The sequence below is a fragment of the Leptodactylus fuscus genome, chromosome 10, assembly GCF_031893055.1.
Source record: "Leptodactylus fuscus isolate aLepFus1 chromosome 10, aLepFus1.hap2, whole genome shotgun sequence".
NCBI classification, from domain to species: Eukaryota; Metazoa; Chordata; class Amphibia; order Anura; family Leptodactylidae; genus Leptodactylus; species Leptodactylus fuscus.
Genome location: NC_134274.1, coordinates 34,923,435 through 34,995,523, shown reverse-complemented (window position 1 = coordinate 34,995,523; position 72,089 = coordinate 34,923,435). Strand labels below are relative to the sequence as shown.

Here is a 72,089-nt window from a genome sequence, read left to right as displayed (position 1 = left end):
GCACCTGCTGAACAGCCAATGGGCTCATCCAGGTTTCACAGGTGTGCTGCCCTCTTTCCAGAAAACACCAGACCAAGGTAGAGGCAATTACACAGCAGCAAATACACAAATAAAGTGACAGTGTAACATCGTACAGTGCAATAAGTCATCAGCATATTCAGCAAAATATGCATCATAAAATGCATGATAAGATGCACAAAGCACAACTAGATATAGATCATATATTAGGCCTCTGATCTTGAGTCTTATTACCTGCTATTCATTTGAATTACTGGATTGACCGTGTGTTCATTTGCATTTGCAGGAGCTGCCTGGCAATTCATATGAATAATTGGTTACCTCCTGCCTCACCCAAAACTTCAATGTGATTGGGTTATTCCTCCTGGTCACATTAACAGTGAATCAATCTGATCTACTTTCAATCTGACCAGGTCACATAGCTAGTGCAGGGACTTCTATGCATCTTTTGGAGTCCCTGCACTAGCTCTTTCGGCCACTTGGGACCTTTTAGATAAGACAATTTAGTCTTGTGTCCAGGCCCCCTGTGATAGAATATTAACCAGAGTGTGCATATATATTTTTTATTTTGCAAATTACAGTTTTTTTCCCTGTTTTTGTCTTTCAGGTTAGGCTGGATTGTTTATATTTGTTGGACTCCTTTGATTTTTTTTTTAATTTATTAAAGTAAAATGTTATGCTTTGTGTACTTTATTATTGCCTTAGTAATTCCCAATGACTGATTCATTAACCAATAAATTTGGTAGCACCAACCCCCCAATTATTACCTGTGCCCTTTGCCATCATTCGGACACAAAATAGTTGTACAAGCCAATATTGGACAAGGACATAAACTAGTTACGCACCTAAGGCCATTTTCTGGGATGAGGTGGCTCCTACTACATTACATATAAAGAAATGATAAAACCTATTGGGAAATGGTATTAACTATTATTGTACAAAGAACAAATCTCAATTTTCTGAACCTTGGAATACCCCTTTAATGTTAATACAATAATCTTGATTATCTCTTTTCCGTTCACTCTTCCACTTAATAAAATGGATGCTGTTTTATAGAAAACACGGTTTCTAACAATTGGCAAAATGAAGGACAATGGAGAACCCATTCTAGCAAATGAAAGATGTGAGATAGAATTGGAATATAACTCATCCTATCAATTCATTTCCATTTTCGTCTTTCTTCGCCAAATTATATCATTATAAAATTTCTCTATATTCTAAGCTGGAGAAAAAAAAAAGGAAATATCTATAAGACGCCAAGGACAATGTGATCGCTGATATGGCCTCATTATTTGTCATGAATACGCCTGAATATTTCTATGATACTCTCTACAGAATAATGCTCAAGTATGCTGAAGGGAGGCAACAAGTTCCTCTCTGGTCCCCTTCAAAGCCTGAATCTTAAGGACTCCATAGAAAGTATGTATAATGGAAAGCTTTTTTATCTGAGCGTCTCTTTAACAGTTATTATTTGCTTCTTATGGCAGCTTATGTGGGATGTATTAAGCAGTTCTAGGAAATAGGTGCTTATATTATTGCAAAGGAACCTTAACTGAACTCAGAAGACAAATCATGGATGAGAGCAAGTAGACCTTAAGGACTTTTACATAGGCAAATGAGTGTGTGAACGCGTGTTCCTACAAATACTTGTTACTTATTATAAGACAGTGCTTGGATTACTTTGCTGTGACTATAACAAGTTGTGAGTATATCACGTGACCATGGACAGTCCATGATGTGACCATAGACAGTTTTTATGCACAACCCCCCCCCCCCCTCAAAAAAAAAGTAGAAATCTAGAAAAGTATAAAGGAACTGATACAGAAAGTATGCTAGAAAGTCATATACATTTTCATTATACAAAAATAACATTTCTTTACTCAAACTGGACGATCCCTTAAATGCATCAATTAAAAAATAAATAAATAAAAAGACACATTAACAATTAACATCAGTTAGTGTGAGTTAACGTCCGTTATAATAGCTGTGTTTTTTTTTTTTTTTTTTTACATTTTAAAGGATACTATTAGAACAGACATCCAACACTAGTGTGAACGAACCCTAAGAATACATCAGATTTTTCTCCCTTCTGTTAAATCCACACCTGATGTTGACTCTAAAAGCTGCAGCAAAAACTGCAAAAAAAAAGAGAAGCTGTTTCCATAATGGGGGCCTTAGCCTAAGGGGGCATTTACACTACCATTGGTGTCTGCTTAGCAGCGTCTGTGGCTATTGTCCGCACAAGATTTTAGCAACAGAAACTAGCCGGTCTGTTTTAATGAGATTTTATCTTGTGTATTTTTGTGTCCGTTTACAACCATGTCTGTTTTTTTAAGCGGACAAAAAAAATTCTACATGCAGTACTTTTCTGTCCATTACAGCAAGTGTTTGTTATTTTTTTTTTAACATTGAGGTCTATGGGCAACGGGCATATAACGGACAGTAACTGATAGCCATCAGTTACTGTCTGTGTGCGTTATGATAGGTGTCCATTATTATTATTACTTCTTTTAAACGGACACCTTCTGAATGGACACCAATGGTAGTGTGAACCCTGCCTTACACTATAGTCACAATAAGTAGAAAGAGTAGGAGCACTCACCAAGGCACTTTTTTCATAAAAGGGTTCCTTTATTCCAAAAGATTAAAAAACAGCGGGAGAGAATGACAGCAAGCAAAGGTGAAAAGATAGCGCTATAAGCGTGAAACGGCTGTTGCCTATCTTTTCGCCTTTGTTTGCGGTCATACTCTCCCACTGTTTTTTAATCTTTTGGAATAAAAGGAACCCTTTTTCGAAAAAATGCCTTGGGGAGTGCCGCTACTCTTTTTTTTTCTAATTATTGTGTCTTTCCTGGGCGTGAGCACCTACTTTCTGTAGCCACATGCAGGCATTTGCCTGCGATTCCACTCCATACACGCTATATGCCTATATGATGCTTGGTGGTCACTTATATGTGTATAAATAATACAGTTTTTATCAGCTTGCTGCAGTGCCACCGCAGTCTTTTTAAATCTGGGCCAATGTCTGTAAAGCACCCCACCTCTGCAAAAAAACCGTTTCTGGCTAGATGCTGTGCTCCCTCCTCGTGTCCTCCAACCTCATTCAGGCTGTATTATCAACATCACTTCGCACAGAGAGCTAAATGATCCTGCAATATGTCTTTGTTTCTTGCTTGATATGCTTCCTAGTATTTCTCTATCTGCTATGAGCTTGTATGCATTTCTCTCTTGCTATATACTACTGTACTATCCATGATGCTGTATCACACTGAATTTCCCCATTGTGGGACTATTACAGGATTATCTTATTTTATATAAGCAAGCAAAACATATATTTACATATTGCCTGACTTGCTTTTTTTACAATTGTAAATGAATGACTACTAAGGAAATAAATACAGTGAATTACATTCCGCTGCTCTCCCTGCGCTGTCAGAGTATACATTTGATATACTGTCAGATTACAGCAGGCAGAATTTAGCACTTGTACTTGTGCTTTTAAACCCATATACCACTGGTCTGCATAGAATTAATCATAGTATAGGCCAAGTGCCGAGTGTCCTTTTATTATAGTTATTATGACTTCTTAGGATTTTATCATTATGACATCGATTATACTGGATTACTTGAAGTGATCATGTCCTTTACCATTAACTACTTTACTATAAAAAAGAAAATTCCTAGAAACAGGGAAATCTCAAAACACGGTTTTTCATTTCTCTAGATATTTCCCGATAAACACGGCAAGTATTTTACATACAAATAGAGAATAATCAGTAAACACGGATATGGATTTGGATAGAATGGTTTTCTTAGAGAAGGGAAATCTCAAGGTTAAATGCCTATTCACCGGGGTACGTGTAGGGTTTAATTAAAGGTTCCCATCATGGTGACGGCTTTTCACTGCCGACATGGTGAATGGCTCGTGAAATGTTGTCCACATGAGAATACAATACGACTAATAGTAATGGACGTATTCGGATTCACTGCTTTACTTTTAGACTGTTCAAATAATAATAGAAATTAGGATGGAAAGCAAAAATAGAATGCATAGAATCTGACAAACACATTTTCCATTAAAATAGATGATAATGTTTAGCCTCTAAATTATTCTATTTGGTCAGGTTATTAAAATTCTGTCCAGTTATATTTTGTCGAGCTGGGTGCCAATAAATGTAATTTCCATTACGGCCCCCAATAGACTGTTTACTCAGCAGTGCCAGAATGAATTTACTATTGTGGTTATGCTGAGACGCTGGTGTAAATTGTGGCGTCCTGGTGCCAGGCAAAACCTTTCTGACTAGCTAGACAAATGGACATGGCTTCATAAGAAAAAAGTGGCGTGGCTTAAATGGAACCCCTAACAAAGCCGCACATGGAGGCAGGGATACCTTCATTTCTGGCTGCTGGTCACCACATGCTCAGGTTATTTTGGCGCTTCTTCTATGCACTGTATTATCTTTTTATTAGAATTGCATATTATTGATATGTTACCTACTTGATGTTTTTACTCTGAGGTTTAAAAAAAAAAAAAAAAAAAAAATTATACTTATATACACACACTATATATATATATATATATATATATATATATATATATATATATATATATATATATATATATATATATATATAAATTTATTTTTTAATTTTATTACTATTGGACGTGTGTGAATACTGGTATAAACATCCAGACCACAACAACATTTGTTCTGCGGCTATTAGATAATAGACCTGTTTTGTCATATTGTTTTTAAATATTTCTTGCGTCTCTTGTAATTTTCAGTAAATTATGATTTTCATTTTGGTGTGGTCGGACTGTACGTGTATTATTTTTTTCCCCTATGTAATGGAGTTTACATGGTGTGATGCATTCTTCCAAGATAATAATTATTAATATTTTTTGATTATAGTGGAGCCCCACTTTTTAATTTTTAGTCATTTAACCCTTAAGTACTATCATGGGGTCTATAATATACCTTCCAATCTTTGTTCCCCCATAATTGCCCCAGGGGTGGGCAATTAATTTTCCCATGGGGCTGTGGCAAATTTAGGTCCACCTACTTCTACGCTGACTCCACCCATTCCCAATCATTTTTCCTTGTGCCACAACAAAGTATAATCCTGCTACAGTCACCCGTACGTTATTTGTCCCCATATTATAATGTTCCCCTCCAAATGTCCCACAGTATTAAGTCCCTCTCCTTGTGCGCCAGTTTAAACTAGCAGAAACTAGAGGGGACATTAAACTGGGGCAGCTGCAGGGGGACATTAAATAGTGGGGATAGTTGGAGGGGGGACATTAAACTGGGGGCAACTAACGGCAGACATGTCCCCCTCCAGCTACCCTCCATGGTTTAATATTCTCCTCCAGTTGATCCCAGTTTAATGTCACCCTCCATCTGCCCCCTAGTTTAATGTCTCCCCTCCATCTGCATTCAGTTTAACTGCCCTCCTACATCTGCTCCTAGTTCCCCCCTCTTGCTTACACATGCTGTCTCTTCTCTCCTCTTTATATTCCAGCAGCCACGAGTCATAGCCTATCCTGATGATGGACCTGTGATGACATCATCACAGGTCCTTGAATGAACTTCCAAAAGATACGCAGGCCGGACAGAACCAGGCAGAGGGCCAGATGTGGCCCGCGGGCCATACATAGCCCAGGCCTGATCTAATAGGTGGTACAAACTTAGACTAGTCTTAGACAATGTGAAAGCACAAGGCCGTTGCATGGGTCTAAGAGAAATGCACTTTCGTCTCAAAATTTAAAGGGAATGTCGCAAGTATTTATTCCCATTTAATTTTGTTTTCATGCATTAGATATACGCCTGCAGAAGATAATTCATCTGCTCAGTTTTCATAAAAATGTTGGAGCGATTTATTCTTTTAATTTTAAAAACTTTCCTGGGGGCAGCCATGATGGAGGTGCAAACTTCCTTCCTGAATTTTCCGCATAGACACAGAAATGTCATAGAATATTACATTCTTCAGACGGTGATGGAGCACATCCCCCTCCTCTAAGGAGTAAATAGGGAGCCGCATGCAGAGTCTTATCTAAGCCTCCGGCCGTATAATTGGGTTGTCATTAATTTGCTTGCCCTCTAATGGTAATGAGATTTACTTTACTTTTCTATATTATACTATACAGCAAAGCTGACAAGGGCAATCATTAACATTTTGTGACTGCTTTAGGATTTCAGGATTTATGTGGATAATCACATAAAAATACCAACAATTTTTTAAAAAAATATTGACCCAATATAATATGCATTTTACTGATGATACATTCCCTCTGGAATATTATGGAACATGAACCCATAGGATTTAGTCAATGGTTGAAAGTGTGACAAGATTTATCAGGTTAGACATTTTCCCTGAAAAACAACATTTTAGTTGAATTATTGATTTTCAATGCAAATGGAACAAAAAACATTGTCACATTCCAGAAAAAGTGAATACAAAGACATTTAAGGCTGGTGATCACTAGAAACTGTAGACTGGCTGGTCAGTCAGTGCCAAGGTCTAACCAGTGGGTTGCAAAAGCAAGGACCAGTGGCCTAACTAGGATTGGCGGGACCCCGTGTGGAACTTTCCGACCGACACCGAAGACCTTGACCGATCCCCTCCTACGCACTCTATTATGCCCCATAGTGGCCCCTGCACACAGTAATATCCCCCATAGTGGCCCCTGCACACAGTATTATCCCCCATAGTGGCCCCTACACACAGCATTATCCCCCATAGTGGCCCCTGCACACAGTATTATCCCCCATAGTGGCCCCTGCACACAGTATTATCCCCCATAGTGGCCCCTGCACACAGTAATATCCCCCATAGTGGCCCCTGCACACAGTAATATCCCCCATAGTGGCCCCTGCACACAGTAATATCCCCCATAGTGGCCCCTGCACACAGTAATATCCCCCATAGTGGCCCCTGCACACAGTATTATCCCCCATAGTGGCCCCTGCACACAGTATTATCCCCCATAGTGGCCCCTGCACACAGTATTATTCCCCATAGTGGCCCCTGCACACAGTAATATCCCCCATAGTGACCCCTGCACACAGTATTATCCCCCATTGTGGCCCCTACACACAGTATTATCCCCCATAGTGGCCCCTGCACACAGTATTATCCCCCATAGTGGCCCCTGCACACAGTATTATGCCCCGCTGTGGACACCCATAAACAATTATTATACTCTGGGGTCTTTTCAGACCTAAGCCTGATGCAACAGTTTTAGAAATTGCAGTGTGTCTGCAGTGCATATTTTCCTGCACTGTGGGGATGAGGTTCACTAGAATCCCATCCACTACACAGAGACTGTAATATGCCACGTTTTTCCACAGTGTTCCTACCACAGCCAAACTGCGGCATTTACGCCACGTGTTGCTCCGACCTAAAGCTTAAACCAGAGAAGGAAAAAGTCCTCTGTGCAGGAAGCCTTCCTCCACTGGTTTGTAGAATGGAGTCTAATGGAGATTTTGGGTTTAGTTGGTGGGGTCAAAAGAGGACTACAAAAAGTTGAGCCATTCAGTCCTCATGTCTGAGTTTAGTATAATGAATAAAGATAAGAACAAACAAACAGGCCTGGAAGTGATAGGAGTCCTAAAAAAATAGTGTTAATGTAAAGCTCTAAACTTTTAGTATCATTTGATTTAAAGTAATAAAAATAACAAAACAAGGAAATCTGCCGAGAAATCATCAGAATGCGATGTAAACCGGTCGAGTAATAAAAGTATACAACATTATTTAATCTGTTAAGAGCTTTAATTCGTCTATAAAATGATTATTTCCTATAAATGTGCGCACATTATGATCAGAGCGGCTCATCTTTACTTATTTTCAGTAAATAAATCAATTTGTGGAGTTTCAGTAAATAAATAACCTTATTTCTTATGCTAACATTTTATTATACCCAATAGATATGAGAAACAACCATAGCCAGAGTATTGACTGACTGTAACCGGTGTAAGTTGGAGATGGGTTTCAGATAAATTTAGCTTTGTTCAGCCCCATACACATGGTGATATTTTCAGTCCAATCCATTTGACTATTGACTATCTATGGAGATTGTATGGTTAAAAGCTTCATGTTATGGTTAAAATAGCAAAACCTAACAAGTTTTGTCCATGTAATTTCATTGTCTGAGAAAGAAAATTCAGCCTTGTGCAGGGTTTAAAGGGGTATTTTAGTGAACACTACTTACCCCCATCTAAAGGATAGGGGATAACTTGGTGGTGGTGGAGTCCAATGTCTGTGATATCCACTGATGACTAGAACTTTGGTGCAGGTGCTGATCAGAAATGTGTGCCACGCTCCATTCATTTCAGTGGGGCTTCAAGAAATAGTAAAGTGCTGTACATCAGCTATGTTTTGTGGTCCCATTGAAATGAATGAATTAATGATCACTGCCCCCATCCAAGCTGGGCTGCAAAACAGGGGGTAACTTGTTGCAGCTGGAATTTTATTTTGTGCTAGTACAGGTACTATTCTACATGGAATTTAACTTTTGTCCTCAATTTAATTAGGAAACCGGTCCAAACCACATTATCTGAACGTCACCTGGCAAAAAACTAAACAAAAAAAGCCCCTACCAATGAGCTATGTTTACTGCTTGACCTCAAAAGCCCTGACTTCTTCTCTTGAAGTCCTGAGCTCCCAGACCTTTCCAGATTCTACCGGAATGATGTAATATTAACATAATAATCAGATCTGGCATAGTACGGCATAACAAACTGGACAAATATAAGAGAGTTTTTCCAAGTCTTTCTCAAATGTAATAATTAAGATAGTAATTAAAACATTAGTGTGTATATATATATATATATATATATATATATATATATATATATATATATATATAGAGAGAGAGAGAGTATATATGAACTAACCATATACTACCAGCTTGTTCAATAGATACAGCTACTATAACGTGATCATCCAGGGCAAAAGAGAGGAGCAGTTAATCAGAGGTCCAGGACAGAGCATGTAAAGGGACAACCTGTCTCTAGAACAGGGGTCTCCAACCCCTCCATCCTGTCCAGTATCCAGGCCACTGTAAATGGAGATGTGGCTGTGCATATAAGGCTCTCTCTTTACAAATTTTCCAATCTATATTTTACTTTATCAATTCCTCATGATTTTCTAGAGCTCCGCTTGCTGTCATTCATTCATTCAGCTAACTTCTAGTGAATAAAAATCAGTCCATTGTCATGTAATGAACAGTAATTAGACATCAGCCTGGTAACGACCTGTGCACCTATGTATATCACCTGACCATGGACTGTATATCACATGACCATGGACTGATTTTTATCCACTGGTAGTACGCAGAATAAACAACAAAGCAAAGATCTAGAAAACCATGAGGAATTGATACAGAAAGTATATCAGAATATTTTATAATTTTTCACTATACAAACAAGAACATTAGTCTCTAAATATTGGTCTGAAATTGTACAACCCCTTTAATAATGGAGGAAGGGATAGAATTCGAATAGACAAGTCTGGGATACTAAAACACAGTTGCAAAGGATGTCCTGGTCATTTGGTGGCTTCTAACCTTCTGATAGGTTATCTTTAAGGTGTCACCACTGATGGTGTGCATTTAGTTTCCTTGTTGGAAATTTCCTTTGTTTCTGACCTTCTACGTTATTTCACTTGGGGTTCACGGTTAGGAAAATTGGTACAAGAAAATAAGTCAGGGGTCATTTCACTGGCCTCTTCCCAGCACATTCTGGACAAAGACCTGGTCCTGAGTTCAATACAGTTGAAACAAATGAACTTCATTCACCTCTCGACTTTTACGTCCCGAAAAGACATTTATTCCTGATAGCCTAGAACTGCCAGATCGTGCCAGGCTCTGCCGGAACGATATAATATTAACATGATAATCAGATCTGGCATACTACAGAATAACAAACTGACATGACTTCTTCCAAGTCGGAATCCACTTAGTCTACAGCGTCCAGAAATGAACATTTATGATACATCTATTACATGATATACTGACAGTTCTATAAATGCAGAAGTACAAGACAATACGTAATGTACAAGGCAACACTCCTGAATTTTCAGTGTTTTATTTGATGGAGATTGATGGTATTTTAAGGGGTTTTTGAGAATTTTACATCTAACAGTGCAATATAACAGCATGAGCATATTGTTTAATCATTTACTCTGTATTACATACTGAATCATTGTCTTTCTTATCCTTTGTGTGGTTCTGAATTTTGAGTCTAAGCCTAAGGCCCCACGTAGTGAAACTCAGCTATGAACAATGCAGAACAAAAAACGCAGCAAAAATGCAATGAATTTTTTAGTGATTTGAATTTTTGCTGATTTTCCTCTGCATTTTTTTTTTTTAAATAGAGCTCACAATGTACATTTTTCCCTATCAGTATGTCTTTTTGCAATATGGGATGAAAATCCATGCAAACACGGGGAGAACATACAAATTCCTTGCAGATGGTTTTATGCCCTTGGCGGGATTTGAACACCAGGACCCCAGCGCTGCAAGGCTGCAGTGCTAACCACTGAGCCACAGCGTGGCCTCTTCCTCTGCGTTTTTCTTCCCCTATTTCATCTATAGGGAAAATAAGAATCCCAAGGGTGTAACTACCTAAAATAACGAATATGTGCTCCGGACCCCACACTTTATAACACTCCCTTCATTTGCTCCCAGCCCCCTTTCAAGTCTCAAAAATACATCTCAAAGATGTGTAAACATACAAGACCACCACTATAAATACAGAAAACAGAAAAAAGCGCTTACTGTATGGAACCAGGGACCACCTTTTCTAATAAATTTATTGTATCCCAGTGGATGATCCTTGTATATAACCATCTGCCACTCCATACACCATAGGAGGGTTGAAGTGAAGAGTGCCTATTTTGGTCTCTGCTTTTAAGGATTTTTTTCTCCCTGCAACTTCAGATGCTGTGGGTCAATTTTTTTTCTTTTATTATCACTATAAATTCAGAACGCAGTAATTTTTTTTACATGCATAAAAATTGTATTCTTCCAATAATAAACAATGATAATTTTGCAAATGCAATATAAAAGCCATTGTGTGATTGGTTGATCTTGTGGGGAAGTTAGCTGGTAGAAGCAGTGGTGCGGACCCAAACAGTCAAGACAGAGACACAAAATATGCAGTTAACTGGTTTATTTAGAAAAAAACAAAACAAACACACACACACACACACACACACACACAAACAGAAAAATAAATAAACCTTGACTTCAGGCTCAAAATGAGCAAAACAAAATGCAGCCCTTACCTCTGGCAAAAACAAAATAAAAACCTGCTCGTCTGAGCAACTAACTAAACCAAACTGATAACCTAACTATACTTGTGGCTTACTTCCAGCCACATGAACAAAACAGGAGTGATATTGTCTCACCGGACTCAGGGTTACAGGACAGAACCACACACCTCCTTTCATCCCATGGAACTGCCCTGGAATACAGGAGCTGCAGTCTTTTCTGGCCCAGTAATGAGCCAAAGATCTACAACTGGGCTGAGGCCTACTCCAGATCTGCCCTGGACCACACATATGTCCGAAACCTTGGGCAGATATATCTGGACTCCAGCGCTCTGCCTGTCACCTTCTCACAATCTGTATATGGAACCTTAGGGGTAGTTTCACAATACCGTTGTTAATGGGGTATTTCCAAAACAATAAACATATTTCATGTAAAAGTATCTTAGGAAATTCCCATTCACCCATTGAAAGTAATTATAGGTTACTAGAAATGTAATGTAAAATAAGTAATGTTATACGCCACTAGAAGGAAGGAAAAACAGTTTGATTCATGTGACCGTAACCTATCTGGGTTGATATGCTGGGTTCTGCTGACAGATTCCCTTCAGAAGGGTTTTCCAGCATTTCAATAGGCTACTTCTATATATAACTCTAGTTCAGAGTTTTCTCAAAGGAATTGTGGGCATTATTCTGAGATCTGTTAAACCTTTCTCACCAATGGCTGTAACAGTAAGGCAGATGTTGAGTATTTAAACATGGCAGCTGGCACAGGCGCTGTTGTATTATACAGAGACCCAGCCACAATGCCAGTAGTCACTGTCCATCAAAGTTGACTGAAGTGTAATTTTCCCGGCAGCAGATTTTTTGTGTGGTTTTACTGCTATCTGGAACAAGAGGGGGTAAGTGATTCATTCAAATGATTGAGAGACAATGGCATACAGGTTCCCAGGCTCCACTCCCATTGACTTCTATTACAGGCTGAATAGAGTTGCAAATGCTGGTATTTTGCATGCGTCTGTTTGCATGTGTCTACATTAATTGCATTGTTAAAAAAAAAAAAAAAATAGACAAAAGGTCCCTTACAGTAACTGTTTTTTTCCACCAGAAGGGAGGAAGGTGTCTGCTTGGCACACACCATGGAACAGATCACGATCTGATTCACTGTCACCTACATATGATGCCAATGGTTAAAGTTAAATGTAGTTAACTTGAGAGATTGTATCCGAGTGGGTGGTCAGTCTGCTCTCCTCCAACATGTGCAGACTAAGATGTGGTGGAAGACATGCACACTATTGAGCTTGTGTGGCAGGGCTCTCTAGGCCTTTTAAAGGGGTATTCTGATCTTAACAAGTTATCTCCTATCTGATTAGGGGAAAGGAAGTCTTCTCAGCACAAACGGTTCCATTTATTTCAATATATTTGCTGAAAATAGCTGAAGTCCAGGACTCCAGCTATCTCCAGTGCTCCCATTGAATGGAATGGAGCAGTGCACATGTTGGCCAATCACTACTCCATTCAGATTGGGGGACTATTGGTTATTCGTGTGTGCAGAGAGCGGCAGCCAATGAGGAGCGCCCCGGTTGGTAGATCCGGGCCAGGGTACTCCTCATCGGCTGCTTCTCCTGGTGCATAAGCTGTGCCCACTGTTTGCTGCCCAGAACTGAAAAAGCATCCTGCGGCCTGGTACCAGTTGATCCATGACCCAGTAGAGGGCCACGGCCTGATGGTTGGGGACCTCTGCTGTAAATGAAATATCAAAATAAGTTTCCGTTTTTAGACAGTTGGAAAAGCAATGTATTGGATCTACAAATCCCCTGGCACCAGGTACCTTAACACAAGCGAGTATACTTATTTACTGTACATGTAGAATAGCATTTTAGCTGTAGCTGTGAATAAACTGATAGAAGTTGGAACATTTAGATCATCATGTAAATGAAAAGAGCAGCAGGACTGGAAGCGCTAATGAGTCTGTCAGATTTCAGCGGAACAGTCAACAATGTTTCTGACATCTGTTCCTGAATATCAGATTCTTGGCATTGGTTCCTGAACATACTTTATAATGCATCTAAAAAATCTGTCTGGTTGTATGGCTTCCGTCTACATTACAATAACATTTCTCCAATGAATTTATTTAATAATGGGATCATCGGAGTGAGATGACCAGAGAGTAGAGAGATGGATGGGAATGGTTACAGATATAGCTCCTAAACCCCATTCTCTTACAATGTGTAAGAGGAAGCATGAGATTTACAACGTGTAGTCAGTGATTGAAGGGTTGATAAAACAATGTCGCCAATTGGCCAATAATGGTGAAGTCGGTTCAGGGCCGTGCAGTGTATATCCCAACCACAGCGGTGAACTGCCAGAATTTATCAGACTATATTATGTCTATATCATTGGCTTTGCACATGGGTACAGCGTTTGTACTAAGTTCGGAGTGTCAGGGAGCGCCAACTGTCCACTTTGGTTTAAGGTATTTGTAAGATGGAGCTAGAGGGGCAACCTGAGCAACCTTGGTTAATGTAAAGTCTTGTTACACCATTGTGTTTTATTGTTGGGGTACGCAACTGGTGGACCATGATCTTAGTCTGAACCGAGGCCCCCAGGACCTTGCCATGAGGCAAGATGAGAGTCTTAGCCCAGGACTTAACAAAGATTTCAGAAGGGGCAGTCCAGCGGTCTGATGCCTATTTAGACATGAGGCCTTGTAGTCGTAGCCCTGCACTAGTGCTTTAAAAAGTGGGGTATTTGGTCAAGTATAGGAGCAGCCACAGGTTCAATTTCAGTGGATGGGTCCCATGTGCATCACTCTGTGGGGTGGTGTAATAGCAAACATTTCTCTCTAAAACGAGTGCAGGCCCTATGCCACATGAGCGACCATATAGATTTTGGATACAAGAAAAATCTATATGACATATATCCCACATGTATATCACAACAGCATATCCACAATACATATCTGAATCACTTGTGAAGCATATTACCTGTAAGCACAAATGTGCCTCATGTCCTCCCACCTTTGAATAAAAAAAGAAAACACTAAAATTTTAATTAGCCAACAATAATCTGGATGGTATCTGGGTGGTATGACAGCTTTACTGAAAAATCAGCTCAAATCCCAAATAAGCCCCATGCCATTTCACTTTAAAGTTCACCAGAATAACATAGCAATGTTTAATATCATATTATATACCACAAATACTACATTAAGCTCGCCATGGCCTAAACACGCGATCATAGGCATGACAGAATCTAACCAACAGATCTTTATAATTAAATAATGGAAATTATCAGAACCATCGCAAATAAGAAATGGCTAACTGTTAATTTAAATTATACACACAATGATGTCACAATACAAGGAGGATATGCCAATGTGATGTCATAGCACAAATATAATGATGTCACTGTACAAGGAAGACGTGTCCAGTGATGTCATTGTACAAAGCTAATACACAATGATATAATAGTACAAGGAAGTTGCACTCGGTGAGGTCACTGTACAAAGATAATGCACTTAGTGATGTCATGAGTCAGGATATGAATAATACACAATGAGGTGTACACATGGATAAGGAGTATAGTGCACTGAATACAGAAAAATGATGCAAGTGTTGCTGCAGTAGAGGGATGATTTCACAATAAATATATTATGGATCTGTCTTTGTTAAATGAATGAATTGAATTTAGTTTTCTTTACTCCCCCTCCATCATCCATAGCCATTGGACACAACTGCTACATCATACTGAGCGAAGATCACTCCGCACAGAGAACTAAATGATCGTGAAGTCTTTCTTTTCTTTTTAGTTGCCAACTTGCTATGACTCCTAGTATCTTTTCTATCGGCTATGAGCTTGTATATGTTCTTTCTTGTAATATATTATTGTATTATTCATGCTGTTGTAATACACTGAATCGTCCCATCATGGGACTATTAAAGGATTATCTTGTCTTATCTTACTACATATGAAAGTATGTACCCCTACACTAATAAAAGGTATGTAGCCCTCTGCCATTGCTCTATGTTTGGGTTACTTTAGCAACTTGGGGGTAAGATACCATGGGATCACTCCTTTATGAGCGACCTTTCCATATTATTTGTGGGATCGACTTGGTCCAGTTAAAGACTTTCCCTCGATCCATGAGAACATAAATAGAATTTAATTCAGATTCCCCATTAGTATAAAATCCTGGTGCATTATAATGCAATATCAAGAAGTTCTTTACCTGTCATGTTCCTTTGTTGTCAATGTCAGTCCGGACTTGTGCTGTACTATTTTATATGTTACTGCCAAAGCAAATCATCTCACAATAAAAAAAAGCCAAACTGAGTTGATCTGAGTTCAGCGGAACCATCTGTATGGTACATGGGCTTTATGGAAAAGAACAGCCCATAGTTTGCAGACTGTGGACCAAGCACTGGGTTCTGATTCATCGCCTGATAACATTTTCTGATTGCTATCTTATTTTCTAAGAATATAGAATCTGGTCTACCCAGCGGGTTATATGTTATAGTGGCGGCTGCCAGGACTCCCATATAAGGCAGGAGATGAACTGAAGTCACCCGTCAGCTTTCATTCCTCATGTTTAAGCCACTAAAGGTCGCACACAGTGCTGCACCGAAGGAAAATACTTGGGTCATATAACCAGAAGGGAAATACATTCAAACTGTGCTGAATTTTTACCCGTGAATTATACACATAGACATATTTAGTGGGGATTGGTATTTAAAGGCTCCATGTATACTAATAGGGACGTGAGATCATATCCAATAACATGGACAGTAACTACACTGATGCAATAAGTATAGATCGATCAACAGTTACTGTAGGTATATAGAAATAGTTCTGAGGCACAGATGTAGCAAACATTTACTTGGCAAATGTTAACTTGACATTTACTGCAATATGTCCAATTCAATGGCAAGTTATGCGTTAAATGTCACGTTAAGGAAGATCTGTCACCATCTTAACCAACGCTTTACATTCTTTAATAGACCCCTCCACTAAGAACAGTGCCTGGGAATGACAGGGGTTTGGAAACATTCCTACTGCAATCATATTTCCTGTAACCAATATGCTAATTAGGCTTGCTACTGTCAGGTGGGCAGTCCCAGACAGTATGCTCCAATCTTGGACCGCCCACTTGACAGAGCCTAATTAGCATAATTGATTTTCACATCAACAGAATTTTTTTTTTATTAAATAAGACTCATGAAACAGGCCTGGACAGAAATGATGGTTCCCATAATTTAATATTTTGTTGCACAACCTTTTGAGGCAATCACTGCAAGCAAACGATTCCTGTAACGGTCAATGAGACTTCTGCACCTCTCAGCAGGTATTTTGGCCGACTCCTCACGAGCAAACGGCTCCAGTTGTCTCCGGTTTGAAGGCTGCCTTTTCCAGACGGCATGTTTCAGCTCCTTCCAAAGATGCTCAATAGGATTTAGGTCAGGGCTCATAGAAGGCCACTTCCAAATAGACTAAGGGTTTCCTGTTAGCCATTCTTGGGTGTTTAAGCCATGTGTTTTGGGTCATTATCCTATTGCAAGACCCATGACCTGCAACTGAGACCAAGATTTATGACACTGAGCAGCACATTTATCTCTAGAATCCATTGATAATCTTGAGATTTCATTGTACCCCACACAGATTCAAGACACCCTGTGCCAGATGCAGCAAAGCAGCCCCAGAACATAACAGAGCCTCCTCCATGTTTCACAGTAGGGACAGTCTTATTTTCAAGATATGCTTCATTTTTCCGTCAGTGAACATAGAGCTGATGGTGGCGCCTCATTTGTGGAAATCCTGTACCTATTTCTTCTTAGGCTCCGTTCCCACGGAGTAACGCGACGCTCATTTAGACACGTAAACATGGGTCAGAGCAAGGTGCTTCTAAACAGATGCCATTGATTTCAATGAGTAGCATGCGTAAGCCGGCACCCATTGAAATCAATGGAATCTTTTTTAAAGCGCCTCACTCTAACACGTGTTTAAATGAGCGGTGCGTTACTCCATGGGAACCGAGCCTTAGAGGTCACATGAGTTGCAGGACTGCAAGCAAGAAGGCACCAGCACGAAACTGAATGGAAACTGGTGGTGGACTACGGAGCGCCAGGGACAGGCGAGATCCATCTTTCTAATGTTGATGGCTTGTCATTAGGATAGGCCATCATTATTACATCTGTGGGAGTATGACAGTCAGAACCTCTGCAGATCAGCTTTTCCAGGTCAGTGCGGCTACAGGTAATGATGACAATTCTAGGACCCATGCTGTTCACTTGCCATCCAGGGTGTGGCAGTTGGTTTAGGTAGTACCGTGGTGCACATCGTATGGCTGGTGAGCAGCATGGCTCTTGATATGTTATTACCTTCGGCAGCCCTGTTTTGGTACAGCTGATCTGAAGGTGTTCTGGTGGTGGGTTCCTAGAAACAATACCAATGGTGGGCCCTAGACACCCCAGTCCGACCCTGCTGGTAGTATTCGCTATGTCCATGAGAATATCCTCGTTTCCTTTCTCCTGAGATGGACAGAAGGACGTTCTATGTGGATTCTGTAAAAGTCTTAGAGGTAAATAAGAGCTACAGAAATAGCGCAGCACAGCCATAATTTCTATGAGGGTTACAGAGGTAGCATTGACCAGCCATGTTCAGAGAAGTTCTGATGTCCCTCATTACTGTCAATGGAAACAGCTCCTCTGTGTCCGTATAAATAACACAACCGATACAGCACATGGTTCCTGTGCGATAAACCACCAAAAATGTCTGGCCTCAAGTGTTGTAAGATTGTTATCAATATCACCTGTTATTTCATGGTTTTCCAAGTACGGGTTGTACAAACTCAGGTGACCTGGTCTTCCAGTCCTACGGAATGCAGCCATATAGAGCCATGAGTGTATTTGTTCCCGAAATGTTTGATGCACAACATTTATTGCTAACAAGAACACTGGAAATGTGTAACTGTAGGTCAACTGTAGTTCACAAGAAGCCTCGGGTCACCCCTTGTTAAATATGATCCGATTTCTGCACTTGTTAAGATGTTGGTAATTAAAATCTGTCACCGCTAATGTTATAGCGTGAGGAGAAGAACGTAAGGATATGGAGACGGGAAGTCACACTAGAATATCCTTGAAGCACTTCACCGTAGTATATACTACAGATCTTACTAAGTGATGTTATCTCACCAGATAACATAAGAGATTTACAGAAAAATGGTTACATAACCTTCCTAAGGGGAAGTTCATGGAGAGATTTACTTTAGTTCATATTCACACCTGACTATTCAAAGGAATTTCTGCTTGGGATTTGTGAGCAGTATCAGATATAGAATTGTATATATTGCTACATGTGTGAACTCAGTCCTTACATTACTCACCTGAGACAGTGTGTAAAAGGTCATTGTGTCTCCATCTCATTAGCCCAGACACCGAGCCACTCCCTACCTAAGTGTTGTCTTACTATATATAAGGAAGCAGATGAACTGAAGTCACCCGGTACATTCTTTAGGCTTACACCATGCAGCTTATGCTGGGTTCACACCTGCGCCCGGAGTCCGTTCTGAGCTTTCCGTCTTTTTTTTTTTTTTTTTTTTTTTTTTTTTTAAACTGGACACAGAGTACTGCATGTCTGGTTTAAAAAAAACTGTTTTGCGGCGGAGAGCATAAAACACTCACCGGTGCTCACGGCCGAACACCTTTCAAACCCATTCAAATGAATGGGTATGAAAGAGTCCTGCAGGTTTCCGTCTCCTGCCTCTGTTTTGTGCAGGAAACGGAGACCTGCAGAACGGAGACCAGGCGCAGATGTGAACGAGCCCTTAGATAACCTACCACATGATGTATATTCACATATACAGTTGTGCTAAAAAGTTTACATGCTCCAGCAGATTTTTTGCTTTTTTGGCCTTTTTATTTCCAGAGAATATGAATGATAACACAAAACCTTTTTCTCCGCTCCTGGTTACTGGTTGGGTGGAGCCATTTATTCTCAAACTTCTGTGTTTTCTCTTTGTAAATCATGATGAAAACCAAAAACATCATAATGTCCAAACTGTCCAAAAGTTCACATACTCCAGTTCTTAATACCGTGTATTGATCCCTCTAACATCAATGACAGCTTGAAGTCTTTTGTGGTCATTGTGGATGAGGCTCTTTATTTTCTCAGATGGTAAAGCTGCCTATTCTTGTTCATGGCCTTCACACGGAGTAAACACGCGTGTATTTTGCAAAATACACGTGTAAAAATAAGACTCCCATTGACTTCAATGATATTTTTTACACGTGTAAAAATACGCCTGTAAAAATACACCTGTAAAATGTCATTGAAGTCAATGGGAGTCTTATTTTTACATGTGTATTTTACGAAATACACGCGCGTTTACTCAGTGTGAAGGTTTGCTGTCTTGCATTTCCTGAGCACTTGAGATCTCCACAGAGTGGCTCATTGATATTGAGGTCAGGAGACTGAGGTGACCTCTCCAGAACCCTCACTTTCCTCTGCTGTAGCCAATGACAGGTTGACTTGGGTTTGTGTTTTGGATGGTTGCCATGTTGGAACGTCCAAGTATGTCGCATGCGTAGCTTCCTGGCTGATGAGTGCACATTTGTCTCCAGTATTTGCTGAGAACATGCTGCATTCATCTTTCTTTCAACATTGACCAAGTTTCCTGTGCCTTTGAAGTTCACACATCCCCACACCATCAGTGATCCACCTCCATGATTTGCTTTGCATCCTGAACAATTTTCTGGGCAGTTGTGGCCGAAATCTTGGTTGGTCTACCTGACCGTTGTTTGGTTTTTACAGAGCCCCTTTTCCATTTCTTAATCACAGTGTGAACACTGCTAACTGGCATTATCAATTCCTTGGATCTCTTTCAGTTCAAGTACCTTTTCCCGTAGACCCGTGGACAACTGTGTCAACTTCTGGGCATGTTATCAGGCCAAAACCACCAGGGTATGTGAACTTTTGCACAGGGTCATTTTGATGTGTTTGGTTGTCATTGTGATTTACAAAGAGAAAACACAGAAGTTTGACAATAAATAGCTTCAACCAACCAGGAGCGGAGAGAAAGGTTTTGTGTATTCATATTCTCTGAAAAAAGGCCAAAAAAAAACCCCAAAAAGTTTGCTGGGTTATGTAAACTTTATAGCAGAACTGTACCACTTTTTTTTTTTTTTTTTTTAGATCGTGAGCTCCATATAGGGGTCACAATGTATATTTTTTCCCCATCAGTATGTCTTTGTAGAATTGGAGGAAATCCACACAAACATGGGGAGAACATACAAACTCCTTCCAGATGTTGTTCCTGACGAGATTCGAACCCAGGAGGCCAGTGCTGCAAGTCTGCAGTGCTAACCACTGAGCCACCGTGTTTCCCCAACTGTACTACCTTTCTACCACGTTTTAAGGCCTTATACGCATGGGAGCACATGTATTCATTGACTAATGATTTTATGTTTTTTTTTTAATAATGGACACAAGTTCTTAGAAAGACATCAGCTTGACGATTTGGCAAAGTACTGCCAATGCAAACCTGACTCTTACAAAATAACAGGCAAGACACATATGCCATCCATGGGCTGTCCATTTACACAGTATAGGAATGACGAATGCACAATGATGTGAAAAACACAAACAATGGACAACATGTGCTGATAAACACTATGGCCTGAGTGCTGTCAGTGGGAAACACTGATAGTACAAGGCAGTAAAATATAGATATGTGAATAAGGCCTCAGGTTATGTTCCCATTATGATAATTATGTAGACAGAAATATCTTGTTACAAAAAGCATAGAATTTATGGCGCAATATACAATGCTTTTTTTAAGGGTACAATGACATACCTCTTCTGTCAACTGAAATTGTGCAACATAAACCAGTTGGATCCCAGCTTAAAGGGAGTCTGTCGGCAGAACCTAGCGTCTCAACCAAGCCTGCCAGATACATAGGTAGGGTCACCTGAATGAAATGCGCTTTTCACCTTGTGAATCAATGCCTCTGCTGCCATTTTTGTCAATATGCAAATAAACTCTTTTGAGTCCTCTGGAGCGATACCACTTACCTCTTTGAAGCACCAGAAACTCTCTTGTTGCTCCAAAGAGCTTATTTGCACAATGACAAAAACGCTGGTAGCTCCGCAATGGACGTACTGATTCACAAAGGGAAAATTCCCTTTTATTTAGGTGGCCTGTTGGCAGGCCTGGGGTCTGGAAACAAAGATGCAATTTTCCCTACTTGTTTTACATCAAACATGTGATTCCAGTTTTGTAGCTTTTACAGTCATTCCAGTTCCCTAGTGCTCCTCATGAGAAAATCTTCCTGATAAGCCAGAGGATCTGTCACAGCACACTGATGCAGATGTACAATTGCGTAGTTTAGAAAACTTGGGTGACAACTGATGCTATATTGATGGTCACAAAGCTTTTCTAATTTACCCGATTTTTTTCATGCTCATATTAAGTCGGATTAGTACCTGTTCCCTGGGGCTGGCATCAAATGTTTTAGCTGGTGCTTTCCTTTTTTTTCCCCTATAAATGTGTATAACATATATATTTTTTTTTTTTTTTTCAAATCTCTAAGCAGAAAAAAAAACAAAAAAAACCCAAAACAAACACGGACCGCACATCCCATTTTTATACATTGATCTGATGCTTCTCGGCAAATTCTATAATCCTGATCAAGGTGTATGAGCCCACTACCCACTTCCCAGGGACCTCTATACAGTGGGTCCCCTACTTTACAGGGTGCAGCACTGCATAGAAACCACCACATTCATAAGGAGAGCAACTCAGCAGTCCAACAACACCCCTGCCCCCAGGCTCATGGCTACATTGCCCCATAGGCACTGCACCACACACTACAACACCATGTGAACAGATCTTAAAAAAATTCACCTTACCATACGGTCTTAGTCAAAGAACTGCAACATGTGAACAGATCTCAAGGAATTCACCATATCATATGGTCTTAGTCATAGGATTGGCCCAGTAGACACCTTCCTTAATTAAAAAAATGAAAACACCTGGGCCAAATGAGGCATGCTGGCTCCAAGGCAAAACCAAAGAGATGGAAAAGACAGAACTTTTATGTATTCACATCTCCAAGAAGAAAAAAAAAAAAAGACATGGACGTCACATCCCAATCTTATACATTGATCTACAAATTCTACAATACGGAACATATGAGGTTTTTAGTATACATATTGATCAAGGTGTGTAAGCCCACTAGCCACTTCATGGTGACCTCTTTATAGTGGGTCCCTACTCTACAGGGTGCGGCACTGAATAGCAACCACCACCACCGCAATGCAGTGCCCACAGGGAGCGTGACCCAGCAATCCAGCAACACCCCAGTCGCCAGGCTAAGTCCGTAGGCTCTGGACCACACCGCCCTGTAGGCACCGCACCACAGCAATAGCACAAGATCAATATATAGGATTGGAATGTGTAGTCCATGTCTTTTTTTCTTCTTGGATATTTTATACATAGCAGTTCTGTCGTTTCTAGTTTTTTTCTTGGTGCTAGAACTCCTCCCATTTGGCCCAGGTGTTTTTAAATTAAGGGAGCCTGCTACAGGTCCAGTCCTATGAATGAGACCGTATGACAAGGTGAACTCTTTGAGCTCTATTCACATGTTGCAGTCCTTTTGTGAGACCATATGGAAAAGTGAATTTGTTCACATGATGCGGCGCTGGGGGGTGCCTGCCATTGCTGTGGCATAGTGCCTATGGGTTGATGTGGCCCAGAGCCTGGGGGCTTACCTTGGAGGCAGGAGGGCTGCTGGGTGGCTCTCCTTGTGGTCGCTGTTTTGTGGTGGTGGTTGCTATTCAATGTCGCACCCACTATAAAGAGGTCACTGAGAAGTGGCTAGTGGGCTTATACACCTTGATCAATATGGATACTAAGAATCTTATGTCCAGTATTGTAAATTTCACTGATAAGCATGAGATCAATGTATAATGTTGTGATGTGCGGTCCATGTCTTTTTAGTTCTTCTTGGATTATATATATGCAAAGTTTACACTATACTCTGTGGGACTATTTGAAATGTGTGCTACACACTACAAATAAGAAAAGTTGTATACATTGCAGTATTACATGTATTAAAAGATGCTATTGACTACACTTCTCAATACAATTGAGGCTGCGGGATCCTGGCAAAACATATGCCACCCGCAGCCAATAACGTCTTGATATGAAGGAGGAGAGAAACACAAGGAAAGGGGGCCGTGAATAGTTCTAACCCAAGGGAGGGAGGAAAATGCATGACGGGCAGGAAGGAAAATAGACAATGGAAGGAAACAAACAATGGCCTTTCCCATTCTTGAACGCACCCTGCGGGGTTCCACGCTTACTTGTTATGCCCCCGACAGTAATTTGCATACATAAGAAAGTCTTGCACAACTTCTTCTCCGCACAACTTTTCTATTAAATCTCTTTATTTTGTTTTCAGCATACAACAATGCTGTTCTATACATTTGTAGGGGTGTTGACAATTGTTTACATATACAGAATAACAGATATTATCCCAGGAGTCTGTCATTGTCAAGATATCCTGCAATCCCTGACCCTTCACGATGCATTAGCGTCATAACAGCATCAAACACAACCCAAATTCTGGTACTTTTTAATGACTCTGGGATCACATTAGACTGAGACATCAGATTCCCCAGCTTCACTGTGGCAACTGGTAATTTTTCGAGTAAAAAAAAAATCATAATTAGCATTACAGCAATTCTCTAGCTAGAACACAGTGATTTATCCATCTATATGGCTGTAAGATGCTGAAATTCATTTTGTCATGGGTTCATTGCAACACAGATTTATAATGTGTAGTTTAGATCATCTATTTGCTCACACTGCGGTGGAAACAGAGGTGTAACTTGGGGGTGTAAAGAGGGTACCGTAAGCACTGTTAATGTCCCAGAGTGGCCCATACAATATAGCATCCGCTCAAGTGGCTCCCACATATTGGTCTATGCCCCCTTAATGACCATAAAAATAGATTACCTAGACTTTTTTTTTTTAAAAGTTGGACCTATTCAGCCATGTCCCCGAGGTGAATACTGGGGCCAAGTGGCTGCAGACAAGATGTTCTCTGATGTTCCTTCTCCTACAGAAAGTGACCAAGCGGTAGTCCTGAATCAGATCCTTAAGATTGGCGTCCAGATTGAGGATCTCCCAATACGATCTAAGAACCTGCATCGCTTGCCTGTTACATTGTTTGTAATTTGCTATGACCGAAATAGGATTCTGTACAGTCTCCGTTTTGGGGGATCAGGAGACAAGTCTCATTCTGGGTACCTGCCCCTGTGACTTCAGATAATAGTAGAGGAGGGGGTACCATAGACTTTTGTTCCTGATATTACCCCCCCAACATCAATCACAGTGTGTACTTGAAACCTTTAGATCTTGTGGTCAATGTTGACTGCAGAACCTAAATGGTTTACAATTAAAAATTTTTACATCACAACTAGTTTCATCATATCCTTAACAATCGACAATATAAAATTATACATTATTTATTGTACATAATAAACGCCATAAAACATAAAATTCAGATGCCACAATTGGTCTTTTCTGTTACTCTCCACTGAAAAACAAAAAGTAATAAAAACTGATGAAAAAGTCTTATGCACCCCCAAAATACAAGGTCTTGTAAAGCTACACTGAAATAAAATGCAAAAACTTATGAAAGCGGGAATGTAGAGCGGGATAAAGTGTTACTGGTGTAAGGCTAAAATTCTTCAGGCACCGGATTTATAGGCTAGTAATATTTACTTGAGCCTTCAACTTAAAGTCTGTTATAAAAAAGTGAAATTTTTGGGAAGTTTTCTGAGACAGTGACCATGGCTGTGCTGCTATCAGAAGATGGTGGAGTAGAAGTTCAACCTCTTAGCTGCTCCAGCATCTTCTGGTATTGGCCTGACAGGATTTCTGGGGAAGTGACCATGGCTGTACTGATATCAGAAGATGGTGGACTAGTAGTACCTCCTCTTAACTGCTCAACTATCTTCTGGTATCGCCTGACGGGATTTCTGAGGCAGTGACCATGGCTGTACTGATGCCAGATAATGGTGGAGTAGTAGTAGTACAACCTCTTAGCTGCTCCACCATTTTCTGGTGTTAGAATAGTCCTGGTCACTGCCTCAGAAATCCTGTCAGAATGATATATACAGCCTGAACTGAGAGCAGAGTGTTATACCCCATTCCAAGTTCACCCCCTCTCACATCACAGAGCCTATTCTGGATAGGTTTTACATGAAGAACATCACTGGTGGCCATTTTGTTTTATACTTTGTTAGAGGATGCGGGTATCGGGGCAAATACCCTGACACTTCTTTTAGTTATTACTTAGATTTTATTGCCAGAAAACCCCTTTAAGGCACACTGGTATCATAGTGGATGCAATGGTAGCAGTCGCTACTGGGTCCTGGACCCTGAGAGGGCCCCAAAGTCCCTCTGCCACATCCAATATTCTAAAAGGAAGAAGAAGGGAGGTAAGGGCAAATGAAAAAATTGTAATGGGATCCTTCCCTTGCCTCTGCCTCTCGTCATAAACTAATACAGTAGTCAGATATAGACAGTCGGATATAGATTGCTCATCCCCTACCGCCACAATATCCTCCTGTAATATCTAGTATTCTATGTAAGCTCCCATGTCACCAACCAACACAATAGTAATATTACATAACACATAATCACAAAATCAAATGTCAAACCAGTGTATAGAAACAGTAGATGAACCCTTAAACTCTGTCTATTGTATATACCTGTAACATTGTATATATATTGCATTACCATCTTAGTGTACCTTTACCAATGAACTCAGTTAGCTTTTGCAATACAAAAGTTTCTGGATGCCTTGCTCACATAAGCAGTGACATAGCAAATCTTAAGAATGTAAACTGCAATGATCCCCTGCTGCTAGTGGTGACTTCAAACCAGTCTGTTAAGAGGAAGAGGTGAGGCTTGGGATGAGGTTTATAATGCAAGGTGATGGCTTTTCACCTGCTTCTAAATCTGATTCTCTATGAACAGGTCAAACCTGTATACCCTGACTGCTAAAGTATATAAGAGGGATCACACTGTGTGGAGACAGATTCCAACATCCAGCTCCCGGGCTGTAACACATCATTACCTGGTAAGATATACTCCATATACAATGACTATTGGAGAGGAGCGCTTTTATTTTATGTGGTTTAACCTGGATCTTAAGCATGATTGTAACTGGAGTCTTACCATTCAGCTCTGCTACATCTGTATATATGCCCAATATCAACTTTCCTTTTTGGGTATGGCGCACATGAGATTTATTGGATTTATTACTAATGGTTATTTTCAAGAGCAGATTAGGATTATCTCATATTTACTGTATGGATTATAATATATTAGCGGATTGTAATCTGCTAAATACATAAGGGTGCATAATGTGAATAGTAGCAATGAATAGTCTTACAATTGGCAAGAAAGTAAACTGATACGAATGGTTGGAGCTATGCATGTAGTGGAGTTATGCATGTAGTCAGGCTGAGTTTGTCAGATGCAGGAGAGTTGTGGTTGAGATTTAATTGGATCTCCTTAATCTGTGCTTTTACACAAGAATGTTTATTACTAGAGATGAGCGAACAGTGTTCTATCGAACACATGTTCGATCGGATATCAGGGTGTTCGCTATGTTTGAATCGAATCGAACACCGCGTGGTAAAGTGCGCCAAAATTCGATTCCCCTCCCACCTTCCCTGGCGCCTTTTTTGCACCAATAACAGTGCAGGGGAGGTGGGACAGGAACTACGACACCGGGGGCATTGAAAAAAATTGGAAAAAGTCATTGGCTGCCGAAATCAGGTGACCTCCATTTTAGACGAATAGTGGATTTCAAATCCGGGTCATATGAGAATGTGAACTTTGTGACTATGAGACAGGGATAGCTGTACAGGCAGGGATAGCTAGGGATAACCTTTATTTAGGGGGGAATGTTATTAAAAATAACTTTTTGGGGCTCTATCGGGTGTGTAATTGTGATTTTTGTGAGATAAACTTTTTCCCATAGGGATGCATTGGCCAGCGCTGATTGGCCAGAGTACGGAACTCGACCAATCAGCGCTGGCTCTGCTGGAGGAGGCGGAGTCTAAGATCGCTCCACACCAGTCTCCATTCAGGTCCGACCTTAGACTCCGCCTCCTCCAGCAGAGCCAGCGCTGATTGGCCGAATTCCGTACTCTGGCCAATCAGCACTGGCTAATGCATTGTATTGGCGTGATGAAGCAGTGCTGAATGTGTGTGCTTAGCACACACATTCAGCTCTACTTCATCGGGCTAATAGAATGCATTGGCCAATCAGCGCTGGCCAATGCATTCTATTAGCGTGAACGGAGTTTGCACAGGGGTTCTAGTGCACCCTCGGCTCTGCTACATCTGATTGCTACATCTGATGTAGCAGTGCCGAGTGTGCATCAGATGTGTAGTTGAGCAAAACTGACTCAGCACTGCTAAGTCTCTGCATTCGCATAGGAATGCATTGGCCAGCCTTCGGCCAATCAGCGCTGGCTCTGCCGGAGGAGGCGGAGTCTAAGGTCGGACCTGAATGGAGACTGGTGTGGAGCGATCTTAGACTCCGCCTCCTCCAGCAGAGCCAGCGCTGATTGGTCGAGTTCCGTACTCTGGCCAATCAGCACTGGCCAATGCATTTCTATGGGGAAAAGTTAGCTTGCGAAAATCGCAAACTGACAGGGATTTCCATGAAATAAAGTGACTTTTATGCCCCCAGACATGCTTCCCCTGCTGTCCCAGTGTCATTCCAGGGTGTTGGTATCATTTCTTGGGGTGTCATAGTGGACTTGGTGACCCTCCAGACACGAATTTGGGTTTCCCCCTTAACGAGTATATGTTCCCCATAGACTATAATGGGGTTCGAAACCCATTCGAACACTCGAACAGTGAGCGGCTGTTCGAATCGAATTTCGAACCTCGAACATTTTAGTGTTCGCTCATCTCTATTTATTACGTCAGGGCTAGAGGGTCACTTGTGGTTGTGTAACAGGTTGCACTACAAAAAAAAAATGCTTTGCCTGTGACTTGCTATTGTGCAACCATATTTGATTTGCAATTTGGATATTAAAAAAAATAAAATCATGGTTAAGTTGCAAGCTAAACCGTGTGTGATGATATAGTTATTGTACGAGTTGTCGCGGTCGTGTGATGTCATGTGACCACTTTAGGAATCTTTACATGTCTAGTCTTATACCTGTGCCCTATAATGAAGCCACAGACTCGGCTCTGCTACATTGTATTGTGCTTTGTGCGTAATGTGAGGATTTGTCAATATTTAGCTATATGTAATGGTTCTGGTTTTCAGGACTATTTTCTACCATTGCCTTCCACATCCTGGAAACTCCTACTTTGTCACTTTCTGATATATCATGTCTATGGCGAAACCTGTGGAAAGTAAATGTATAATTGCAGGAGTTTAATAAATTAATGTATATTGTGTAATCTCCAGCAAAACAGGATGATGTAAATGAGTCAAATGGTGGTTATGACGCAGTCCACATAGTATAGAGGACATTTTTGCATAATAGAATACATAGTGAGAAGGAATAGACTATATTGTGATTAGTCACATACTTGTTGTTTAATGGTATTAAAATATCAAGAGGTAACGTAAACTTCACTTCACGTAAGAAGAGGAACAATTACTAATCACACGCTATGTTACTGTTAGATTTATAGTATGTCCAATATGCGTAGCTGGCATGATGATCTATTATTAGTCCTAACTCCTGGTTTATGACCTCTTTATGTTAGTACATAATATATGCCTGAGTTCACTGTGTACCTTTTGTGCAATAAGGGAAGTGACAGGTGGCTTGTTGCCTAAATACAGCAATGCTCCATACTTTGGTTGCCATACAACAAGGGTTCTTACTGTAGTGAGGAAGATAAGTCATGCCCTTTGTACCATGAATTGTAAAAATTAAAAAAGCATCTGTGATAAAATTATGCAAAACAATGGAATACGCTTGACAATGGAAATGTGTAAATTTTTCAGTATACAATTGTTTAATTTGTTATAAGGAAATTTTTTTTTTAAATTTCATAGCCCATATATGAGGAAAAAAAATCAATGCACATGATTGGAATTGTCTGCCACATGCCATTGGCTTTTAATAAGAAAAAGATAAGGTGCATAGGTTTCTTATCATAGAGACTCCTTCTAAAGGGAAAATGTGTCTCTCCAATGGATCCAGTCATTGGACCAATTTTATTGGACGTTATTTGCAGTACTGAATTGCTGCTAGGTTCTGGTGACACTCCCTGGAAAAAAATAAAAAATAAAATCAAACAGCCCTACTTATTTTTTACAAAATGGGCAGGAATCTGGATAAAATAAAGAGAAGAGAAAAACCTTTTAAGGCTAAGGCCCCATGGGACATCATGCAGCCAAAAATTGTGGTGGCAATGCATTCAATTTTTGGATTAGCCAACATATTGGATATTCAAAAAGAATTCTCTTTAAAGAGGTTGTCCGATAGTGGCGAGAGAGAAGCGTCGGGCATGTTCTCCTATAAACGTAAAAAAAATCCAATATTTCTATCTCTAATTCCTTACCGATCCAACGCTGATGGAAATCAAACTTATAGGTATAGGAGAGATGGCTAGTTGCACGACTAGCTTTGCAAAGCAAAACAAAAACTACTTCATTCCGTTCCATTGAACTAACCCAAGCCTGATTTGTTCGTCATCTGACTGACCCTAAAGATCAGACGTGACCTTCTTGACAGACTGTGATGTTATGCCAACAGCATTATAACTTACAACATTGCGCAATTCCCCCGAAGGAGAAAAATTAAAAGTGAGTGCTATAGCCTTAGCTAACTTATTGTTTTTGGCACTTGCTTCTTAAGATCCCTATGAAAAGGAATGCAAATAGCCATTCAGTTCACATATAATTTGTTTAATTAACATAGTGGAAAATTTCTGAAAGTGTTCCGAAGCTGTGAACCCGACCTCTGCCGAGCCTGTATTAACCCTTGTTCTTTTAGTTAATTGACACTACAGCTAATTTCATATTTTATTTTTATCTATTTTTTTTCCTGAATTTCATTATGCCAGGGTTCTCCGATGTAGCTGTAATCATTAAAACAGAAATGTGTATGCAGAAAGCCTGATCTTATTTTTTTCCAGAGATTTTTATTTTTAAAGTATATTTATGTGCAAAGCCGTACACATTAGACTTCAGATGGCTGTCACTTCGCCGTACAAAATATCCCATTATCGATCGGACGAACAATCCCACTATCAACATCAGATGGGCAGTTTCTTTGTTAAAAAAAAAACAAAAAAACAAAAAAAACCTATATTGCTGGCCAAAAATATCCAGCACTGATGAATTATTCTTGGCAACCTAAAGTCTGTAGTCTAAAATCTTGCTGTCGGCCGATTCAAAATTGACCATTTTGTCCAATAAAAGTTTAATGTATATGGCCAGCTGTTGGAATGTGGGTATTCTTGCCATCACAAATAGTCCTTACTCTGGTCTTGGCAAACAATCCTCATATTTATTTTGAGTAAATGTGCAAAAAAAAAAAACAAAAACAAAAACAGCAAAAACAATTTTTCAGGAAAATTAAGGACTAAAGTTAAAGCTCCCCCACTACACAGTACAGACTGGAAGCTGTATACAATGTATGGAGGGCCACACAATGTAGTGGTGGCACCTGTAACTGCAGCCCTGCTCCTTTTCTGGCTGTATAGCTAGTATATGGCTTACTGTGGCTGAAACACCTGATTGGGGTGGAGTCCGGGAGTTGGACCCCAATCAAACCTAAGGGTGCATTCACAATGGTGCTGAATTTGGTGTGGAATCAGTGTCAGATTCAGCGCTGAAAAAAAAAGCCTCCCGTTGACATCAATGGGTTCCTTTTTCTGCAAGGAAGTCAATGGGAGGCTTTTTTTTCAGCGCTGAATCTGATGCAGATTCCACACCAAATTCTGTGCCATTTTAGGGTGAATGCACCCTAAAGCTGATATCCTGTCCTGTGGACAAGTTATCAGTATCAATTACCTTCAGTTCCTGGACTGTCCCTTTTAATGACAAATCTTGCCTATTTTCTCTACAAAGCAATAGAGGAATATGACTAGTAGTAGCCAGATCCAGCATTAAAACAAAAAAAATAATCTAATCTAATAAGACAATGTGTATGAACGATAAGGATAATGGATCCATTTCTGCAACATATGGTAACGAACATCTCATACTTGAAGGATTACCTTGTGAAATGTTTGGCCATATGTGTTTGGTCATGCTTTATCTGCCGATCGCTGGAAGCTATATAATGGCATTCAGCTACAAAAATTGTTTAGTTATGTATAACTTATTGGTAAGGCTCTGTTCAGATATGTTTTGCTTCATCATAGGAGTACAGTTATGAAAATGATAGCCATGCCTGATCTGTCCCATGGACACCAATGGCAGTCAAAAGACCCCATTGACTATAAAGCGGTCCATAGAGTTTCCATCATGGTGTGCACCATTTTATCTGATACTTTTGACAGAACCTGTGGCCCGGACTCCTAATGGAATCTCCATCACAGATGTGAACATGGCTTTAGATGTAAAGAATGCATATGTCTGGTCAGATCCGAACTATGAGTCCTACTCCAGATCATTCTAGACCATGCTATCATTGTGTTCCTGATTAGCAGATGAGACTGTGTCCATGTTACATAAAAATAAATAATGCATATAAGGATGGGCTGCGTTGTTAGCTGTGTCTGCTCACAGTAGCGTGACTTAGGTTGCATAGCAGAAAGACTTGACATCTATATCTATTTCTTCGCAACAACATTTATAAGCAATATTATTGTCCAACAGGTCTGAAGTCCTTATCTCTGAGCCAAAATGAAGGAAGATATGCATATACCGAAAAAAGACGCGCACATTGTTGGTAAGTCATGCTAATTGTGATCTGCTTAAGACGTAATTCATAAACTGTTGTTGGATATACGATCGGTTCCTATGGAACTTCTGTATACACAAAATGATGCAATGATGTAGCCTAAAGCATAAAAAGGCAAAAAGAACAAAAAGTTGTCACAGGTCAAATAACAATAGTGGTGTTACATAATCAAAGATTGAGCAACTTAAAAGTAATTGTCTGTCATGAGGTAGTATACGGGTACTGTATGAATATGGACCAAGGTAGAAAGACAACAGTAAGTTACATAGAGAGTCTGGAAAGAGATCCAAAAACTCCTCATTAGAAAGGAAAGACATATAAGGTAGGAAGAGAGCCACTGAAAACACACTTATATAATATGTAACAATCTTATATCCATAGATCTTATTTAACTAATGACTTATTGGTCAATATTGGGCCCAGAGGGAGCTCCTTAGTGATTGAAGTCCTGTGGGATTGCAAAACAAATTGACTATGTAGAAAAAGAAACCTTGTCCTTTAATGCAAATCATAGTTATTCATGTTGAAAAGGCTATTGTTTGTTTCAATGACATAGGTTTGAATGCCCAACCATAAAATCACATTATGGTGAACATGTCCGTGGAAGAACCTTCTGTACTTTGGAATACAACAGGGTCATCTTAGTCTCCCTCTCTAGAGATGAGCGAGTACTGTTCGGATCAACCGATCCGAACAGCACGCTCCAAAGAAATGAATGGATGCACCTGGTACTTCCGCTTTGACGTCGGCCGGCCGCTTAACCCCCCGCGTGCCGGGTACGTCTATTCATTTCTATGCGAGCGTGCTGTTCGGATCGGCTGATCTGAACAGTACTCGCTCATCTCTATACCCTCTCCAAAATTATTGCGATCAACAAGATTGGCCAACAGTCTCACATGTATCAGAACCAGCTGACTGTTCTTTTTAACGCTAATGGTTGTGGAGGGTTGGGGGAAGAGATTTTAGGTATGTTGGATTTCAATGTGCCCGATTCTTTTTAGATCCTGTCCCCATAAATAAATCTGTTTACTCTTGTTCAGTATTTTCTTGAATCACTTGAAATACCTATTCTTGTGAATGGACATCTTTAGAGATCTTTTCAGACTTTTTTTCTGTGTTCTTGGATGAAGCTTGTTAAGAGGACATTCATTCCTTCAAATAACACCCACGTAACACCTCTCACCATACAAGTCTATTTATGTGTAGTATGACCCTGATATATCTATCTATATCTATCTCAGGGTCATACTACCCATTCACTGGCATGTGTTATGTTATTTAGTCTTGTTCTTCATTCTTATTCACAATTCTATAATATCTTAGAAACATCTCCTGCATTCAGGCTTGCCAACACAATGGAATCCACTAAACATGTATCAGACTTTCTTCTTTTCATATTTGCCGACTTGTAATAGTCTATGACTTGGTTTTCCACTAACCCAACTTGGTCTCTCTTATAAATCTAGCTGCCAGGCTGGCTTTCCTCACTAATCCAATGATCCTACATCTTTCTGCATATCAACCATTGGTGCCTACTTCCAGAATATAAACTGTAGCCCTACATATTACCTACCCGTGGTCACGTTCTTCTACTAACAAATCCATAACCCTCGACCTCTCTCATCTTCTACTACTTTTTTACCTATGTTCTATATAGTTTATGTAAGTTAGAACTTGTATCCATTAAAAAACGGAATGGGATTGAGCAGCAGCCATGTGACCAATGGACATGATGTTTTTGAAGTCCTGCATAACCCCTTTAAGACACTGTTTAGATCTTCCCACGATGTACCTGACTTACTACAACTCATCATAATTTCTTGCAAAACTTTTGTTCCGGTCATCTCATGGCTTTGTCTTTTAATGAACTAATCATGCATTTCTAGATGTCTCATTTCAACCTCCATCATCTAAAAGAATGGAAGCTGTGATAAATTGGTGAAATGTATTCTTTAGTGTAACGTAGCTATGTGTAACCATACGTGTAGGTTAACTGATGTCAGCTACATTATTGTAAAACATCTTCCTATTCTAACACCTCCAGCTTTGCCATCTGTTCAGCTGACGTGAGTGTTGTCTTATCATTTCTTTACCTAGGGCGACACATATAATCTTGTAGACGTTCTTCGGATGAGGCCACACATTATGGAAAAGCTGCATCTCTTTTGTTTTAGCTTTTGTTTATACTTTGTATATATTTCTCATTCCTTGTGAAGCCACTCTTGGCTTTGGCTCAAAAATTGCATCAAAATCTGGAAGCTGATTTTAGCACCAGCCTTCAGCTTGTGGGACATCAAGGTCTTTTAGATGTCTGCCTCTACTCACTGGTCCCCATAGACATAACGAGGACTGTGTATGGTTTGTAGCATCTGTATTCCAAACAGTGTCCAAGACTGTATTCACACCTGCGATGGAGGTTCTGTTAGAAGTCTCCATTGCAGATTCCATCAAAACTAGAAGGCAGTGGTGTACTAGGAATGGTGGGGCCCCGTGGTGAACGTTTGACATGTCCCTCCAGAGTATAACAATCGAAGACCCAGGGGAGGATACAAACATAAAAAACAATGTTACTTGCGCCTCCTGGTCTCCAGCATACTCTCTGCTGAAGTCGGCCATTTTCAATGATGTATGGGATGTCACGTGAGCTGGGGCACAAGCCCTGGCTCATGTGACATCTGGGGCATCACCAAGTAGACCTGAAGTCTTCCGGAGCCCAGGAGAGGTAAGAGTGTTTTTTTTTGTTTTTTTTTAATGTTCCCTCACCGCTCCTAGCCCTCCGACCATTATACTCAGGGGGGTCTAAAAACACCCCATAATATGATAGTGGTGTTTGTAGCTTCACATCCGCCTCCACTTCTGTAAAAATATTACATTATAATGTAATATTGTCTGTTGGGTGTCCATCATGAGACATATAGTTAATGCTTATGCTATAGTTTCTGCTTTTAACAAAGTAGAACAATGCAAATGTTAGTATATCTATGAACCGAGCCTGAGCAGAGTTCTTAAACCTGTTACTTATTACTGACCTTTAAGACCTATAATATATGGATGGAACAACATTATTTTCCAGATCCACAGCCTGGACAACTGTTATTGCTATCCTTAGGCTATGTTCCCACTGGAGTTCTGGTCTCTTATTATAGAGGAAGCCATGATATTGTGCTGGAGCCAGAAGTAGACTGGGGTCTCATTGACTGTCGGGGGTCCCATTGAAATTTCTGTCCTTTTGACAAGAATGGCAATAAACGGAGTATAAAGTATGGCATTGCCCTTATATGTTCACTATAAGCAAGATGAAAAGCTTTATTTTGCAATCCATGGTAATAATTGATAATTTCGATATAAATCCTAAATGATGCATTCACGATACACCTAGGTATGAAATGTACAGAGATCATATATTTCTCTTTTTCCTTTGTTAAATTTGTGACATTGTCTCTGTGCAGATGGCTTTCCTGATAACACTTATGACAACCCTGCCTTTCAACAAGATGAAAAGCCAGCAAGTAATGGGATAATAAAGCAGGAGACAGACAAGTAAGTCACATCCCTTCTGTATCCGTCTGTTTTTATATCCCCAGCTGTGATTTAAGTGGGGTCAGTCTCTGTTGACAACTCCTCACAAAAGAGCATTTATTTTAATGTTTGGTAGGCAGTGCGGTGCGACGCTACCTAGTAGCCTGCGTATTCCCGGAGACCTGCTCAATAAATCTTTGTGATGCTGCTATTAAAACAAAAAGTCTATATTTTATTATACTGTGCTTCAAATGTCTACTTAGTGTCAGAAGGAGTCATTTACAAGGTGGCAAAATCTGACATACATCCTTCATGGGTAGAAGTTTCAAGATTCGGTTGCTTGCCTCTTTGCAATACTGTTGTAGTCGCCATAGACGTTGCATCATGCAAGCATTGGTTTGCAATGCGTTACTTGGATTATTACATAATTATATTCTTATGCATGGAAGATATATCCTCCTGAGATTTTCCATTTTCTGCATGATTGACAGTATTGTAGAAGAACACAAGGGTTAATCTCCTGTGGATCGGCTCCTTCTTGGACCGGTTGGAGGACCAAGAAGTGGACTTTGTCCTACTGCAGCCAGTTGTCTTACAGCTAGATACATATAATGAGTAGGAGGAGGGCAGGCACACCGACACACACAGATTTCTTTATATGTTTCTCAATTTTAACTATACTTTGGAAGATAGGACCAAGGAAATGAAGGGAGGAAATGCTGCAATGTCATTTTAGTGTTCCTTTAGGGACAGAAGGATACTGTCTGCGGTGAGCTCCATGCTGGAGAACAACTCCCATCCTATGTATGAGACCGTGATGGCACTGGGCAGTACTGTCAGTGACCGACTGCTTCACCCCAAGTGTGAGAAGCAGCGCTATCGGAGATCCTTCCTCCCAACCACGGTCAGGCTGTGTAATCAACATCAGGCTAAGTGAAGATCACTCCGCACAGAGAACTAAATAATCCTGAGTCTTTCTTTTCTTCTCACTTGCTATGACTCCTAGTGTCTTTTCTATCTGCTATGAGCTTGTATATGTTCTTTCTTGTAATATATTACTGTATTATCCATTCTGCTGGAACACACTGAATTTCCCCATGGCGGGGGTACTAAATAATTATCTTGTCTTTAATACTCTTAAACAAGCATTGTACCAATGATTGGCATCTGCGGAGCGCTGGCACAGTCTCTATTACATTTACAACCGCTGATCAGAATCCTACCAGACAGCATCATATGCCTTCAGGCTGCTAACGTACAGGACTGTATATAGCTAATTTAACGTTTACATTTTGGCGCTATAATACATTTTTTACAGCTTAGTGTTTTTACAGGAAAAGTAAAAATCTTCCTTCTACGGCTTTCTAATGTCACTTGGGGATCATCAGTGAAGCAATGATTATATGCGTATTACCCTCCCTATTATAATAAATTCTTTTAGTTTCCCATCAGAGAGATTTTTCCCTGATTATTATTTATCAGCACAATTTCTTTATAGTTAAAGTGGTTTTCTTATCTTTGAATATAATGGCATAATACTAGTCTATTTAGTTACATCTGGATGGGTGAGGATCCTACTACTGATACCCCCCTAAAGACATAGGGAACTCCGTGCTATTTAAAGGATTTATCCTACTTCTTAAAGCTGCAAGTGTGAATTAAAATAACGCATATACACATTTTCAATTCCCTGCAGAGTTGGTCCTGACACTCCAGCGACCCCCCCCCCATATCGTTGTATAAGTGACCAGCATAGGACCACTGCTGCCAATCTGTGACTTCAGTGGCCACATTTCATTGTGACCACTGAGCACACTGAATTAGTATGAGCTAGCCATTTGTATACAAGAAGATAAGATCCTTCAATAGTCCCACCATGGGGAAATTCAGCATGGATAATACAGTAATATATTACAAGAACACTTACAAGCTCATAGCAGATAGAAAAGATACTAGGAGTCATAACAACTAAGAAGAAAAGAGAGACTCAGGATCATTTAGTTCTTTGTGTGGAGTGATCTCCACTTAGCCTGATGTTGATTATACAGCCTGACCAGGTTGAGAGGAATGATCTCTGATAGCGCTCCTTCTCACACTTGGGGTGAAGCAGTCGGTCACTTACAGTACTGCCCAGTGCTATCACCGTCTCATACATGGGATGGGATTTGTTCTCCAGCATGGAGCTCACCACGTACAGTGTCCTTCTGTCAACCACCACCTCTAATGGGTCCAAGGGGCTTCCCAGGACAGAGCTGGCCCTTCTAACCAAAGGGGGCACTGCTGTATTGGTGGGAGATTGATGAAGTGAGTAATTATGTTTTTCATAGGATTCACAAACCTAGCCCCTTTATTCTCTGCTTCAGTGCTATCCCAAGCGTATGTGTTTTATTGTGAACTTAATAATACTCTACAAGCATCTATTAAATCCGATCTTATTTTCCACAACAATTTTCTGTGTTTATCAGTAGAGCACAGGACAATTGAAGGAAATGCTGCTCCGATACATTTTATCCAGAAGAATATGGCATATTACTTAGTCAGTTATTTTATTCTTCTTAGGGAATACTCTGGAAATAATTATATCTGTATGATACATTTGTCAGTCAAGTTCATTCATGAGTCACCCGTACATGTGGATACACGGGCTGACATTATAACAAGTATTTCAGTAAAGGGCGTAAATTACACGCTGAGACGACTCATTATAATAAGAATCCCATCTCGCTAGCCTTTCTGTAGCCGAATACAGTTTATTACAATATCCTGTGCTCTCCATATCTTTGCCACTTTTATGTATGTAACTCATTCCGTCTAGTTATTTTACTTCTGAGTGCTGAGCGGGGATGTCTTTTTATTCTACACAACATGCCTGTGTAAATGACAGCTTTCCAGTTGCTTGTCACTGACGTTACTTAGCCCAATGCAGGGTACAATTTTCATTTCAGTAACACCGTATGTGCTTTTAATGTTCTATTTTTCCCCTGACGACAAATATATTATGATTGTTTATGAATACTGAGAACATCAACGTCTTATTTCCAGGCTTAGATTATACTTCCGTTTTATTTATGTAAAAATCTATTCATAGACAGGACTATGGAGTTGGTAGTCCAAACCATGGTCCATGACTCATTTATTCTTCCACCACTTGACTTTGACTCTGACTCTGATTCTGACTTTTTACTGCTTGTGTCTAACCATGACTGTCACCCAAACTGGCCCCAATTTTGATTCCGACTCTGCTTGTTTAAAATATTAAACAAGCCATTTGGATGGAAGGGGAGTTATTTTATATGCATATTGCAAAGGAGGGAGATATATGGAAGGTTACCAATTCTATAGAAATGTTACCTGGTAAACCATTGATATTACTTCTGGTCAAGCATCTGTATGAAGTAGAGCAAAGTCAGAAAATGTTCCGTGTCTGCTTGAGAGCAAAATGGTACCAGTAATAAAAAGTGACTAAAGCAATGGATATTTTAGGACTAACCCGAAACTGAAGATGCATACAAGTTACCTTCCCTCCTGTAGCCATGTCTAGTGGTGTTAAGGTCCATGTACATGGGATGAGAATACCCCAAATTATCATTTATATGAAGGATCTTTAGAAAGCATGGCCCATGTTCATTGATCGAGCAATGAATGTTAATTCTTCATTTGTGGCTAATCTTATCTTATAGACTCACCTAAAAAGCAATATTAGCAGCAAAACCCCTTGTATATATGTCGCTTGCAATGGAAACACATGTAAAGGAGGAAAATGTAAAATAATCTGATTATTATGTCCAAAAAACTCATAAGATTGCAAGAAAACATGCGTCCATCAAGCTCTATCATCAATCGTTGCTTGTTATGAGCTATTTATCTGCCAATAAGAGCGAACCCTTACTCAAAAGGGGTTGCAAAAGTGGCAATTACCATCTGACCCATTCTCCCAGGTGGACCCATGAATCTCCAATGTTCAATATAAGATCATCTGCACATATCTGTGAGCAATATGAAGGCACATCAGTTTGCCGTATTAGTACATTTCGGTCAACCAGTTGTGGCAGGACGCAAGGTTGTCAGTTGTTAAGTTGTCGGCCCAAGAGCTTCAAGCGATGCCTAGTTATCTCCAATATTCTATTATTTTGGCACGTTCTGTTAGTTATACCAAGAACCCTTTAGCACAATAACTTGGAGATCATTTATTAATAGAAATCCAGATTAGATAATCACTTAACTAGATCTTCATCTGCAAATTTAGATGGTCTTGTCCTGGTCAGAATATATTGAATACATACTATGTAAATGAAATAATATATTAAATGTAAATCAACATTACTTCATTTCTAATTACAGACTTGCTACAATGTATGTTGAAAGCCAGAGCATGACCATGACAGCCATGTATATACCTTGTACATGGGATTACATTCCATATATGTCTTGGACTTGCCTAGATCTTGGCAGTGTCTTATCTGCTTTTACACGAACACGTCACTAGATACACAGCTTACAAATTAGTGGCTAAGATTCCTCCTCCCCAGTTCTGATCCTGCTGCCTGGTAATAGGACCACCTCTGTACATGCAGTAATATAACCATCGCACAGTATTGTCAGACGCTGGCTTTCTGCACATTAGTCTTTAGATACTGCTGCCTCTCTTGCTCCTTTTTTATTTTTTTCGGAGTTAATTGCTATAGCAGCAAATGTAATTGCACCTACTGGCTGGGGTTCAGCTATTCTTAATGCTCCGCTTGGTATAAAAGCAGATATAAAGGCATTATACACCGGCAATAAAGTATACGAGGGTAACGTGCAATTATGTTTTTAACAACATTTCCATTCTGTTCTTGGGGCTTAACTTCATAATCCAATGTAAAATGATGTTTGTGCACAGAAAAGCACAGATTTTTCTAGGCAGAAATTGAACCGTAAAGTACAGCTCTATTATATATGTAATATATACTGTAAATAAGGAGATGTAGCGTCAATTCTACAAAGGATCACACAATGCTGGCGAATGTGCCTTTTATACGTGTATATATCTACAATATGCCCATAGTGGGTAAATCAGATTTAAAGGGAGTATGTTATTCCTAGACAGGTGAGGGTAACTAAAATAGACTTATGTGGATGGTTACACTAGATGCATGACCACCCACTAGTTCACATTGCATAGAGATTCACTATGATTCACCGGTTTATCCCTCTGTTTTTGATTGATGTCTCTAATGGTCTCCAGAATGGGTGCTGGAACTCACTGAGAAGCTAAACTTGTGTGATAGCCTTATTTTCACTTCAGCCTCCAATTCCTCTTCCATTTTCCCCCCTCTTTCTTTCCAAAAGGGTTTATTGGCCCCAAACCAATGGGCCTTGTCAGCAATGTGGCTCCCACTGTGGACCCTGCTGCTGATTCAATCTGTGGCAGGACACTTTTTTTTTTTTTTTTTCCTCAGCGTCCTTCTCCGACCTCTGCCTCCCATTGAAAGTAACAGGAGACAGATTGAGGGCAGAATTTGCCTCTGATTTTGTGGTGGAATCCGCCTCAATCAGCACAAAATTCTGCCAAGTGAACGTACCCTTAAGGATGTTGACTGAGTGATAATTTGGTCAATAGTTGTTCACCATCCTCCCTATACAGATGTTTTTATATATTTATTGGTCTCTGCTTATCTCCCTTAATAAAAAGATTGGATATATTCTCTGATGCCTCTCATGTTCGGATGTTTTTTTCCCTTACATCTACAGTCCTGTCTGAGAGGACCTTCCCATACATAACAGATGGCCAATCTTGTAAAAACAGGCAAATTCTTACAATATTCCTTCAATATTTACAGCTACCTTAAGACCACATTAATTCAGGAGCAAGTGAAGAGTAATTCTGGCAGACAATGGGAGGCAGATTCCAGACAAACGTATGAGCTGATTTTGAGGTTGAATCCTCAAGAACCGCTGCAAATTCTGCTATGTGAACATGTCAGGAATGCAGTATTCCAACAAATTAAATTTTGCTTAGATATAAATCCTCGAAATATCACTGGTCTTAAGAGAATTAAAACACCATTGTCAGGAATCTGTTTAACCGATGTTGCTTTAAGATTACCGTGTCGACCTGAGAAGCTTCTGCAGTGTTCAGTGTTCTCCGAGGATTATCCAATTATCAGCTCAGGAGACTTATTTAAACCCTCTCCCTCCTCATCCAGGTGCCTGTTATTTGGTTGTATCTAGTGTGGATTCCATATCCTGATTGATTGTTCTTGACTGCTTTATACTTGCCTTTGGATTGTCATAGGAAATCTGCTTATCTTGTTACATTTTTTTTTACAGTTTTTAAGCACCAGTTGAGACTTCAGTTTATATGCAATACAAGCATTTGATTTCTAATCAATCTATTTTACAAATTGTTCAACATGACAGACTGATATCTACATTTTAATGGCTATAATACTATAAAATTTACATATACTTTGTGTCCCTACTAGGAAGAAAAAAAAAGCGAAAAAGCAATCTGTACCCATGGTGGGCTTTCTTGAGCTGGTAAGTAGTGCACATAGATATACATCAATGAGCTGTATTTTTCACCCATCTTTGATAGCTGCTACTTAATAACTTATGATTAGTTTTTAAAATATTGTGTTCTGACATTGATGACCTTTTCAGGATTATGACACTGATGGCCTTTTCTATCTTTTGACCTATCCAGTGAAGAGGTCACAGCACTGGGATGAGTACTGCTGCTTCTTCACTGTTTATCAAGCACAATGCCATACATTGTGTGGAGGTTGTTCTTGGTATTGCATCTCATCTCTATTCATCTGAGTAGGATTGAGCTGCAAACAGGCCTTGACCAATGAAATTGATGTCAGGAGTGGATTTAGCAAAAGGGAGAAGTATAAGCGCTTCTTTTATGTTTCACATTCCTTTGAATTCCCTATTGGTTTCCCAGGCATAATGGTTCTGTGACCCCGATTGCTACATCACTGCTACGATTTAATTTCATGTAACGGCATGGGGAATTTTTCATATACCTGCATCAGAGGCAGCCATTTTGTACTCTCTTGGTCTTATATATTTGTACAAAGTGTTAGGGAAAATATGCACCTAAGAATTATTTATATTGTGTGAATCCATATATCTTTGCCATGCAGATTGAACTGAGTACATATATTTCTTCTCTTCCAGTTTACGTTTGCAGATACTTGGGATATATTGCTGATGGTTGTTGGTTTAATATGTGCTCTGGCCTCTGGCACTGGACTTCCGATTATGATCATAGTCTTTGGGAACATGACGGATTCCTTTGTCCAAAGTGGCATGGATATAAATCGTAAGCATTTTGGCTGTACTTAAACTCTCTTACCTTTTCCCAGGTCTGTCATTCTTTTATATCTACTTACAGTCCTGTCTCTGTCCATATGTGATATTTATTCTGGAATTATAAGAGAAGGCCTGTATTTATGGAAAGATGAATGAAATCTACATTGAAGCTAAGGCATAGAGCATACTGGCTTGCAAATATGTACTAAGTATTATTGATGTTGAAGAATTGATTAATGTCTCCTATCCACTGCAAAGATTCCCAACAATCACAAGAATGGGGTTCCGAGTCGTGGGTTTGAACGGAGGGGCTCTACTGGTCTCCTAAGCTGTCTTGAGAAGCATATACCCTGCAAAGGGGGAAAAAAAGTCTAAACTTTTGTGGTAGTCTTGGGACACGTTCACTTCAAAGTTCTCTATTTTTGCCCCTCTGATTTTTCAATAGGCTCACTAGCCCCAAACAAATGGGCCTTATCAGCAAAGTGGCTTTCACTGTGGACTATGTGGCTAATTAATTCCACGGCAAGAAAAGGACACTTTTTTTATTTTTTTATTTTTTTTTACAGTTTTTAGAATTTGAGAATTCAATTTATATGGACTACAAGCATTAAACAATGTCTCACATCCAGTGCTTAGACTCCCAACAATCACAAGAATGGAGTCCTGTGTCTCTGGTTTGAACGGAGTGGCTCATGTACGATGCTGCTCTATTCCATGGGAACTGAGTTTAGCGCTGAACTGTCTTGGTCAGTCCTAAAAACTTTGACTTTTGCTACATTCAGAATTAGGTGCAGTACCCCATTATTGTGATTGTGATGGGATTCTCCACATTGAGACCCACAGTAATTAGACATTGTGAATAGTTGTGATGGTGGGACACTGCCTTTAAATTCTGTTAAAAATTGTTTACCTTTCTCTTTTCTTTTTCTCTTTATATAGTAACTGAATTGCAGCCTACTGTTGCGTCAGATGAATGTGCACAGAAGCAAATAGGAAAAATTGATATAGAAGCTGAAATGACAAAGTAAGATGATGGCACAACTCATATTCTTTAAACCAAATTTATCAAAAAGTTCTAGCTTTGTATTAGTGCCCCTCTACCCTTTTATGATATGACATATTGCATGTACTATCATATTTGCTTTTTTTACTACTATACATATATGAACCTGTACAGTGCTCGCTCTCAAACTAGATAAATGTGTGAAGGGGTGATGACCCACATGAGTGTCACCATTAGAGAGAACTATAGACTGGTTGGACTAGCAGGTGCAAGTGAGCTCATTTAGGTTACTTCAACTTGATGTTTGCCATTGACAGACTATTTAAAGGATAATGGTAATACATCATTAAAGGGGTATTCCTGGGTTATATAGTTATGGGATTGTCATGGGTTTGTCCATTTACTTCTATAGGAGCCATTCAAGCAAGCATGCTTGGTTGATTCCATGACTACTACAAAAACTAGCAGAAAGAGCAAAGTATATGTATTGTAAGAAAGTAACAGGCAGAGTTCTGGAGTCCAGATGAATCAGCCCCAGGTTTCTGACGTGTGGTTCAGGGCAGATCTGGAATAGCCTCAGACCTGGGTGTAGATAATTGGCTCATTACTGAGCCAGAAAAAGGCTGCACTACAATGCAGATCCATGGAGAGAAAGGAGGTGTATGGTTCTGTCCTGTAACCCTGAGTCCAGTGAGACAATATTGTGCTTGTTTTGTTCGTGTGGCTGGAAGTAAGCCATATGTATAGTTAGGTTATTAGTTCTGTTTAGTTAGTTGCTCAGACAAGCAGGTTTTTATTTTGTTTTCGTCTGAAGTTAAGGCTGTATTTTGTTTTGCTCATTTTGTTCCTGAAGTCAAGGTCTCTAAATAAACCAGTTTGCTACATGTTTTATGTCCCTGTCTTGACTGTTTGGGTCCACACCACTGCTTCTACCAAGCTAACTTCCCCACAGTATAGACACTTCTAGTACTCTTGCACTGACCACCACATCCCAGTAGAGAATAGATCACCATGTGGGACTGTGATCTATTCTGCAGATAATTTAGTCCCAGGGGTGGGACTTGCATTCTGCAAACATTTATAGCATCCAATGTATGCTATGAATATCTAAGATGGGAAAATGTTCTAAGCACATGGAGGAAACTGTTATTTTTGGGTTAAATCTGTAGCAATATTCATTGTATAGTGTCAATCACCTTGAAATTATTCTCAGTTTCCAAATTATATTTGTCATCTGTGTATTTACTACTTCACTCATCTGTCACATATATTTTACATATATATGTCACATCTAGATAATTCTTATATAAAATATGTAATTACACATCATGTTAAAGCAAAGCCAAGATATCATTCTGGCTGCCAACAGCTTTGTTTTCAGGTCCGTGTCCGCTTTATTGAATCTGTTTCATAATGTGTCCATCATATAGTTTACTATGTGGTTCCTTGATCATCTGCAAATAAATTTCTCTTTCTATACCTTATTGATGGAAAATGAGAGTGATAAATGATTACTGTATTTTCTTCACCCCCCAGATATTCCTACTATTACATTGGCATTGGTGGTGCCGTTTTCGTATTGAGTCTCTTCCAAATCTGGACCTTTTTGTTATCTGCCTCGCGTCAGACTCATAGGATTCGGCAAAAGTTTTTCAAAGCCATTCTTCATCAGGATATGGCTTGGTTTGATGCAAACCAAATTGGGACACTGAACAACAGACTAACAGAGTAAGGAAATCTGCTGATAGGAGACCCATCATGCTACATAGATGATGTCACAGAATTGTTCTATGTAGTACTAGTCATGAGGACATCGGCAGCTTGTATGACTTTTCCTGAATTATTTATGGACATTTTTATTTATTTAGTAGTCTCCAGTTCTACGGTATTTAGAATACTAGCATTTTGTGGAATAGTTAATAAGAACATGTCCATAGTTGTGTAGGAAACAGCTGTGAAATGTTACTAATAGTATGCACCTATATCATCATCTCTTGCAAATGTCACATTTTGATGTCACAGGACCGGCCACTACTAGTAGACAACAGATACGACAAGCTATAAATTCTGTAAACCCTATTAATAATAATAATAATAATTAATAATAAAAAATAATAAAAATAAAATTTATTATTATATTGACAATGTATTGTGTATTGGAATATTACTTTTAATTTATTAATTTGTTTTTATTTCCAGGGATATTAATACTATTCATGAAGGACTTGGGGACAAGATTTCTATATTTGCCCAGTTCTTTTCCACCTTCATAAGTGGAATAATCATTGGATTTGTGCATGGCTGGAAGCTGACATTAGTCATCCTGTCCGTGAGTCCACTTCTTGGTGTATCTGCCGCTGTCTGGACTATGGTAAATATGATGACTTGGTCACATTTCCATGTAAACATGTTGGATTTTTTTTTTTTTTTTTTTTATCTTAATGATAAACCTAACAAGGTTTTCCAATGAAAGCAAGTATCCTATCCGCTATGCAATGGACAACTCAGACCCCCACTGATCAGGAGGACAGGACAAATGGATGGAGTGATGGTAAGGGAGCATGCACACCACTCCATTCATTGCAATGGGAGCTCCAGAGGTAGCCAAGACAAATCTCCTCCTTCTCCTTATCAGTAGGTGTCTGAGCAATTGGACCCCAATGATATGCAAATCATCCCCTATACAATGGATAGGGAATAATAGGACTGTGTGGCAAAGATGTGCCACTTCTATGCCAGATTGTGTATCTATAAATTCCCCAAATTGTCTTTAATTTTTTAATTCATGTTTTTGTTACTTTTGTGTATTTTATGCAACCTATACCATACAATTTGCCTGTTTCTCAGGGTCATTTCTTGAGCTTATTCTTACTGTCCTGTGTATCATTGATGTACATTTTCTATGGGCAGTCAACACTGCAGGTATTTCTGTATAACAGGTACATGATAGACAGAGGTGATGACAGTATTTGTCATGTTTATTCAACGTGCTCAAGGGTATGACATTATTTTTTTCTGGCAATAATCCCATTGATTTCTTTAAAGGATTTTGAACAGCAGAAATAACTTATGTACAAAATAGCACAAAATAAAAACTCCATCAAAAGTGCTATAAAATGTATGTTAGGTATAAAAAATGGCATTTTAAAATTGCTGTTTGAAGGAACCATAAAGGGATTTTTATTTTTTTACCCTAAATTGCAAAAGGAGTAATGGTCACCTTACCATCCCCTGTAGGTACGCTGGTATTGCCTGCTTGAGCCCCTGCCCGTCTCTATTTTCCAGGCTCCAGCTATGAAGTGGCATGTTGACAAGTGACCACTGCAACTGGTTTATTGCAAGCTCGCATATGTCTGCTCATTTTCTGTATTTGTTATACCAAGTATACTATATATGAATACTATAAATAAATATATTCTTTATTTTCAGCTACTCGCTTCCTTCACAACCAAAGAATTGTCCGCTTACTCAAAAGCAGGAGCTGTAGCAGAGGAAATTCTCACAGCAATACGGACAGTTGTTGCATTCAATGGTCAAGAAAAGGCACTTAGACAGTAAGTGGTCTCTGAGATACATAGGCCCAAGTGCAAAAAAGAGCCCTGTACAAATTGTGCATCACCTTATTACCCCTCTATGCCAGAACTGGTTTAAAGGGATTGATAAATTCTCCCATTACTTTTTTTTAAAGGAAAAGATTTAGTACAACCTGTATTTTATTCTATCCTTAGGAGTCCAGTGGGCAGAGCTGACTGCCAGTGTCAGATTGAGGTTGCACAGTTCTGGGGGCCCACACTTCAATAGCCCCTAGGAAATAGACCATGTTACCCCACAACTTTAATTGTTTTCTGTTGGACCATTTTTGTGTTAGGGTGCATGCACACTACGTAACGCCGGGCGTGTATGAGAGCCGAACACGCCGGCGTTACAGCAGGGCTGCCGAACACTTCCCATTCACTTCAATGGGAGCGCTCGTAAACGCCGCTGTTACGAGCGCTCCCATTGAAGTGAATGGGAAGTGTTCGGCAGTCTGCTGTAATGCCGGCGTGTACGGCTCTCATACACGCCCGGCGTTACTCAGTGTGCATGCACCCTTATAATCTGGGCCCACTGGCGGGTCCTCTGATGGGCCAGTCCAACACTGTTAGCATGTATGTCTGAATGCAGTCATACAGGGAAGGATTTTAATGAATAATATATATTATACTGACTCTCTATAAACAAAATTACATGCTGATCTTTTTCTATTGCAGGTATAATGCAAACTTAGTAGATGCTAAAAAAGTGGGCATAAAAAAGACAATTACAACTAATGTCTCAATGGGACTCTCTCAGTTCCTCATTTTTGGAGCATATGCTTTGGCCTTCTGGTATGGAACCAAACTCACAGTTGATGAAAAAGATACATATACCATTGGCAAAGTTTTGATCGTAAGTAAGATTTTCCCTCTTGTGTTTATTTTAATGAATAGTACTTAGAATTAGTAATAAAATCTCCTCTGCAGTTACCAAACAGATTTGACATGGGTATTAAGAAATTGTAACCATGTTCTATGAGCCGCTATGAATATGCTCCGAGTCCTATTCATGAACAAGTTGTGTAATATAACCCATGCAAAGACATAATTCTGGCCAAAAATTGAGACATTTTTGCAAATTAACTCTAAATTCTATACCTATGTCACAAAGTCCTAGCCATACAGCTACAAGTTTAAAGGACACCAAACATATCAAATATATGAAAAGACTTGATCAATGCATAAATAAACAAAATATTCAATATGAATCAAAACACAAAGTACTAACAAGATGACATCCTAAAAAGGAGCAGACTCTAGAGGCATAACTTGAAGCTTCTGGGCCCTTGTGCAAAATCTGTAATGAGACCCCTACCTGGCTTGTACAATTTAAAATAGTCATATTTTATGTGGCAGAGGGTCATGGGACTGGTAGTGACTGCTACCACTGCACCCCCTATAGCTAAGCCCTTGCAGACTCCATACAGACAGAACATACAAAAACAAGTATGTACTGCACATACGTGTAACTCATAATGGGTAATATACCGTATTTTTCGGACTATAAGACGCAACTAGCTTTTAGAGGAGGAAAATAGGGAAAAAAAATTTTGAAGCAAAAACTGGTAAAATATTTAATATATGGGAGTTGTAGTTTTGCAACAGCTGCAAGGCCACATTGACAGGTGACCCTGCAGCTGTACGGGGATGCATAGTGTTTTTTTTTGCGGGGCCAGAAGCACTTTTTAGTTATACCATTTTGGGGAATATCTATTGCTTAGATCACCTTTTATTGAAAAAAAAAACCGGTGGTTTATGATATATGATTTTATATATATATATATATATATATATATATATATATATATATTCTAGGGACAGGAGGTGATTTAGAACTTTTATTTATTTCATATTTTTATTATATATTTTTAAAGCGCTTTTTTTTTTTTTTTTTTTTTTTTTTTTTTACTATTTTATTCCCCCCCCTGGGGCTTGAACCTGCGGTCACTTGATTGCAAGTCCCATAGACGGCAATACAACTGCATTGCCGTCTATGGGACATTCTGTCTATTAGTATTACGGCTGGTCATAGAGACCAGCTGCAATACTAATACGGCAGTGATGGGCCTCGGAGCCTCAGTAGGCTCCCGGCTGTCACCCGAACAGGTCGGCTCCTGCGATATCGCCGCGCAGGAGCCGGCCTGCAACTTTACAGGTACGGGGCCGGTGGGGACCGGCCCCGGGGGAGAAGGGGCCGCTGATACTGACCCGGCATCCGCTGTACTAGAGAGGCGGATGCCGGGGAGGGATAGACGCCGGGGCCTGAGACATCGCTGCCCTGCTCTGCATGAAGCCAGCGGCGGGGGGACGGAGGAGCGAAATAGCATCACTCCTCCCGCTGCTGGCTTCATGCAGGGCAGAGGAGCGATGTCGCAGGCCCCGGCACCTGTAATGGCGTCTATCCCTTGCCGGCTTCCGCCTCTCTATTACAGCGGATGCCAGGCGCCACATTCGGCCTATAAGACGCACCCTTCTTTTCCCCCCCAAATTTGGGGGGAAAAAAGTGCGTCTTATAGTCCGAAAAATACGGTACTTTTTTAGGTAAAGAAAAAAAATAATTACATATACTATTTAATAATATTATATTTGTTGGAAAGGACTAAAAAAAAAATAAAAAAAAAAAAAAAATAAAAAAAATAAAATAAAAATTAAAAATCTAAAAATTAACTCATTGAAATATAACCATATAAAATGTGGTATTGTTGTGATAACACTGATCCACAGAATAAAAGTAATTTTGTCATTATTATTGGACAATGAACACTAAAAAATTTTTTAGTGAACTAATCTTTAGTCAACAAAGAATTAAAAAAAAAAAAAAAAAAAAAAAAAAAAAAAAAAAAAAAAAAATGCAACGGAGTTTAATTCCACACCCTTTCTAAATTTATTCTGGCTCCCCAGTATATCCTATGAAATATTAAACCTTGCCAATAGGAAGTTCAAGTTGTCCTGCAAAAAACAAGCCTTAATACATGGAAATGGAAAAATGTTATGGCTTTTTGAGAAAATTATGAATACGATAAATTGTAAAATGTTCTAAGGCGGGAAAGGGTTTAAATGGGGTACTTTAGTATAATATTATAATATATTAATGAGGCCGGTAGGTAACTAGTTCCTAAATTTAACTCTGATCAGCCGTAGCTCAAACAGCCCGGTACTACAGTATGGATGTATTTCTTATTTCGTCAACGTACTCTTCTTGTTCTGATGTTTCTTGTCCTATTTTCCATTCAACAGGTTTTTTTCTCAGTACTCATCGGAACATTTTCCCTTGGTCAAGCAGCTCCTAACCTAGAGAGTATTGCTAATGCACGTGGTGCTGCCTATGAAGTATACAAAGTCATCAATAAGGTAAAGTCAGAGACAAACACAAAAGAATATTGGCTGTACAATGAGCACTTCACATAGAAAGACTGATGTATGAAATGAATACTGGATAAGGCTGTGTTCACTATTCTTCATAGAGGACAAAAGAAGAAAAATCTGAAAAAAAAAATCACATCCACGCTTCATGTATTTTTACAGAACTGTGCGAATATGTAGATCTGCTGCGCATTCTGTATTAAAACACCATAATATTTGATGTGAACATAAAGGCTCAATTACCAGAATAAATCAATATAGACATTTCCTTATATTCGTCTAACATTTAATATGTGTGAAAATATAATTTGCATCTAATTACCCAACATCAAAAATACCAATTTCACACGGGTCATAGGTCAGAAATTAGCAAATCTAAAGCGTTCCAACGTTCTATAACAATTTGTCTCAATTCATAGCCAACCCTCTAAATTGTTACTGTAACAAGGACTCTTCCCTACAGCAAACGAAATTTTAGAAAACCCAAAGGGAAGACTTATAAGTCCTAGGGCACAGCTCAAGTAGCGTTTGTTGATAAAATCTTAGAATCATATCTTTGGAAGGCAAGATAAGTGGATGCTAAAATATACAAACATATGTTCGCTTCCCTTCTGGTTACAAATTAGTTTATGTCCTTAAATAAACTTAAGCATTTATGAGGCAACTTGGCTTCGGCAGACTGTGATGTTTAATGGAATTTCTGCCCAGAGTTAAAAATAGTTAAAGTCTTACTCAACCAAGACTAACCTCACAATTCAGACTGCAGGTTTTTTTTAATGACTCTGCAGGGTACACTTTGATGCTTTAGACTTGCAGAAATGCTAGCTCTTCACTATTAGGACCTTGCCCAACTCCCAATTGTCTCCATGTGGAAAGGGTTCTCGGTTCTTGAGTCGAGTTAGACTTCTTTAACCTTCACATTTACTAATGTATATGAAATGCATTCACTTTCATCATATTTGAGTTAAATATACAATTATTTTTGGTTTCCAGCATCGGCCAATCGACAGTAGTTCCAATGAAGGACACAAACCAGAAAGACTTATAGGACACATTGAGTTTAAGAATATCCACTTCAGTTATCCAAGTAGACCGGACATACAAGTAAGTATATTGTACATGTGACAATGTCTATTTGTAGTTATACACAAAGAATAGTATGGTGATCTATTTATATTGTGTGGAAGTTAGCTTGGTAGAAGCAGTGGTGTGGAACAAGACAGTCACGGCAGGGACACAAAATGTGCAGAAAACTGGTTTATTTAGAAAAAAAAAACTGGAAAATAAATGAACCTGGACTTCAGGCACAAAATAAGCCAAATAAAATACAGCCTCAACTTCAGGCAAAAACAAAATAAAAAAACCTGCTCGTGTGAGCAACTAACTAAACAGAGCTGATAACCTAACTATACGTGTGGCTTACTATAAGCCACATGACCAAAACAAGCACAATATAGTCTCACTGGATTCAGGGTTACAGAATAGAACCATACACCTTCCACCTCTTGGAACTTCAATGAACTGCAACCTTTTCTTACAGATTTTAAAAGGCCTGAATCTTCAAGTTCCTGCTGGAAAGACTATTGCCCTGGTTGGGTCCAGTGGCTGTGGAAAAAGTACCACGATTCAACTGCTGCAGAGATTCTATGATCCTCATGTAGGGGAGGTATGTATGAGAGTTTAAGTCCATAGGTTTACCTGGTACGCCATATACTATGACCTATATGTAATTTGCATTTACTTATTGTCTTAGGTTTTAGTAGATGGACATGATGTGCGTACACTCAATCTGAAGTGGCTGCGAGAAAATATTGGCGTTGTGAGTCAAGAGCCAGTTTTGTTTGGAACAACAATCAGGGAAAATATTCGCTATGGAAGAGAGAATGTCACTGAAGACGAGATCATTCAAGCAACCAAAGAAGCCAATGCCTATGATTTCATATCTAAGCTTCCAGATGTAAGATATTTCTGATCATCTACACTCCAGGAAGTGCTTGAGCAGTCGTGCAATTTTTCTGCTAAAGGGCCATTTATTCTTAAATATAGTATAAGGTGATTTAGTTCAAAGAGTTCTATGGAAAGAGTCCAAGTTCTGTTAGAACTTGAGATGTTTGGCATCATTTGCTATTGTATGTTGAGCATAATCATGGACAGTATTGATATTGTTGCCTTCTCCAGCTACTCAATCCAATGTTGTATACATCAATTTAGAGTTTATCATGAAGTCAACGATCTGGCAATTCTTAACCTAACTCATGTGTTGGCATTCATGGTGTGTCATGGTAGTCCAGTAGTGTCCAGGACGGATCATTGACTTACCATAGATCTAAATAAATATTAGTTAGAACCTCAGTTTTAGACAAGTCTCTGTTGGTTTTTGCTATGTTCTTATGTTTTTAATATTTGTTTCAGGGTCTGGACACAATGGTGGGTGAAAGAGGAGCTCAACTCAGTGGAGGGCAAAAGCAGAGAATAGCTATTGCTCGGGCCCTAGTCCGCAACCCCAAAGTTCTTTTGCTTGATGAAGCAACATCAGCTTTGGACACTCAGAGTGAAAGTATAGTGCAGAACGCTTTGGATAAGGTAATTTCATTTATAAGCATATAATGTGAAGGGCTGTATCCCTTATTGAGAAGATTTATTCATATATTAAAAAAATCATCTGTGTTCTTCCACTAGGCTCGATCTGGCCGAACCACCATTGTGATTGCTCACCGACTGTCTACTATCCGTACAGCTGATGTCATTGCTGGATTTCACAATGGTGTTGTGGTGGAGCAGGGATCTCATGATGATCTCATGAACAAGAAGGGGGTGTACTATTCTCTTGTAATGTTGCAGGTACGACCTTGAAAATATGACATAAGTAGTGTGAAAGTGGCCTATCATTTTGAAATCTTGGTCAGTATTTTGCATCAGTATTTAAAAGCCATAACCAGGAGTTGGTTAAAACATGGAAGAAGTTGAAATTGTTCTATTAGTTTTTTCTCTCTATAGGTTCTACTCCTAGTTTTGCCTTGACACAATAATGCAAGATGCTGACCAAATATGCAAGTGTGAAAATAGCCTTACGGACCTTAGAGGTCCACCGATGTCCTAAAGTAATCTATCAGCTTATCTACTACAGAAAATGGTGAATTATTCTATATCAGCCTGAAGGGAAACCATCAAGGATTATCAGCATGTATAATGCTGACTTTCAGATCACATCCTATTTAATGGAAAAAGTAGCGCAGCATGCAGCACTGTTTTTTTCCAGTAAAGTAATGGACATCATGATGGACACTGAGGGAACCCCTTTAAGTCAGTGGGTCTTTTGGACTCCATTATCTGATATAGATGGAGATACTTCACAGCTTAAATTCCTGTTTTTCTTCTCCTGTGATCGAACAGTCTAAGGTTCATGTGCTGATATTGTCCAAGAGACTACTGGGCTAGTTGACTAATTAAAACGATGACAATTTTTATAGAATTATGATAAAACCGAAGATGCAGAAGAAAGTGATGAAGCAACAACTGAGGATGAAGGAGAAATGTTTGAGTATGACGATAAAATTGAAGATTACGGAGAGAATACAGATGGGCATAATCTTAATGCTATAGGTAACATGAATAGAAATGACCTGCATAGGCATTCCAGTAAGAGACTGAGCAGAAGATCTACAAGAAGAAAATCCCAAGCTAAGAAATCTACCGAATCCGTAAAGGAGGTAAAGACTGTGGATGGGGATAGACTATTTCTAGTATGTATGCATGTCATCAATAGCTTGAACAACTTTACAATGTGTTCATATTTCTTTTAGGTTGTGGAAGAAGAACTCCCCAGTTTCTCTCTTAGCAAAATCCTGGCACTCAACAAACCGGAATTGTTGTATATAATCATTGGTGTCATTACGGCCGCCATTTGTGGTGGCATATACCCAACATTTGCTGTCATTTTTGGAAAAGTTATTGGGGTAAGATTCATACTTGAAAATATAAACTTTTGTATTATGGAGTTCTTTTAAGTTACCATATCTATTCCATTATTTCTCTAGGCATTTAGTATTACTGATGAAGAAGAAAAAAGACAGAGGACAATTCTACTTTCGCTAATGTTTCTCACACTTGGAGTGATTAGTCTGATTGTTTACGTCATCATGGTATGTATATTGTTTTATTGTACACATTTTTTTTTTTTTTTTTAACCTAAAAGTAGATGAACCATTTGCTAGGCTGAAAGTGGTTTCATAAGGTCAAGAACGGAAACAAAAGGAGATAAGGAAGTCCACTTATAATTTCCCTTTTATTTTCATTCCAGGGTTTTGCATTTGGAATATCTGGAGAAAATTTAACAATGAGATTGAGGTCATTATCCTTTAAAGCACTCCTCCGACAGGTAGGTACTATTGAGCTTTACACCAGAAAGCAGCCATAATTTATATAGGAAATGTACGTCAGTTCTTGACTGGTATAGACTTCTATTCTGGCACCCAGATGTGAACTTACTTTTTTAAGAAACTGACATAGGAAGCACCATGTTTAATAATGTGTTGTGGAAAAAGTTATGCAACAAAAGTTTTTCACGTGTGCATGAGGCCTTAAAGGGGGTTTCCCATCTCATGGTTTCAGCAGTTTGCCTTATGTCTCTTCCTCTTACTTCCTCCCCCCTTGCTGAAAGGGACACTATCACAATACTTATGCAGATCAGATAATATGCAGATGCTTGTAGAGAATGGACTCTGTGTTATCTGTGTGTTTATATATGGAGATAACAGAGAGGGCTTTATCAGCAAACTGCATTAAGTTGAACTGATTGTCCTGCAGGCATAGCAGTGAGTGATATCACTTGTCCTATCTCAAAGGTCTGTGGTTATGGTAACACTGTGTAAACAATGGGAGGAATAAGTTCACATAGCAGTCAAACAAAGCAGCATTTCTAAAGCAATATATTTAGGAAAAGTCTTTAATTTACATAAGCTACCAGTATGGATAGCATCCTTGAGATGGGACAACCCCTTTAAAATCTTCAGGATCTAATTAGTGTTTTTGCATAAATTCTGCCCCTAAAACCTCAACATATCCACTAAACTATGGCAAGCGAATGAGATGTTATACCCCATTCGCATGTAGCGAAAAATATTCATGCAGATCTTTGTATGTGAAATAGAGGAAGATAACGTGCATAGATTCTTTACAGAAAAAGCTCTGGATTATTCCTACACATCTTTACGGTTTTATTTTGCTTTTTAGTTTTTTTCTACTAACCTCTATCATTCATTTACACATTTATTCCATAAATCCCTATAATTCCAGTGTTTTAGCTTGTATTATGTGAAATAATTACTCTAGACTCTCTATAGCATATTAATTACTCCAAGTGAAGCTATTTGGCCTGCAGGCATGTACAGTGGATTTAAAGCAAATAAATCTGTCCGCTTGGTTAAGAATTTATTATGTGGCGCATTATGAAAACTATCTAGCAAAGCAAGAAAACAATTTAATTCAACATAAAACATAGAAAAAAACATGACTAACATTCATCTTTTTTAATACATGCATTTCTTAACAGGAAATTGGGTTCTTTGATGATCATGCAAATGCCGTTGGAGTTTTGCTTACTAGACTTGCAACAGATGCATCTCAAGTGAAAGGCGTACGTATAAATTATATACTTCTTCTTATAATACTACATAAGTACTGTGGATCTTCAAAGAAGTCCAGTGACAATACACTCATGAAACCTCTATTTGTAAATGTCATTTTATTCCATTTCTTTTTATTGAAATATTTAAAAGAAGCTTCATACTTAGCTTTAGGTCTTGTACACTCCGCAGAGTTTCTCTATGATGAATGTTGTGAAAGACCCTTCAGACTTTGGAGTGCTTGCTTGTAGGTTAGAGGTGGGAGCACTATAGGATCCTAGTCCATCCTAGATTTATAAAAAAAAAGTCCTGCAAGCCCAAATGTATTGTCTGTGGATGTGAAGGGGAAAAATAAGACGCCCAACAGACCACATTAAAATGAATGGAGTCCCTCAAGGTCAATTGTAGTCAATCAGTAGATGGACCGTGTTTTTTTTTTTTTTTTTATGCTTCTGGTCCATTGCAAGACCAGATCAATGGATAGAACGACACAAATGCGTGTGCACCCTTAACCGTAAAACCTGCCTGGTCCTAAATTATTAATGCTGTATGCTGAAATGATGTAATAAGTTGCCTCTATTGCAGCTTGTCCTTGATACAACTGTCGGGGGGGGGGGGGGGGTGAAGCAAAGGGTGTCCCCTTGGTTACATTGTATCACAATTACCCATTAAGGGTGCATTCACACAAAATCACGGCACAAAATAACGCGGTGTATACGATCCAGGCTCCCATTGAAATCAATGGGAGCTTTTACGGCGCGCAAAGTCTTACACGCCGTATACGTGCCACATCACGCGGCACGTTACTCAGTGTGAATGGACCCCAAGTCCTTGTTCCTGCAACACTGGGTAGATACTTGTCTTCCTTTAAGGGCCTATACAGATGGCCAATTATTACATGTCTGTAGGTTAGTTGAGGAGACAGATTGGGTGGCCATCAGAGACGAGGATCCACCAACTGTTTACTTTATCTTTTCTGTTACCTGTTCATTCATTGATTCATGTGCCTATGTGCACTTGGGTTGTCTTGGATTTTCTGAAAAGTTGCTGAGGCTGAGTTGTGGAAATGCAGCTTTTTTTTTGTTGTGTTTTTTGGAGTCAAAGCCAAGAATGGCTACAAATGAAATGGGAAATATATAGGAAGTTCTTATACTTCTACCTTCTGCTCAATCTACTCCTGGATTTGGCTCAAAAAACACAGCAAAATCTGCAACAAAAAAAGCTGCATTTCCGCAACATGGGGCCTCAGCCTTAGAGTGGATAATGTGATGTGATTATAATTCAAAAATAGCTAATACTACCCCCTTGGCTCTTGTGGTCCCCATTGCTACTGTAGGGGTGACATACAACATCATTCACATGATCACTGTAGCCAATCACCAACCGCAGTTGTCACATGCCATGATGATGGGAATAAAGTTTTATTACATTGCCCAAATTTGACAATCCTACACAATCCCTTTAAAGCTTATATGGGTACATTCTCCGTGGTCAGGAAAAGTTGACTTTAGAAAAACAAAATTACAACAATTACAAAATTTGTAAATTTTTTGCAATTTTTTTTTATGCATTTAATTTCAAATTTTTCTTTTTGTTGTGTGTTTGAAGATTCAAAGGAAGTCTTATAAAGCTATTCCGCTGAAGAACAGAAATTTAATTTTCTTTTTTTAAACTTTGGTCTTTTATGTATAACGTTTTTACTTTATTTTTTTGCATGTAGGCTACCGGTAGTCGACTTGGACTGATCACCATGACGGTGTGCACTCTACTGACAGCGATCATAATTGCGTTTGTGCACGGCTGGCAGCTAACACTGCTTATTTTGGCTTGTATTCCCTTTTTGATTGGTGCAAATTTTATTAGAATGAAATCAATGGCTGGCCATGCATCAAAGGATCAAAAAGCTTTAGAAGAAGCTGGAAGAGTAAGTCAGTTTAATTGTCAAAATGTGATAGAAAATGACTTGAAATGGCCAATTCTGCTCTCAATCTATTTTATGTATGAAAAGGATTGGGAGATTAATTAATCAAACACCTGCATAGTTTAAGACGACGATTTATGAGAGCCATAAAATATCCTTTCAGGACAAAAAGCTACATTTCATTAGGGAAATTAAAAAACATTTGACAAATTTGTAAACCGGCAGTATGTGATGCATGGGAAATTATTTCATTTTCTAACATATTTCCTCTTTATTATATCTGTTGAATATAAAAGAGACTGTTTCAATTAAATGGTTCAGCAGCGCAATGTGAATCCCACATAGACAGTCTTATTTATTATTTAACAGAACCACGGGATGTTTGGCAATGATAGGGTGAAGTAGCCTATCAGTATAAAGTAACCTGAGAAATCAATACCGTAATAGCACATGGGCGCGTATTTTTACAGCCATGTAAAATTTTACTGCTGATTGGTTGATGTGGAATATCTCAATATAGTACCAGTAAATGACCAGTAGAGATATTGGCTCATATACTGTGTAAAACAGTATTTAAATTTAAAGGGGAACTCTGCCTGTGCAGTCACCTTACTATATTAAGAAATGATGGGCGTTTTATAATGAACCATCTAATGATCTACCTTGATGAGTTAGGGTGCTATAGGTAATACCTTACCTATTTGAAAAAGACCACCACCATTAGGCTACTAGGTCCAGAGACCAAGCCGGCCCAATCCACAGGTCACCCTCAAAACACTAGGGTTTGATAAACCTCTTTGAGCCCCTTTTTGATTTCCATTGACGTCTGTGCATCTTACGTCTGCCCATTGCTGCAGAAGATTTATGATACACAGCCTTCCGCTGACAGAAAAGAAAAATTTAAAAAAGCACTTGGTAAGCAGTATATAGACTAGGAGGAATTCTGTGTCACAAAAGGGTGCATGATTACGATGGGGGCGCCAACAAGATTTGGCTAACTTGTGTGCACAGATGTGTTGTGACCAAGCCAGGACATGTAAATGCTCCTGTAATGTATAGATAGGATGCAGCTGATGGTGGTTGTGAGGATAAGTTGCTGTGACCTAAAATATCTACAGGGCCACTTTACTTTTAGCAGTCTCAGCCGTTGTGAGCAGATGTTGACTGTACTTTCATAGCCAACCAGCAAATACTGATAAGACTATTTGGTTTAGTGTTCCTTTAAGAGCAAAATGGCTGCTGACAGGGAGTGTTTGTCTGAATGGTTGCTGTCATCTGCACAGTAAATCAACAGACTAAATCTGTAGATTTGTATCCCTTTAATATCTTAAAGTCCATTTTAGTGTCCATCAGCCCAATTAAAGGCTGACAGTAAATATGCTCTGAACATGGGATATTCTCACTCCCAAAAGATCTAAACCTACTGATCCAATTTGCAGCCACTTTGTTGTCAGAAATGATGGATTGGATAATCCATAATCATAACAATAAGTAATTGGTGCTCTCCAAAAAGTACATGCATTCATTATATCGTGCGGGCACTCACTGTGTCCTCTGGGTAAAAACATTCAGTTATTTCTGAAGAAGTCTAAGTGTTTTAGATGAGTCACAGGAAGAATGAAGATTTTCTTTATATAGCGGATGTCTATAGCAATCCTGTACAATGTCCTATAAGATGCTATAGGAGTGAAAGGTGTCAATAGCTGTTATTTAAGGGATTGTCTAGGATATTTATTATTTAGGGCCAATCCATAGGATAGACCACAAATGTGTGGTTTCCACTCTGTGTCTGAACGAAACATGCGGAGAGGAGTACTGCAAGCACTTTTCTCTCCACATTTTTCATGAGGAAACCACACAGACCCCAATATAGTCTATGGGAACCATGTGGTTTCTTAGCTAACTGCTTTTTAATGCACATAGGTTTCCATTCGGGGGATTCCTGCAACAGAATGCCGAATGCAGATGTAAACCAGGCCTAAACTGTACAATGGGTTCTATATTTACTTGCAGGTCAAATGGGATCATATGTGTGAGATGACTTGATACCGTCATAAGTTATTCTAAAATTCATAATTTTGTGTAATGATATAAAACATTTTATAATGTCTTGCAGATTTCCACCGAGGCAGTTGAAAATATAAGAACAGTAGCTTCCCTGACCAGAGAAGAGGCATTTTATGACCGATACAACGAGAGTTTAAGTGGACCATACAAGTAAGTTACAGCACTTATATGGTACCTTCTACACCATTTGTAATTGCCTGAAATACAGGGAATCCTTTGAGAGGACCACCAGGTCACGACTGGTCTGTGGTGGTTTTTCCAATTCCCTTATGTTTGGATATTGGACTTTTTTGGAAAACTTTTTCTATCACTCTACCACCTTTCTAGAAGACTATTTGCACTTTGTCTAGTTCTATTGAAAACAGATGGTAAAATTTGTCCAACTATATGCCAAGGTTACGTTTGTGATGAATGTGCATACATACATGAACATGGATGTATTGATTTTCTTGTAACTCCCATAGAGGTGCATAGGAGCTACAAAAAAACAGCATAGCACAGCTGGGTTACACCATTTCCATAGATTCAGTTATGGAAACAGCGTAGTTCAAAGTGCTACACTGTTTCCTTAGCTCCTATATGGACGAGTAGAACAACACTGCTTGGCTGTTCTTGTAAGTCTCATCCCAGGAGTTGGGATATGTAACCCTATAGAATCAGAACTGTATTGCTGACCACTAACAAATTTTCTCTTTGCCATTAGGGATTCCTTGTCCAAAGCTCCACTCTATGGCTTCACTTATGCGCTTTCCCAGTCAATAAACTTCTTTGTGAATGCCGCTGTATTTCGCTTCGGAGCCTGGCTTATTGCTCACTGCTACACACAGTTTGAAAATGTCTTCATGTAAGTACCGAACTCCAGTGGATCTCATTTCCACCAACAGCGCCACTCTGTTTCTGACATTGCGGCACAACCCCATTTATGTACATGTATAAGAAAACAGCCCATTGCAAAGAGTGGTGATGTTTCTAAAAAACAAACAAACATATAACTCATAAATGGTCAAAAAATGAAACTCACAATATTCACCTCACTGTTTTCTTACAACTCCTTCTTCTGGGTCTTCTGATCCTCTTTGACTCCTGGTTCTCCTTTAAAAAAAGGGCTGTCACCAAGTCTGAAAAGTCCAGTGACATACATCATCTGATGCATGCTGCCACTTTTACCATTTCGGTGTTTTGCATATCCAAGTCTGTTCAGCTATTCCAAAGATATAAGCCCTTCTAGTTTTGATGCATATTAGAGTACATTATCCAAGTGGGCAGTAACACTACATGACATACAGTACACAGAGCTCTCACCCCAGAGTATCCAGTGTTACCACCCACTTGGCTAGTATATCCTAATCTGTATCAAACCTAAAAGGGCTTATATCTCTGGAATGGCTGAATATATCTGGATACACAAAACACCAAAATGCTCATAGTGACAATGCTGATCAGATGATGTCATTGAGATCTTGTGACAGCTCCTCTTTATAACACCGAAAATGATCACTTACTCAGATACTGGCCTAGTGTAACCTGCCTTAGCCAGTGACTATAGCTAGCTGTGTATCGAAAGAGACCACAAAGTAGAGACTGACAGGGGAACCTATACATTGTCAAAATGGCTGCAGCAGGGAATCATTAAAGTTAACATAACTTCTATTTTTTTTAACCTATTATGAGCCTGTTGCAATTTTTTTTTCCATTTGAATAGCCAATTCTGTTCTGCAGCATATGTATGCTGTGTATTAAAAAGTTTAGAAAATAAATGTAATTTGTAAGTTTTAATCAATTGTTGCTGAGGAAGTAACTTATAGCCATATTATACTGTGTGTATAGATAGATATAGATAGATAGCTATGTGATTAAATGAATGCACACCTATAGACAGACTCGGTCAGAGTACCACGCACAAGCAGAATGGATCTCTTTGAACATTTCCTTTCATTTGATCTGCTAGACGCGTGCTCCATTACTGCTATTCATCTTCATATTTGGCGTGGTACTTCTGCCTAATTTAACCTAATTGGTTTATTTTGTTGTAGACTCCCCAGTGCAGTGAGCACAATACAATATTAGATCAGAAGTCACTTGAATACTCTCCCCCTGACAGAGTGTTCACAGCCTAGACTCATCAGCTTTATCATACTCTACTAATACAGAGCATGCTGCCTTTCTATTGGCAAAATAATTACTTGGTTACTATTATTTTTGCATTGAGGAGCTTATTATTTTCTATGTTGTCTTATTACAGTGTGTTCTCTGCAATTATTTTTGCCGCTATGAATGTTGGGCAGTCTACATCTCTCGCTCCTGACTTCGGAAAAGCCAGGGTATCCGCCCAACGCATTATGAAGCTCCTGGAAAGACAACCTGCGATTGATAGTTATAGTGAAGAAGGAGAAAAACCGGTAGGATTATTAAAAATAGGACAGAATTATATTTTTAGTCTCCTCCTGAACAATTGCTTCTGAGCGCAGTCATTATCTAGGAACATAGGATTTTGTATTACTTCTGGTATGCGGTCCTTATGCTGTTCCTCTATTATTCCTCCAAGAAATTTCTGGGTGTTACCAGATGGGGGGGGTGTGTCCCTATACACAAATTGACTTTGTCCAATCAGTGCTGATTATGTAGACACACCCCTTTGACAAAGAGAATACTTAACTTTTTGATATTCGGGAGTAAAACAGAGGAATGGCGCAACACTAAAATACTCCAGAATTGTTATTTCACGGGGAATACAAGAGTTTACTAAAACAGACACGTCAGGAGAAGAGACAGGTCCTCTTTATAGGCTTGATATGTATCTCATTAGTTAGGACAGCATTCTTATCAGCCACAAGAAGCTTTATTGACAAATGCTACAATACAATTAAATCAATGTGTTAACTTGAATTACCTCTCCCATCCAATACTGTGACTTCTCATTTCAAGGGTCGAGTGTGTCGATGTATGTAGCTCAGTTACAAAAGACACAGCAAAGACCTGTCTGATAAAGTACATCTAAAGATCTATTAATAATTCATGGGATATTATATGAAGTGTAGATTTCATTCTGGATCTGTGCACAATTATATATATATATATATATATATATATATATATATATATATATATATATATATATATATATATATATATATATATATATATATATATACATATATATATATATATATATATATATATAGTATAATAACTTAGGACCAAATTTGCTAGGAAACTTTGATATCTTAGACATCAGGCTAGGTTCACATCAGTGCCGGAGGTCACTTTAGCAGTAACTTTTGCAAGGTGGGCGAACGTCGTCAACGTATCTACGCCCGATTTGTGATAATGTAGCCTAAGGCCTTTGCTTCACTAAAGATCCACCACATCCCTCCCCATTTTGTGCCTCGCTCGCCAGTTTCCATGAATGTAGTGTGAGCTATAATAAATATATCTCTACTCAGTTTTCTAGCATGACTCCTACAAAAAATATGCACCTGTTTCTGAGACTCTTGATAAATCAGGCACGCCTTGTGCCTGTCCGGGTCTTTATTATGACTGGCATATGAAATGCTAGTCTTAATAAATCTGCTCCAATGCGTTATATATATATATACTGGAAATTAATTCCATGTGCAGTACTAATATTTCAGGAAAAATGACAGACAAAAGAAACCCAATGACCTCATTATAAGTCAATGTGGTCCATCAGATGCCGATTCATGTACTGCTGTCATTTTCGATTTCCTGTAACTGTGACAGAACAGAAAACTGTTAATGCGAATAGACATGTGAATTGAGCCTAAATAATACATGACAAATTTTAACTGTATTACATGACTTGATTATTTCCTGCCAATGAAGCCATGAGAGAACCCAGACATTTGACCGCGAGCAAGAGTGTGACTAAAGGGGTGCAGAGGTAGCTGTAGCTACTGGGACTTGGACCCAGAAGAGGGCTCAAATTGTCTCTCTTTTAAAACTTATTTAAAAAGTTACAAAGTCGATATGGGAACCAGTACAGATTTGCATTGGGGCCCAGGAGCATCAAATTATACCCCTTTCCATAGGCCACAATGCAGAAATGCAAATTTTTTTTCATCCTGCTATAGCAAACTTTCAATGATTGCTGTTCTTCTGGAGTACATTGCCAGCACCCTGAAAAATTTGGCAAACCTAATATTCATACCAGTCGAGGGTTTCTTAAAACTTAAATCCATCAGTGCCAGCTTAGAGAGGGGTTGAATGACTTAGAATTTTCATTAATATTAATTTGCTATATTTCATGTTCACATCTGCGTTTGGGTTTCCGTTCAGGGATTCTGCTTGAGGACCCCGTGAATGGAAATCTATCCGCATAAAAAAAGCAGTTGCCTAAGGAAACCCACGGACCTCCTAGACTATAATCAAGTCCGTGTGGTTTCCGCACATAAAATGCGGAGAGGAACGTGTTGCTTGCAGGACCTTTCTCGCCGCATATTTCATGTGGATAGGGAAACGGAAAGGCCGGAATGCAGATGTGAACCAGGCCTAAGGTAGGATTCCTCTGTATACTAATATTACTATGTTATTAATAATGACAACTTTTTTTTTTTTTTTATTTGTGTAACAGAGTCATTTTGAAGGAAACCTTGAATTCAAAGATATCAAATTTGTGTACCCAACAAGACCAAAAGTCCAAGTTCTTCAGGGGCTCAGCGTAAAAGTTTCCAAAGGACAAACGCTGGCCCTGGTTGGCAGCAGCGGCTGTGGAAAAAGTACTTCTATTCAGTTGCTGGAGAGGTTTTACGATCCAGTGCAAGGCTCAGTGGTAAGACATGCAGAAGTCTCTTAAATGACTATTTATTGTCACAGTTTCTTCACATCAACATATTTAGTACCTGTGGGACCGTTACAATTTTAGTATTGCTTTAGGAGCACCCTGAAGGCATCTAGAAAACAGAATGTTATTTTCATCTACCAATCTATGTTTTCCCGCCCACACAATGTTCTAAAGTTAGGAAAAAGTCTGAAATATGCATTTAATAAGTACGTGGCTAGATTTTGGCCAAGTAACTCTAGTTTATAATTACCCTGTAATTACATTGAGCAAGATACAGAGACATGACCCCCGTTGCTAAAAACGAAGGACTAATTCCACTGTTTAGGCCGGTTGTGATTAATTTTCATATGCAAATCCTACTCTATGTGGTTTGTGTTCAGTATTGTATTTGGCAGGAACCGTTCTAATAGGATTCAGGAAGTGTCCAAAAATCTAAACTGTGGATTTTCTGCTCATTACGATGTATCTGTTTACCTAAATGAGTCAAGAACTCAGGTGTGAATGGCTGCCGCATTGTTGTAGATGCTAAATATGTAAATATAGAAATTCTGATCACAAGGTGCAAAAAGCTTACCCCGTAGATTGAGCGTACTTAACATGCCCGATGCCTAATTTACTGATAGGTATGTTAATGCGCAAATCCTTAATTACAGTGAAGGGGAAAAAATGCTATTTTGCCATTTTTTTCAACCGATTTTATTACTGCTTGAATGGTCTCATCAAATTTTAGAACGGGCTCTGAAAATTTAGAAAATGACTCTAATCGCCATTTCCTAGTTGTGTGGATTTGCACATTAATCAGACATTTGTATTTATCCGTAAATTGTAATGTGCGCTATAAAATTAAACACTTTACTTAGTGGCTTATTCAGTTAACATAGGCCCCTTTTTATATTTATTGCTTTGCTAATCTGCTTAGTATATTTACAATGGTTTATGCTTTTATTATGTTGGAATCGACCTCATGCTTTTGGGAAGGAACAAACATTGCTCCTAAATATTGGTATATAAAAATTGGGTGCTGTGAGATGGTGCCATTGCTACCCAACAAAACAATCTCATTTATTGGGTATGTCTCTCTGACATCCCTTTTTAATTCTGCAGCTGGATGCAATAGAAATGTAGTGTTATAAGGGATGTGCATTATGGACATTTATCCCCTATCGCCAGTTAGGGTTCTTTTTGCTCCCATAACCATCAAAGTAGAGAATGGAGGCACCAACAGTGACCACGAAATATAGAGCAGAGAGGTTGCCATTGGTTAGCATTAGAGATGAGCGAGTTGTATTTGATTGAATACCTCGCCGGCATAGGAATGCTTGTAATCAGCCGAACACCAAGGGGTTAAACGCATCGAATATTCAAAGCGTTTAACCCCTTGGTGTTCGAATACCTCGCCGGCGTAGGAATGCATGTAATTGGCCGATCGAATACTACTTGCTCATCACGAGTTGACATCCCTTTAAAATTGTCTTCACCTTGTATGCACCAAAGCTATACTTAAAGAGAACGTTTCACTTCTTCAGCCAACTCTTAGGCAACATTCAGATGACCAAGATGCAAAATGGCTGTGAAAAACCTCCATGTTTCACGGCCGTCTTGCACCCAAGGGGAACCTGTTTTCATGGATCCCCCATACATTTGAGTGTATGGAAGGATCCATGAATAGGACATGAACTAGATTTGGACAGTCAAAATAACGGGCATGTGAATAGCCCCCATTCACTGACATTGAATTTAATGCTGCCGTGGTATGTCCATTAAAAAAACAGCTGTCACAATTAATCACTAATTAATTGTGTTTATATACCCCAATATTTTTTTCTCTAGCCCCCACCATTCCTGAGCAATTGTTTATTAGTTTCTGTACCCAATAGGCTAATTAGGCTCTCTATTGTCAGATGGGTGGCCCCAAGCTGTCTGTTCCAGCTAAGGACCATCCATCTGATAGTAGAGAGCCTAGTTACCATATTGGGTAGAGAAACTAGTATATAATTGCTCAGGAATGGTGGGGGTTAGAGAAAAAATTCCAACTATTCCAGAATCAGAGGAGCAGCACTAAAGGATGTAGAGAGTTAGTTTGAGAAGGTGGTGAAAGGTCCTCTTTAAGTGAAATTTAAGATTCGCACTACACAATCTATCTTTACCAGATAGCGCAGCAAATTGCAGAGTGGAAATTACTCTGTGTCTAACGCTCTAATTTTATCACACAATGTACAGTATGTCAAAGTAAATTTCAACTTGCACGATTTCCTATATAATGACTAACTTCTTCTAATATTCATTCTGTCACTCCAATTACAGTTTGCAGATGGAAACGACACAAAGAAGCTGAATTTGAAATGGTTGAGGTCCCAAATGGGAATTGTATCTCAGGAGCCGATGTTGTTCGACTGCAGCATAGAAGAAAACATTCAGTATGGAGATCTTGACAGACAAGTGACTCATGAAGAAATTGTGGAAGCTGCAAAAGCTGCAAATATTCACACTTTCATAGAAAACCTACCCGATGTAAGTATAAAAAACAGTCAAGCAATGAAATTGCTCAAACTAAAAGCTGGCCATAGACATTAGATCTCATGGACATTAAAAGCTGACCATTCATCAAGTATCAATTGATAAAATCCACAGCAAATTATTAATAGATTGTTAGTTTAGATTAGATCATCACTGTTAAAGAGCAACAGGATGCCCTTGCTATATCGGGAGTAGGCAAGCGCCGCCTACACTGTGATGCTGCCCCCTTGCTTATCAGAAGACTAAATGCAACTCTGCATGTATTTATAGGCACATGTAAAATTCTACAGCCAGGCTCAAGTTGCCTGTGCCCATATTGTTTATTAACACACAATGCAGGTAGGGGGGCTTCTATTAGGTTGACACAAGATTATATTATGTGGCATTGTTTAGGTGTATAGTATTGCGGTATTCTTTAGGTGTACAACGGTTTGTCTTTCATATCTAGCATTTTCTCCAGTGAGACTAACACATTCCTGTGTAAGTGGCTTAGGTTATTTGTGTGCAAACCTACTCAAACCCATACATATTTATTGATCCCCAAAGTCTTATCCATGGAACATCAATACTATATATGTAATAAGAAATGGACTAGTGGTACTTAGAAAAGAACGCACAGATTGCTTCTTTCATTTCTGTAACTTGCTAAGAAAAATACAATTGCTTTTATTTTTATACAAAGCTCTCAATGCCCCATGAGAACTGCAGCATGGTGCCCATAGTGTAACATTTCATAAAAATAAGTGGTATGAATATAAGAATGATGATGTACATAGTAAATATTCTGTATTCTTATAATCTTCACCTCATTTCTCAGAAATATAATACTCGGGTGGGAGATAAAGGAGCCCAGCTTTCGGGAGGACAGAAGCAAAGAATTGCAATTGCTCGGGCATTAATTCGAAAACCTAAAGTTCTGCTCCTCGATGAAGCGACATCTGCACTTGACACAGAAAGTGAAAAGGTATATTTTACTTATCTGCTTATTAGCTTATATTTTATATTATGTAATAGCAACACGATGTCCACTAACAATATTTGTGCCTTATAAGTTGTTGATGTCATTTGTTCTTCAGTAGACACATTAGAACTTCTTGCTTAGTTGAATAGTTAAAGACGTTTCAGTAAAAATAGAGAGATGTCCTCGGGTTACCGATGGCTCTTCACTGTCAGAAGGGCGTTCCTGACAGTCTAACTGGGAACACCTCCTGACAATACTGTATGTAGTGCTATACTGAGCTGAGAGGGGGCGTTCCTTACTGCAATGATGCTGGGCATTAAGGAACGCCCCCTCTCAGTATAGCGCTATAGACAATACTGTCAGGAGGGGTGTTCCCAGTTAGACTGTCAGGAACGCCCTTCTGACAGTGAAGAGCTATCGATAACTGCACTGATGGCTCTTCTCCCAGGGCATATAACGGGAAAGCCAACAAGGCACTGAATTCAGCGCACTGTCCGCTTTCTAGCGGTCTATAAATCCGCATGTCTTCGAGGACATGAAAGGTCCTCTTTTATGCTCCTGTAGAAATACATCAGATACAATGTAGCTATCTTCAACTTTGGTTTCAACAACATTTTGAGAGTTATTAGACTAATGTAAAAAAAAAAAAAGTGTTTGGCAACTAGTAAGTCATGTTAAACTTGGTTACATCAGGAAGATAATGTTAATGTTTCTCTCTCTAATTTTTGTAGGTTGTCCAGAAGGCTTTGGATGATGCCAGACAAGGAAGAACATGTGTCGTCATTGCTCATAGGCTTACCACAGTACAAAATGCTGACATCATAGCAGTAATTCATAATGGACAGGTCATTGAGCAAGGAACTCACCCTCAGCTGCTGGCAAAACAAGGCGCTTATTATGCTTTAGTAAATTCTCAAGTCACTAATTGATATTTATAGAAAACAGTCTAGGTTTGGTTCTAAAATGGAAACTCTGCAAAAAAAGAGGAGGTCTCCATAGTTAAAGACCAACAATACATTAGTGCTTGGAGTTTTTTCTACCGCCATAGTGGCATGAGGACTGGATTGGCCTGGAAACTGTGTTTACTATACAGATACACAGACTGCATCTTTTATCTGATCATACAGTGTATGTCATACTGATGGGTGTAAGCCCATGGTTGGGGAATATTTTTTACTTTTTGGTAATATACCCCATATATTTTGTTTTTATTTAATTCAACACTACCAAAGAATAAGGCATAGCTCTTTGGAAAAATATTACTATTATTATATTTAATATATTTAATGGAAAAAAACATTGAAAAAGAAAATACTATTTGTATTAAATGCTTTGTTTTTATTTCTTTTGGATATACCTTTTATATAACAATATGAATATGCGTGTTCTTGGGGGGGGGGGGGGTTTGTACAAAATGTAATTATATTATGTGGTTTGGCTCATCTACATATCTCATCTACAATATCCATTTTATCTTATAGTGATATAAGGACAGTGACATCTATTTTATTTTGCACAGAGGATCTATATATAAAATAATACCGCATTGTGTATAGCATTCTGTGTTGTCAATCCAACTGAGACCTTGCAGAATTGTATGGACTCATGCATATGTATCTGTGTTGTATAGATTTGACAGGGTATCTACTTTTCTATTGAAGTGCACTAAGATTTTATGGATTTTAACACCTGTCTTGTAGAATCTTTGCCCAAATGGAATGCCATATTATGAAGGCATCTTGTCACGACATGTACTGCAACATATGAAGCCCATGCAATTTCATATTACAGGCCTGTAGTCCAAGATAAAACAATGGGCACAAGCCTTCGTTAAAACCAGAGGTGGATTACCTTCCACTAAACATAGCCTAACACCCAGTTCACATCTGCGTTTGGGAAGTCCAGTTGGGGACCCCCCGAACGGAATACCGAACGCATTGACAAGTGGTGAGCAATGAAAGTACATGGACCCCATAGATTATAAAGGGGTCCATATGTTTTCCGCGCGGTCTGCACGCAAGTCATGTTAAGAGGAAAGTAGTTCATGAAGTACTTTTCACTTCACATGTCCCGTTTGGACACCGTATGGAATACACATGGACCCCATTATAGTCTATGGGGTCTGTGTGCTTTCATTGCTCACCGCTTGTCAATGCGTTTGGTATTCCGTTCGGCGGGTCCCCAAGTGGACTTCCTGAACGCAGATGTGAACCGGGCCTAAGCACCCAGCTGCTATGGGGTCAATCTACTCTCAGACAATAATCTAAATGTTATTATCCTTTTAATATACACTATAACACATTATCTGTATCACATTTTGTTGATGTTACAGGGGATGGATGGGGACTGTGAACTATCTGAAATATTGTCTTTTTAAATATTTCAAGATGTAAGAGATTAAATATTTTGCATAAAGGTTTTCTCACACTGGTGTCTTTTGTTCATGTGAAATAGACTGGTGTGAGTTTTTTTCCACAAATTCTTTCATCTGTTCATGAATACTGAAACGTTCTCAGATCACAAGGCATTTTTTACAATCCTAACTTGTCGATCACTCAGGCTCTCACACAATCCTAAAAGGTGAGGATCCATCTTGCCTCGCTCTTTTACATTCTCATTTATAAATAATACACTACGAACTGCTCGGTACTTTTGTTTTATTGTTTTGTGATCAATCCAAGTATGGCCAGCTTAAAGGGGTTGTCCAGGACTATGATATTGAGTGCTGTGGCCTCTTCACTAGTTACCAAGCACACTGCTGTCCATTGTTTAGTGACTTGGTATTGTACCTCCCCCATTTATTTGAATAAGACTTGCATCGTGGTCAGGTGACCATTGGATATCATGTCACTGGCTTGGGAAATGAAAATCTATCACAGTCCCAGACAACACCTTTAAATGGTTACTAGTAGAGATGAGCGAACAGTAAAATGTTCGATATTCATTTCAAGTAGCCCCGCAATATTCGACTACTCGAATCGAATATCGAATCCTATTATAGTCTATGGGGGGAAAATGCTCGTTTCAGGGGTAGGCATCATTCGATCAAATTATACTTACCAAGTCCACGAGTGAGGGTCGGGCTGGATCCTCCGAGAAGTCTTCTCAATGCAGCGTCCCCGCGGCATCTTCCGGCTCTGAATTCACTCTGCCAGGCATCGGGCCTGGGCAGAGCCGACT

General features: G+C 39.2%; 1 protein-coding gene across 1 annotated transcript; it reads left to right on the top strand.

The window, feature by feature from the left end:
• Nucleotides 1–32,170: 32,170 nt before the first annotated feature.
• Nucleotides 32,171–69,838, top strand: LOC142183027 (ATP-dependent translocase ABCB1-like). Its single transcript, XM_075257901.1, has 28 exons — nt 32,171–32,244; nt 35,706–35,796; nt 42,243–42,297; nt 42,943–43,087; nt 44,017–44,101; nt 45,617–45,808; nt 46,280–46,451; nt 47,510–47,634; nt 48,331–48,508; nt 50,893–51,006; nt 52,012–52,122; nt 52,559–52,684; nt 52,772–52,975; nt 53,431–53,601; nt 53,698–53,859; nt 54,489–54,728; nt 54,822–54,974; nt 55,056–55,160; nt 55,319–55,396; nt 56,570–56,653; nt 58,363–58,566; nt 60,680–60,780; nt 61,334–61,474; nt 62,873–63,029; nt 65,222–65,419; nt 67,736–67,942; nt 68,766–68,912; nt 69,641–69,838. The coding sequence occupies exons 1-28, from the start codon at nt 32,199–32,201 to the stop codon at nt 69,836–69,838; spliced, it is 3,990 nt and encodes a 1,329-aa protein (XP_075114002.1). The 5' UTR covers nt 32,171–32,198.
• Nucleotides 69,839–72,089: the final 2,251 nt, after the last annotated feature.

What these genes read in the sequence shown, in the direction of transcription:
- LOC142183027 (XM_075257901.1), top strand. Translation starts at nt 32,199, where the DNA reads ATGAAGGAAGATATGCATATACCGAAAAAAGACGCGCACATTGTTG. An exon ending in CAGTTTGAAAATGTCTTCAT is followed by an intron (nt 61,475 to 62,872) that starts GTAAGTACCGAA and finishes GTCTTATTACAG; the next exon opens with TGTGTTCTCTGCAATTATTT. An exon ending in ATCCAGTGCAAGGCTCAGTG is followed by an intron (nt 65,420 to 67,735) that starts GTAAGACATGCA and finishes CTCCAATTACAG; the next exon opens with TTTGCAGATGGAAACGACAC.